The sequence below is a fragment of the Hyperolius riggenbachi genome, chromosome 3 (assembly GCF_040937935.1).
Source record: "Hyperolius riggenbachi isolate aHypRig1 chromosome 3, aHypRig1.pri, whole genome shotgun sequence".
Taxonomy (NCBI): Eukaryota; Metazoa; Chordata; class Amphibia; order Anura; family Hyperoliidae; genus Hyperolius; species Hyperolius riggenbachi.
Window position 1 is genome coordinate 36,467,968 of NC_090648.1, and position 72,089 is coordinate 36,540,056.

The 72,089-nt window shown below is 44.0% G+C and overlaps 1 protein-coding gene across 1 annotated transcript; it reads right to left on the reverse strand.

Annotated features, from left to right (window-relative positions):
* Window positions 1-2,988: 2,988 nt before the first annotated feature.
* LOC137562028 (extracellular calcium-sensing receptor-like) lies at window positions 2,989-33,911 on the reverse strand. The gene is made up of 6 exons (XM_068273370.1): window positions 33,784-33,911; window positions 31,812-32,103; window positions 27,518-28,348; window positions 24,731-24,958; window positions 20,008-20,131; window positions 2,989-3,896 (listed from the first exon to the last, which is right to left on the reverse strand). Exons 1-6 carry the CDS (start codon window positions 33,909-33,911, stop codon window positions 2,989-2,991), a joined length of 2,511 nt encoding a protein of 836 aa, XP_068129471.1.
* Window positions 33,912-72,089: the final 38,178 nt, after the last annotated feature.

Below are 72,089 nucleotides of genomic sequence, written 5' to 3' on the forward strand. Positions count from 1 at the left end.
AGCTGCAGTAGAGCGGAACACGGACAAATATATCAACTCGGGAGCTTCCTGTGTTTCCGCAAGCCTACAGACTGCCTACCGCCAGCCTAGTTCGGGGAATCTCTGCACTGCTATCGCACTTGTACACTTTTTTATGAATGACCACACAGAAGTGTAAAATACCGGCAGCGGTGTTTTCCCGCACTGATTTGCATTACCGACCACACTTTTAGGAATGATAGCCATAGTTTCCTGACCATGGTTCAAATCTGGAACCTCAGCTGTCTAATCATCATCATCAACATCATCAAGTGCTGTCAAGCTGACGTAATTTCCTTCAGTTCCTTGCAATTATATGGACAGTTCCTCCAGAGTTGCCTGTCTTCAGTTTGCACCTTTACTTCCTGCAGTTATGTTTCTGACCTACTTGTTTTGAAATGGATCTATGTTGCTGACAGACTTCCTTGTCCGGTCTTTCTCTCCATAAGCATCATGGATTGAGAGGTACAATGCCTCGTAATGTGTCTATAGTATACATCCCTCAATCTGTGTCATTTGTGCTTTGGCATGCCATAGTTTTCCTATGACTTTCAACAGTATATGTGTGGACAAGCCAGCTGATTTTCAATTCATTAACAGTGATGGTGGTTTTGAGGATGATTATAAAGTGTACATGACGCAGCGTAATATGTTGGCGCTTTATAAATACAATAAATAAATAAATAAATAAAATAAATAATAAACATGTGACATGATAAGAAGCGCATGTGTATTGTAATGCAAAACATATTAATAACAAGACTGTTTTACATGTTTTATTTTGCTGCCTGAGGCCTGGAACCCACTAGAAAGCGCAAAGCGATATCGCAATTGCTAGCGATTTGTGATAGCATTTTGAAAGCGATTTTGGGAGCAATTTTCCTGCTCCTATGCAATTCATTAGAAAGGAAACACTCCCAAAATGCTGCATGCCCTGCAATTGCGATTTCCCTAATCGCAATCGTTTTAATGGAATCTGTCCCATCCATGTACATTGGAAGAGCATTTAGGAAAAATCGCTAGAGATTTAAAGCACTCCCACTCAAAAAAAACGCTCTAGTGGGTTCCAGCACTGAAAGAGTTAATTTCTAGCCATGGAGGTGACAGCTTCTGCCTTGTCGGTACTTTTTGGGTAATATAGTAAGCATCACTGATAAGTAAATTACAGCCATAAGCATTTTCCTAGCAGAATACAACTTTTGATAGCAGAGGGAGATTAAAAAAAAAAAGGTCAATAGTTCATGTATTTTCATTTAGGGACACTTAATAGGCTGCCACTGAGCAGAGACAGCAAAACATTCATCCTGATTTGTAAATGTTTAAATATAAAATAAAACCATGAGATATCTAAAAAAGTATTTTTTTTAAGAGTAGGAGGATGAGTCCAATTTTTTTTCTCATCAGTTTATTTTCATCTCAGGTTCACTTTAAAGGAATTATCAGGGTAATCCAATCCAGAAGTACTGGCCTTATGCTTCTACCACTACACCAAAAAATGAATTGATACGCTTAACCTCCCTGGCGGTGCATTTCTGTCTGGAGTCAAAAGCGGTAATTTTTTTACAAGAATTTTAGGCCTCTAATTCTTAAAGCCAATGGGTACCGTTTCTAAAAACAAAAAGTCAGATACTCACCTAAGGATAGGGAAGGCTCGGTCCTAATGAGCCTTCCCTCTCCTCTCCCGGTGCCCTCGGTGCTGCACTGGCTCCCCCGTTCGCGTCCGCCGCCGCAGGGACTTCGGAGGCCTTCGGGAGAACTCAGGCTTCTGAAGACGAGCCGCTCCATACTACCAAAGCGAGCGCGTCATAGAGGGTGCTCGCGCATGCGTAGTATGGAGCGGCCGCATCATCGGGAGCCCGAGTGCTCCCGAAGCCTTCCGAAAGCTCCCTTCGGCATGCGGAAGTGGCAGTATTTGACCGCACTGGTCGAATACTGCCACGGGGGATCCTGCGCGGGACCGGGCACCGGGAGAGGAGAGGGAAGGCTCATTAGGACCGAGCCTTCCCTCTCCTTAGGTGAGTATCTGACTTTTTGTTTTTAAAACCGGTAAACATTCACTTGAAGTCATAACTCACCAAAATTTGACAGCATAAACCCTGAACATTCTGCATATAAATAAAAGACTAGAACACAAATTTGTTGAATTAATTAAATTATGAGTAAACTTAAAAGATTGTGAAACTGTACAAATAAGGCAGGCAGGGAGTAGTCAAAATCCAGGCAGTGGTCGGTGCAGGTGGCAGGTAGAGAGTAGTCAAAATCCAGGCAGTGGTCAGTGCAGGTGGCAGGTAGAGAGTAGTCAAAATCCAGGCAGTGATCGGTGCAGGTGGAAGGTAGAGAGTAGTCAAAATCCAGGCAGTGATCGGTGCAGGTGGAAGGTAGAGAGTAGTCAAAATCCAGGCAGTGCTCGGTGCAGGTGGAAGGTAGAGAGTAGTCAAAATCCAGGCAGACGTTGGTGCAGGCAGCAGGTAGAGAGTCATCAAAATCCAGGCAGAGGTCGGTGCAGGCGGCAGGTAGAGAGTAGTCAAAATCCAGGCAGACGTTGGTGCAGGGGCAGGTAGAGAGTAATCAAAATCCAGGCAGAGGTCGGTGCAGGCGGCAGGTAGAGAGAAGTCAAAATCCAGGAAGACGTTGGTGCAGGCAGCAATATATATACACATACAGTATATACATCTATACATGTATACACATATATATATGCACACATGGCACATTTTTATAAAAAAAAATAGCTCGGGTCCACTTTAAAATTTTATCCGCCCCTCCCGCCGACGTCACGCCACCACTGCTACACTGATCAGAAAATCTTGAACTATTCGGTTGAATGGTCGTTGAATCGAACAAAGAGCTATTCAACCTACACTATCTACTGCACATCATAAAACAATATATTTATTTGTTTTATTAGCAAGAAGCTCATGAACTTATACAAAAATTGATAGACCATCAAAAAATTAAATCAGTCACATATCACATATTTTTATTTCTACCCATAAGATGCTCTTTGGAGTTAATTTTGGGTCTAAACAATATAATGAAACATTTAGAGAGGAACATACAGATGACCAGAGCCCAACTGGAGGTCAAAATGGCAAAGATCTCCATAGCCACTGTGTGTTTGCCCTGAGCACTGAGGTATGCTGGGATAAAAGATATCCAAACACTTATGAAAGCCAGCATGCTGAAAGTAATAAACTGGGCCTCATTGAAGCTGTCAGGGAGTCTACGAGCCAGGAAAGCTACAATAAAACTTATGGTGGCCAGAAGAAAGAGGTAACCCAACATGGTCCAGAAGGCAATGAGAGAACCCTCATTACACTCAACAATGATTATTCCGGGTTTGGTTTGAATATTATTTTCTGAGAATGGAGGTGCAAGTGAAAGCCAAACAATGCATAAAATAAATTGTAAGAGGAAGCATATAAAAATTATCATATAGGACACTTGAGGTGTAGTCCATTTCCGCAAACCGCTGCCTGGTCTGGTGGCCATGAAAGCCAACACCACCATGATGGTTTTGGCCAAGATGCAGGAAACACATAGAGCAAAGAACAAACCAAATGATGTCTGACGCAGAAGACATTTCTCAGGTTGAGGGTATCCAATAAACACCAAAGAACAAAGAAAGCACAAAGACAGCAAGACCAGGAGAAGACAGCTCAGTGCGTAATTGTTGGCTTTGATTATAGGGGTATGTTTATGTTGTATAAAAATCATTAATATGAGAACAGGAGCTAAGGAAGATAAAATGCTGACAGATGCCAAAGCAGCTCCCAATGGCTCTTCAAAGGAGAGAAACTCAACCACCTTCAAAACACAGCTGGTCCTCTGTGGATTTGGCCAATAATCCCAGGAGCATTTCATACAATCAATGGAATCTACATCATAAAACACATATGAAAGCATAATTTAACATAACATTTATGTATAACCTTTATTTACAAAGCACCAACATACAACAGTGTTGTGCAATAAAAAAGCAGATGACAAACTTGAATGCATAACAAGTACAATCTGTTGGCTATGTTCTGCTGTTACCCTACAGCCATGGGGGGAATAGAATAAAAGGAGGATTAGTGACTACTATCATTCAATTACACCTTCTGTATGTTAATATCTGCAGGGAAGGAAATTGCATGGATTTGCAGTGTAAAGGCTTGTACACACATCCAAACAATCTGCCCAACTACCATCTAAGCTTGGTCTGTTGGAAGACAGTTGGGCATGTGTACGGCTGGCAAACAACAAGGCGACCAACTGATAACAGGTGGTTTGCCAGATCCATCCTGTGGATCAACCTGCACAACCATCTTGCAGGTTAGTCACAGGTGTACAAGTCATTTGAACAACTTTGTTGTTCTTGAATGCAGACATGTTGTGCAGTTGGTTGTTTTGCTTGCACGCAGTACTTAGGTGAGTGGGTTGTTTAGTTGGTGTTGGTGTGCGTGTACATATTTGTCGTGTAAACAACTTGTCGTGCAGTTGGTTGTTTGGCTCGGTTGGTTGTGTATTATGTTGGATGCCTGTATGAGCCTTAATAAAGTACACTATCATAGAGGTAACAATAATGGTAAACACTATAATAAAGTTATAAAAAAGAACACCGAGAGCCCAATATAGTGTAGTATGTACTGAAATATGGGAGAATAGTAAAGTGTGAGAATAAGATACTCACAAACCAGGGTTACCATCCAGGCAACCACTGAACATGCAGGTGAGGAAATTAGACCTGTTCTCACTCAGGATTAAGAAGTCGCTCTCATTAGATCGGAAAAGAAGGGGGTGGATCACCCTTCCACCAGGGGTGGACACAATGCTAGTAGTAGAAAACAGAGGCGCCAGCAGGATAAAACTTATCTAAAATCTTTAAAAAATGCTTGGGAGGCAGCGGTGGACTTACCTCCAAGAAGCAGACACATTAACTGTGAATTTCAACAAACAAATGTATTATATATTCCCCAAAACAGATGCAACGCGTTTCTCAGGTATATAACCCGCTTCATCAGGCAATAGGTAGGGATATAAACAACAACAACAACAACAAATAACATTTGTAAAGCGCTTTTCTCCCGTGGGACTCAAAGCGCATAAGCATGGCTCCGACCATCGTGGTACAGAGGAAGAATTTTATAAATCTGGAAATGCCAGGCTAAACAGGTGGCTTTTCAGTCTGGATTTGAATAGCTCCAGGGATGGTGCTGTCTTTACTGGGTGTGGTAGGGAGTTCCAAAGAGTAGGGGCAGCATGACAGAAGGCTCTGTCTCCAGATTTTTTGAGGTGCACTCTGGGAGTGACCAAGTTTATAGAACTTGCTGATCTGAGGTTGTGAGAGGTGTGGTGCAGCTTCAGCAAGTCCTTCATGTATCCAGGGCCCAGATTGTGCAGGGATTTGAATGTCAGCAGTCCAATCTTGAAGAGTATTCTCCATTCTACTGGTAGCCAGTGCAGTGAGCGAAGGATCGGTGTAATGTGACAGTGGCGAGGCTGGTTTGTTAGCAATCTGGCAGCAGCATTCTGCACTAATTGCAGGCGACGCAGGTCCTTTTTGGGGAGGCCAGCATAAAGGGCATTGCAGTAGTCCAGCCGTGATGTGATGAAGGCGTGGACTAGGGTTGGAAGATCCTCTGGGGGAATCAGATGTTTAATCTTTGCAATGTTCTTCAGATGAAAGAGGGAAGATTTAACTACAGATGAAATTTGGTTTCTGAAACTCAATTCCCCATCGATTAGTACGCCAAGGCTGCGCACAAGGTTGGAGCTGTTTATGTCTGAATTCCCAATCCTGATTGGTGTTGCTTTAGGATAGAGCGGTTTTGATGGCGAGCACTGGCTTTGGATAGAGTTGGGCCGAACAGTTCGCCTGCGAACGGTTCCATGCGAACTTCAGTGGTTCGCGTTCGCGTCCCGCAGGCGAACCTTTGCAGAAGTTCGGTTCGCCCCATAATGCACATGGAGGGTCAACTTTGACCCTCTACATCACAGTCAGCAGGCCCAGTGTAGCCAATTAGGCTACACTAGCCCCTGGAGCCCCACCCCCCCTTATATAAGGCAGGCAGCGGCGGCCATTACGGCCACTCGTGTGCCTGCATTAGTCAGAGTAGGGCGAGCTGCTGCAGACTGTCTCTCAGGGAAAGATTAGTTAGGCTTAGCTTGTTCCTGTCTGGCTGCATACCTGTTCTGTGAACCCACCACTGCATACCTGTGCTGTGAACCCACCACTGCATACCTGTGCTGTGAACCCACCACTGCATACCTGTTCTGTTCAGTGGACCCGCCACTGTATACCTGTTCATTGAACCCACCACTGCATACCTGTGCTGTGAACCCACCACTGCATACCTGTGCTGTGAACCCACCACTGCATACCTGTGCTGTGAACCCACCACTGCATACCTGTTCTGTTCAGTGGACCCGCCACTGCATACCTGTTCTGTTTAGTGAACCGCCACTGTATACCTGTTCTGTTTAGTGAACCCGCCACTGCATACCTGTTCTGTTCAGTGAACCCACCGCATCAGTGCGCATACCTGTTCTGTTCAGTGGACCCGCCACTGCATACCTGTTCTGTTTAGTGAACCGCCACTGTATACCTGTTCTGTTTAGTGAACCGCCACTGTATACCTGTTCTGTTTAGTGAACCCGCCACTGCATACCTGTTCTGTTCAGTGGACCCGCCACTGCATACCTGTTCTGTTTAGTGAACCCGCCACTGCATACCTGTTCTGTTCAGTGGACCCGCCACTGTATACCTGTTCTGTTTAGTGAACCCGCCACTGCATACCTGTTCTGTTCAGTGGACCCACCGCATCAGTGCGCATACCTGTGCAGTTAAGTGAACCCGCCACTGCATACCTGTTCTGTTCAGTGGACCCGCCACTGCTTACCTGTTCTGTTTAGTGAACCGCCACTGTATACCTGTTCTGTTTAGTGAACCCGCCACTGCATACCTGTTCTGTTCAGTGAACCCACCGCATCAGTGCGCATACCTGTGCAGTTAAGTGAACCCGCCACTGCATACCTGTTCTGTTCAGTGAACCCACCGCATCAGTGCGCATACCTGTGCAGTTAAGTGAACCCGCCACTGCATACCTGTTCTGTTCAGTGAACCCACCGCATCAGTGCGCATACCTGTGCAGTTGTTCTGTTTAGTGAACCCGCCACTGCATACCTGTTCTGTTCAGTGAACCCACCGCATCAGTGCGCATACCTGTGCAGTTAAGTGAACCCGCCACTGCATACCTGTTCTGTTCAGTGGACCCGCCACTGCATACCTGTTCTGTTTAGTGAACCGCCACTGTATACCTGTTCTGTTTAGTGAACCCGCCACTGCATACCTGTTCTGTTCAGTGAACCCACCGCATCAGTGCGCATACCTGTGCAGTTAAGTGAACCCGCCACTGCATACCTGTTCTGTTCAGTGAACCCACCGCATCAGTGCGCATACCTGTGCAGTTAAGTGAACCCGCCACTGCATACCTGTTCTGTTCAGTGAACCCACCGCATCAGTGCGCATACCTGTTCTGTTTAGTGAACCCGCCACTGCATACCTGTTCTGTTCAGTGGACCCGCCACTGCATACCTGTTCTGTTTAGTGAACCGCCACTGTATACCTGTTCTGTTTAGTGAACCCGCCACTGCATACCTGTTCTGTTTAGTGAACCCGCCACTGCATACCTGTTCTGTTCAGTGGACCCGCCACTGCTTACCTGTTCTGTTTAGTGAACCGCCACTGTATACCTGTTCTGTTTAGTGAACCCGCCACTGCATACCTGTTCTGTTCAGTGAACCCACCGCATCAGTGCGCATACCTGTGCAGTTAAGTGAACCCGCCACTGCATACCTGTTCTGTTCAGTGGCGCCATCCCCCCCTCCAGGTGTTAGACCCCTTGAAACATCTTTTCCATCACTTTTGTGGCCAGCATAATTATTTTTTTTTCAAAGTTCGCATCCCCATTGAAGTCTATTGCGGTTCGCGAACTTTAACGCGAACCGAACCTTTCGCGAAAGTTCGCGAACCCGGTTCGCGAACCGAAAATCGGAGGTTCGGCCCAACTCTGGCTTTGGACAAACAGGACCTCAGTTTTGTCAGCATTCAGTTTCAACCAGTTATCATTCATCCATGCCTGAAGCTCAGCTAAGCAAGAGTTTATTTTTGGGGTAGGGTCTGTTTCACCAGGTTTGAAGGACAGGTATAGCTGTGTGTCATCGGCGTAGCAGTGGTGCGTCAGGCCATGTCATTGAATAAGTGTACCGAGTGGCAACATGTAGATTGCAAACAGCAGAGGGGATAGGATTGATCCTTGTGGCACTCCGAATTGTAGAGGTGCAGGTTTGGACATTATAGGTCCTAGGGATACTCTCTGTGTTCTGTCAGTCAGGAATGATCTGAACCACTGGAGGACTGATCCACTGATGCCACAGTACTCCTGCAGTCTGTTAAGCAGGATTTCATGGTCAACTGTATCAAAAGCCGCTGAGAGATCCAACAGGATTAGGATGGAGCATTCCCCTCTGTCCCTTGCCATGAGCAGATCGTTGCAGACTTGGATGAGGGCTGTTTCACAGCTGTGGTGTTTCTTAAAGCCAGATTGTAGGGGGTCCAGGATGTTGTTTACTGACAGCCTGGTTTCAAGTTGCAGATAGACAGCCTTTTCAATAACTTTACCTAAGAAGGGGAGGTTGGAGACAGGTCTGTAGCTGCTCATAGCATCTGGATCCATGGAAGGTTTTTTTAAGAAGGGGCTTGATGATTCCTTCTTTTAGAGAGGTAGGAAACCTCCCTGCTTGCAGAGAGCAATTTACTATTTTGTGAAATGCTGGACCAAGCAGGTCAGGGCATTTCAGCATATGTTTAGTTGGTCCAGGGACAGGGTCCAGGTCGCAGGTCGTCTGGCGGAGACGACAGAGGATGTCTGAGATCTCTTCCTCACTAATACTTTTGAAGTCAGTCCAGGGTGTTAGGTTGTTTTTGCAACTATTTCCATTAGTTGCATGAGTCTTGGGTGCTGTGGACTGAATGAGAGACCGAATAGAAGATACTTTGTCAGCAAAGTAGCAAGCAAATTTTTCACATAGCTCCTTTGAGGGAGTTATAGTGGGTTTTAGACAGGATGGATTACATAGTCTATCAACTGTGCGGAATAGTTGGGCTGGTCTGTTGGCGGCCTTTGCGATCTCCTGTGATAGGTAGGAGGATTTTTTCTTGGTGATCGCATTTTGGTAGCTTTCCAGGTGAGAGACAAGGGTGTGTTTATCTTTTGAATTCTGAGATTTTCGCCACTTCCTTTCTAGTCTGCGCACTTCTTTCTTTATGTCCTTTAGTGAGCTGTCAAACCACCGTGCATGGTGAAGTGGTGTAGATCGTTTGATGCGAACTGGAGCGAGGGCGTCATAGGCAGATGACACTGCATGGTTGTATATCAGGACCATGGAGTCTGGGTCTGTGCAATGATTGGTTAATGCGTCGAAGTTGAGGATATTCTGAACGTGCTAGGGTGAGACATCTTTCAGTGAACGGTATTTTATGAGTTCTTTCCCTCTGTGTTTTATCGCTGGTGCTGTCAGAGAGAAGTGGATGGTGTGGTGGTCTGACCATACCACTGGGTTTATATCCATGTGTGATATTAAAAGTCCGGAATGAAATATAAGATCCAGGGTGTGCCCTTTCGTGTGGGTGGGGAGGTTGACAGCCTGAGAGAGACCCAGTTCACTCATTATGAGAAGTAGTTCACTTCCTAGCTGGGAGTCGTGATCATCCACCCATGCATTGAAGTCTCCCAGGATGATCCATCTAGGGTGTTCCACTGTTACGCAGGATAAGAGTTCAGATATTTCCTTAAGAAAGGCTGGACCATTTTTTTGGGGGCGGTATATGAGCAATATGTTGATGTTTACTTCTGCTGACAGTTGAGCTGCAAGACATTCAAAGGTTTCAGTGGGGCCTATGGGCAGGGGCCTTATGTTCAAAGAGGATCTGAAGCGGGGCGCATGCGCGGCGCGTGATGAGATAGGTACTCATCCCGTGTGCTCCGCTCCGGGGAGAAGCCACATGCAGGAAAACTCTTAATCCCAGCAATACGAGGGGAGATATAAACAGCGGAGAGGACATCTGAGAGACGCAGGATGCAGCAAAACCCATCCAAAGGCAGAGATAGTGCGGCGAAGGCTCTGGATTTCTTCCGTCCCAGAGAAAATACGACATCCAAGATGGCGCCCGCAAAAGCTGCAGAGAATAAGAGCACCACTGAGGACATACCAGAAAGGCCTCAAAGAGCTGAATTCTCACTGAAAGACATCCCGGACCTGATTGCTGACCTGAAGGAAGACCTCCGGAGGGAAATTAGATCAGCAACATCGATCTTATCATCTCAAATAGATGAGCTGGGCTCTCGGATACATGACCTGGAGGTAAAAGCTGATGACACTGCAGACACCATTACGGCTATACAAAGTAAGCAAACAGAACAAGATGAAAAACAACAAGAGACGGAGGCCTGGCTAGAGGATATGGATAATAGAGGGAGAAGGGACAATCTGAGGATAAGAGCAGTACCCGATTCAATCACAGATATAAAAGGATATACCTTTGCACTTTTCAAGGCCTAACTACCAGAGACGGCAGACGAGCTATTTAGATTTGACAGGATCCATAGAGCGCTGAGGACTCCACGCAATAATGAACTTTCCAAAGATATAATTTTAAAAATGCATTATCATGAAACAAAAGAGGAGATCCTAAAAGCTGCGAGAGAAATGGGGTCAAACGGAATAGGGGAACATAAAGTGCAGATTTTTCCGGATATATCACCACTAACGCTGTCTAAACGTAGATCTCTAAAACCGATCACCTCAATACTGCAAAAAAAGGCTATTCTATACAAATGGAGGTTCCCATTTGCTTTGTCTTTCAAGTTGGGAGCCAACAGAGTCCAAATAAACAACCTACAGGAAGGCCTGAAGCTGTTAAAAGAACAGGGACTGCTGGACCAAGGAGACATCACAACGATGGACACTTCTAAAACCACCAAAAGGCTGCAAAGAGACTGGCAGGAGGTACAACACCCTTCTTCAAAGAAATCCAAAGAAAAACCTTGCACTCCCTCTAAGATCCCTACTTCGACGAAAAATACAGGGCCTTCGAAATGAAAAATGAACAGTTGGGCTCAGATAAGTTGACTATTTTTGATAAGTTTCCAACGAGAAATAAGTAAGCTATGTTATACAGTGGTGTGAAAAACTATTTGCCCCCTTCCTAAATTCTTATTCTTTTGCATGTTTGTCACACTTAAATGTTTCTGCTCATCAAAAACCGTTAACTATTAGTCAAAGATAACATAATTGAACACAAAATGCAGTTTTAAATGATGGTTTTTATTATTTAGTGAGGAAAAAACCTCCAAATCTACATGGCCCTGTGTGAAAAAGTGATTGCCCCCCTTATTAAAAAATAACTTAACTGTGGTTTATCACACCTGAGTTCAATTTCTGTAGTCACCCCCCAGGCCTGATTACTGCCACACCTGTTTCAATCAAGAAATCACTTAAATAGGAGCTATCTGACACAGAGAAGTAGACCAAAAGCACATCAAAAGCTAGACATCATGCCAAGATCCAAAGAAATTCAGGAACAAATGAGAACAAAAGTACTGTAATTGATATCTATCAGTCTGGTAAAGGTTATAAAGCCATTTCTAAAGCTTTGGGACTCCAGTGAACCACAGTGAGAGCCATTATCCACAAATGGCAAAAACATGGAACAGTGATGAACCTTCCCAGGAGTGGCCGGCCGACCAAAATTACCCCAAGAGCACAGAGAAAACTCATCCGAGAGGCCACAAAAGACCCCAGGACAACATCTAAAGAACTGCAGGCCTCACTTGCCTCAATTAAGGTCAGTGTTCTCGACTCCACCATAAGAAAGAGACTGTGAAAAAACGGCCTGCATGGCAGATATCCAAGGCGCAAACCACTTTTAAGCAAAAAGAACATTAAGGCTCGTCTCAATTTTTCTAAAAAACATCTCAATGATTGCCAAGACTTTGGGGAAAATACCTTGTGGACCAACGAGACAAAAGTTGAACTTTTTGAAAGGTGCGTGTCCCGTTACATCTGGCGTAGAAGTAACACAGCATTTCAGCAAAAGAACATCATAGCAACAGTAAAATATGGTGATGGTAGTGTGATGGTCTGGGGTTGTTTTGCTGCTTCAGGACCTGGAAGGCTTGCTGTGATAGATGGAACCATGAATTCTACTGTCTACAAAAAATCCTGAAGGAGAATGTCCGGCCATCTGTTCGTCAACTCAAGCTGAAGCGATCTTGGGTGCTGCAGCAGGACAATGACCCAAAACACACCAGCAAATCCACCTCTGAATGGCTGAAGAAAGACAAAATGAAGACTTTGGAGTGACCTAGTCAAAGTCCTGACCTGAATCCTATTGAGATGTTGTGGCATGACCTTGAAAAGGCGGTTCATGCTAGTAAACTCTCAAATAAAGCTGGATTACAACAATTCTGCAAAGATGAGTGGGCCAAAATTCCTCCAAAGTGCTGTAAAAGACTTGTTGCAAGTTATCGCAAACGCTTGATTGCAGTTATTGCTGCTAAGGGTGGCCCAACCAGTTATTAGGTTCAGGGGGCAATTTCTTTTTCACACAGGGCCATGTAGGTTTTGAGTTTTTTTTATCACTAAATAATAAAAAACATCATTTAAAACTGCATTTTGTGTTCAATTATGTTATCTTTGACTAATAGTTAACGGTTTTTGATGAGCAGAAACATTTAAGTGTGACAAACATGCAAAAGAATAAGAAATCAGGTAGGGGGCAAATAGTTTTTCACACCACTGTATATGCTCGAATAATAGAAGGAGCGTTCCGTCTCCCCACATTATCATACGGGCTACGCCCTATAGATACCTCCCCTCCATATAAGTCTATACAAAAGAGGTCAGATATTTTAGATCTACCTACAAATACTTAGGAAATACGCTGTCATTAAGATTAGAAATAAGACAACAATGATATAATAGATAGGCCATCCCCGGCAATTTGCTGCCACAACTAGCTCTCCATTTGAGATGTTTCCTTGTAAAGAAAATATCCTTTCATTGGGGGATCATTTATCTAAGGATGATCTCCGCAAAATGGTTAATTTGCAATGTAATGTAATTCTGTTATACGTGTGTTTATCTGTTTTTATGAGTTATGTCGTTTATACATCCTTCCGAAACAAGAGATTGTCATGCCAAATACTTCTCTCAGGGCATTATGATATCACAAGCAATCTATTTCGCATCCAAATTTATGAAAGTCCTCACCCATAATGCACAAGGGCTTAATAGCCCCCAAAAGAGACTTAAGTGCTTGAATTTCTATAGAGATAAAAACCCAGACGTGATAATGATCCAGGAGACACATATCACGAAAAAAAGTATTCCCAAATATATACACAAAGATTTTCCCACATGCTATTTCTCCTGTCACCCAAGTGCTAAAAAAAACGGAGTAGCTATTCTTATCAATAAAAACTTTCCATTTATTATGAAAGACAAATACACAGATAAAGAAGGAAGGATACTAATGATTCTGGGAGAAATATATGGCAAAGAGATTCTGCTTGTTTCCCTTTACGCCCCTTCCATTAAGAATGGTGCGTTTTATGCGGAGATACTAGAGAGGATCAGGAAATTTAAGGCCCACAAGATAATAGTAGCAGGCGATATGAATACCGCTAGCTACCCGCCAAAAGACTGTAGTAATAGAGGGGGACAAAAGACCAGACCTGCACCTCCTAAATCTTTCTTTTGTTTGTGGAGGGAGTTGAACATGGTGGAATCGTGGAGAGAAGCTCACCCCAACAAAATAGATTTTACCTTCTTTTCCCATCCCCATCTTAGCTCATCAAGAATCGATTATATATACGCCTCAAGAGCCCTCATAACAGAGATGGTAGATTCTAAAATCTGCCATTCACCTTTATCAGATCATTCTCTGGTGTCCACTACATTCTCCTCCCTCTGTAACTCCACTCACAACAGGCTAAGATGGAGGCTACCTCCACATATATTATCCCACCCTAAAAATGTGGAAATTTTAGATCAACATATTCAGGAATACTTCTCCTTAAATAAAAGCGGGGACACATCCACGAGTACTAGATGGGAGGCACACAAAACATGTATAAGAGGCCATATTATATCTCTAAATTCAGGGATCAAAAAAGACAAAAACAGAACTAGGGAGAACCTAGAACGAACCTTACACAAGCTATACACGGATCATGCCCTGAATATGACTAAGAATATTCTGAGGCAGATAAGTCAGATTAGGGAACAAATAGATGCTATTTTAACGGAGGAAGTAGCATGCACATTCAGATGGCTGGGACAAAAACATTACCACTTAGCCAACAAAGCTAGCTCTACCCTGGCAAACAAACTAACAAACAAACAGAGAGCACAAAAATTCCACCCCTTGAAACTCCCTAATGGGGGGCTCACACACAACCCTAAAAAGATTACCAACATGTTTAAAGCTTTCTACGAAAAGTTATACAGCAATAATGGATCGTCTACAAGAGAAAACATTATGAAGTTTTTAAATAACATAGTTCTACCACAAATTACCCAGGAACAAAATGAAAGCATGAACGCCCCCATAACAGAAAATGAAGTTAACAGGACTATAAAAAACTTAAAACACTCCAAAGCTCCGGGACCGGACGGTCTCCCGGCATCTTACTACAAAACCTTTAGAAAAATTCTCACCCCACAATTAGTTCAATATTTTGAATCCATTAGAGAGGGTAATAAAATACAATCAGAATCTAACAAGGCTACAATAGTAGTATTGGCAAAAGAAAACAGGGATGTAAACATGTGCAAAAATTACAGGCCCATATCATTGATAAATGTGGACCACAAGATCCTAACAAAAATATTAGCAGACAGAAGTAATAAATTCTTGCCCCAAATAATAAAATCAGACCAGGTAGGCTTCATAAGAAACCGACAAGGGCCAGATAACATTAGGAAAATCTGTAACTTAATCTGGAGGGCCCAGCACTATAAAAAAACACTACTACTGTTAGCAGTGGATATCGAAAAAGCCTTCGACTCTCTGAATTGGTCTTACCTGTACGCAACTTTGCACAGATTTGGATTCCATGGAGAGTTTGTCAATACACTAAGGAACCTATACTCAAACCCCTCTGCCTCTATATTAACAGCGGGATTTGAATCCGATAACTTCCAGATAAAAAGGGGAACAAGGCAGGGGTGTCCCCTATCACCAGCCCTTTTCGCTCTGGCTTTCAAACCCCTCATGGAATCAATAAGATCTAATCCCTCAGTCAAAGGCCCGACAATTAAAGATTTAGAATTCAAGTGTTCTGCCTTTGCAGATGATCTGTTGCTGACATTGGAAGATCCTTTCATATCTGTACCAAACGTCCTTAAAATTTTGGGTAACTTTGCTTTAGCTTCAGGACTAAAAGGAAACCAAGATAAAACGGAAGCTTTACCAATATTGTTCCCCACAGTAGAGGAAGAAAGAGTAAAGGAAAATTTCCCCTTTATTTGGAAAAAACAAACGTTAAAATACCTGGGAATTCAGATCACCAAATCCATAGACTCCTTATATAAACATAACTATCCACTTTTAATAAACCAGATAAAAATCGGACCTAACCAGATGGGATAAGTTAAAAATATCATGGGTAGGAAGAATAAACACGATAAAAATGGTAGTACTACCCAAAATATTATACTTATTTAGATCAATACCAATATTAATTCCCAAGGCTCAGATCAAAGCCTTACAGAAGGAATGTCTAAGATTTATCTGACTTCATAAGAAACCCAGAATCAAGGCCAGGATAATGCAGACCCATAAAAAAAAGGGAGGGATGGGGGTACCGAATCTTATTAGATACCTAGAGGCCGCAAGGATCTCCCAGCTGTTCGCAGGGTCATTTAGAGAATACGATGCAAAATGGAGAGAGCTGGAAAATGCCCTCCTACACCCTTATAAATTGCAAGATATGGTTTGGTGGACAAACACTCCAAAAGATATAATTAAAAATGGATCTATTATCACCCAGGAAGCATTTAAACTTTGGAACCATTTAAAATACAAATTCAAATTAATCAACCAACCCTCTATTTTATCTCCCTTCGGCCACAACCCCTCCTTTAAACCGGGGGAAACAGAAATAAATTATGTTTGGTGGATAAACAATGGGTTTAATACTCCTTCAGATATGATATCAAGGGGACACATTCTCACATGGCAAGAATTAATTGACAAGTGGGATATTCCCAGGAAAGAATTTTTTAGATACATGCAGGTAAGAGCCTACATTATAAAGAACTGGGGACAATCTCCTTTGACATATAGCTACACGCTCTTGGAAAAAATATATATGAAACAAGATCTCTTTGAGAAAGCCATATCCATAGTGTACTCATTAATACAGGGGGAAGAGATACATTTTAAACATAAATACCAGCTGGAATGGGAGAAGGACTTGGGCCTAACTTTCTCAAGGGAGGATTGGGAAAAAATCTGGGATAAAACTTCAAGATGCTCCAGGAATATATCACTCACGGAGACTTCTTTAAAAATCCTATTTAGAACATACCTCACTCCAGAGAGAGTGGCCAAGTTTTCCAAGTCCTCCTCCCCTAACTGCTTCAGAGAATGTGGATCAACAGGATCCTTCTACCACATATGGTGGAATTGTAATATAGTAACTAAATGGTGGGAAAAGGTATACGCACTGGGATCGGAAATAATAGGTATACCCTTATATAAAACACCCCAAAACGCACTCTTAAATAAGTTTATACCCTTACTTACAAACAAGGAAAATAAACTCCTGCAAAAAATTCTAACTGCTGCAAGAATTCAAGTTGCAAAGAACTGGAAGAAAGATAAGATCGACTGGGACACCTTTTTAAACAAAATTAACAATATGTGTCTAAACGAATATCTGACAGATCTCTTACATGAAAATATACAACACTTCATGGAAATCTGGAACCCATGGTTACAATCTAAATACGGTACCCACCTTACAACACATATTAAGGGCAGGAGGGAGACCAAATAGAATATGACGGATGGGTAAACGATAATTAAAATCTCCTGTAGGGAAGTATAGCCATTAACACAAATGTAATATAAGAAAAAGGGAAGGATGTAACAGGTTTAAGTTTATGTTATTGTTGATGTTATCCTCAAGTTTTAAAAGGATAAGAATCCAGACCAACAATAAGCCAGAAGGAGGATGCTCACCTATCCCTAAAGGACCTGACCAAGGTCTGGATCTAATGGATACAGAAAACATTCTACTTTTATAGCAAAAGACAAGTCTAAAACATGGACATTATAATTTAAAAGTATGAATAGAACTGTATTCAACCGACGTGCAAAATTGCAGCACGACCCATATACAGAGCAATTTTAAAAATAGTTTAGACTAACGATAATGCTTATAAGCATTCTTATGTACTTATATGTATAACTTGTACTGCAATTCTCTACTGTTCTCAATAAAACTCTTTTGAAAGCAAAGAGGATCTGAAGCATATGGCAACCCCCCCACCCTTGCGGACTTGTCTCTCACAGTGCAAGACTGAATAATTGGTCGGCAAGGTTGCTTCAAGAGTTGGGCCTGCATGCTTCCCAAGCCAGGTCTCTGTCAAAAAGGTCAAATCAGAGAGCTCTATTAGGTCATGTATAGTTGCAGTCTTATTATTTATCGATCTGGCATTGCAGAGTGTGGCTGTGATTGAGCTTTGCTGGGGATGTTTTTTAGACTTCACTGTCAAACTTGTTATCCTTTGCCTGGTGTTGCTTCCCTGGTGTTTATTTTTGGATGCACTACCTCTCCGCCCCCTTCTGCATTTCCTGAGTATCCCAAAGGATTTTAAGAGGATAGCTAGTAAGGTGTTAATTTTTAATTGTTCCTTGGGAGGGCAGGCAGAGAGAAGGTCCTTTGATGAGTATTTGTATGTTGACATTAGAGACAATAGACTTGTTCAGATAGCTTGTACTTCTGGAGTCCTGCTGAGATCAAAGGGGATCTGTGCAAACTCCTTTCATTCCTACACAGAGTTGGATCATAGATTTATTTTAAGTAAAGTTCCTTGTTTTAGAGTTAGATGATAAATGATAACATAAATGTGGAAAATAGTCACTTGGTGCATATGCCTTGGATAATGAATAAAGGATTACTCACAGGGTGGAGTGAGGGCAATCACAGGCAATTAAGTCTTCAGAGAAGTTGAGGGTCTTGTTTCAGGTCATCTGTTAGAAGGCTTGGTGTGTTCAGCAGAGGTAAGCTTCATGGAGGATTTCAATCCAGTTTAAATCTCTGCCATCCAAAGTAATCCGATTGTTCTGGTTGGTTGTAGTTGTAGCCTTGGTCATGGTGGGTGGAATTCCTCTGTATTTTGAGTCCAGTTTCAGCACAAATAGGTTTAAAGGTGTAGAAATCTGAGACAAGGTCTGGAGCAGCTTAAGAGAGCTGCAGCCCGGCTGGGCGCGCTCAGTAGAAACAAAACCGTCAGTGGTTCTGAACACATGAAGCGCCTCTGTGAGTTAGTTCACGTGTTCCGAACTACTGACTGTTTATATTCCTACCTATAGCCTGATGAAGCTGGCTATACCTGCGAAACACGTTTTATCTGCTTTGGGGAAAATACAACACATTTGTTTGTCGAAATTCACAGTTAATGTGTCTGCGTCTTGGAGGTAAGTCCACCGCTGCCTCCCAAGCATTTTTTTTTAAAGATTTTAGATAAGTTTTATCCTGCTGGCGCCTCTGTTTTCTACTACTAGCATTGTCTCCACCCCTGGTTGAAGGGAGACCCACCCCCTTATTTTCTGATCTACTGAGAGCGACCTACTAATCCTGAGTGAGGACAGGTCAATCTCTTCACCTGCATGTACAGTGGAAGCCTGGATGGTAACCCTGATTTGTGAGTATCTTATTCTCACACTTTACTATTCTCCCATATTTCAGTACATACTACACTATATTGGGCTCTCGTGTTCTTTTTTATAACTTTATTATAGTGTTTACCATTATTGTTACCTCTATGATAGTGTACTTTATTAAGGCTCATACAGGCATCCAACATAATGCACAACCAACCGAGCCAAACAACCAACTGCACGACAAGTTGTTTACACAAAAAATATGTACACATACTCCAACACCAACTGCACAACATGTCTGCATTCAAAAACAACAACGTTGTTCAAACGACTTGTACACCTGTGACTAACCTGCAAGATGGTTGTGTAGGTTGATCCGCAGCATGGATCTGGCAAACCACCTGTTATCAGTTGGTCGCCTTGTTATTTGCCAGCCGTGCACAGGCCCAACTGTCTTTCAACAGACCAAGCTTAGATGATAGTTGGGCAGATTGTTTGGATGTGTGTACGAGCCTTACCACTGCAAATCCATCCAGTTTCCTTATTACTATTCACTGCCTGTACCTCTTTCCATTTTGCTGGTTTGTGTAATTTTGGATGAATTAATTTTAATGGAGCAATAAATTGAAGTTTTAGCTGGATGTGCACCACTGCTTTTTCTCTTCGTTGAATTGACATTCTGTGGACTGGTGAGTTGCACTCTTGAGCTGGCGTCTGTTCCTGTGCATGGACTTTCTCCTCTGTTGGTTTTCTACTACTATAATTAAGTGTTGGGGGAGGGGGGAAGGTCATAAATGGGGATGAAAAATACAACAGAAATACACCACTTACATGTGACCTATACTATATCCTATCACAAAAAAGTAAATGATTACAAACAGCACTTAGACCCCTACATAGGGGGTCTATTTTGTTGGGGGCACTTATGAGGGTGTTGCAATGAGGCAAGAAGTAACGGAGGACACACAAAGATTGGTTTATTCCTCTGTTTACTTTTGAAATATTGGGACCTCTGGGCAAATGACACATCTACTATTATCATTTACCAGTCTGGTTGGAGATCTCTCCTTGTAGACACGGGACACACTCAAAGCAGCAGACAGGTTGTCCTTGTAGAGCAGCCTTCCTGAATCCTGGGGGGCAACTCTCACTGCAGACTGAGCTGGGTACCTGTGTACATGAATGACATGAATCTATAATCTAGTTAAGACTTTTTTTTAATGTATCTGGATCTAAAACAAAGGGATCTGTCTACTAGACATTCTTAAAGCTGAACTTACCAGTGTGTACTTGGTCAGTGACTACATGAGGTCAGAGACTCACAACGCTCCCACTGTCCACACTCCTAGAGATTCTCACCACCTGCAGTATCCACACCTCTAGAAACTCACTCGCATTGTCCACACCCCTAGAAACTCACACCACCCGCATAGTCCACACCCCTAGAAACTCACACCACCCGCATAGTCCACACCCCTAGAAACTTACACCACCCCCATTATACACTCCCCTAGAAATTCACACCACCCACATAGTCCACACCACTAAAAACTCACACCACCAGCATTATTTGTCCACACCCCTAGATACTCACACCATCCGCATTGTCCACACCCCTTAGAGATTCTCCCCATCTGTATTGTCCACAGCCCTAGAAACTCCCACCACCCGCATTGTCCACACCCCCTAGAAACTCCCACCACCCGCATTGTCCACACCCCTTAGAGATTCTCCCCATCTGTATTGTCTACAGCCCTAGAAACTCACACCACCCGCATTGTCTACAGCCCTAGAAACTCACACCACCCGCATTGTCTACAGCCCTAGAAACTCCCACCACCCGCATTGTCCACACTACTTAGATATTCTCCCCATCTGTATTGTCCACAGCCCTAGAAACTCACACCACCCGCATTGTCTACAGCCCTAGAAACTCACACTACCTACATTGTCTACAGTCCTAGAAACTCACACCACCCGCATTGTCCACACCCCTAGAATCTCACACCACCCGCATTGTCCACACCCCTTAGAGATTCTCCCCATCTGTATTGTCTACAGCCCTAGAAACTCCCACCACCTGCATTGTCTACAGCCCTAGAAACTCCCACCACCCGCATTGTCCACACCCCTAGAGACTCACACTACCTACATTGTCCACACCCCCAGTGTTGCTACCCCACTGCCGCATGGGACTAGCCACCAGGGAATGGACACAGGGGGACCACTCAACTATGTACCAGACACCCACAGAGGGGGCAGAGGAGGACCAATAAACTACCTACCACCACCAGGCACCCAGGGAGGGTGCACGGGAGACACTTTACTACCCACCAGGCACCCAGGGAGAGGGCACACAGGGACCACTAGATTACATGTCAGGCACCCAGAGAGGAGAAACAAGAGGACCACTAGACTATCTAACAGGCACCCAGGGAGGGGACACAAGGGACCACAAGACTACCCACCAGGGACCCAGGTAGGGGGAACAGGGGGACTACTCTACTATGGTTGCTGCATTTGTTTGGATGGTAGAATTAGGATTTTGGTTAGCACACTTGCTTTCAGGAGAGAGGCAGAATAGTCACTGTGTTTGCTGAAGGGGAGCTGTGCAGTGGAGAAGGGCTCTGTGGGGGAGGCAATGTTCTAATAACTGCTCTAGATTTATGGCCCTTGGGTTTACCATGAGAGGGATAGCAATGCAGGAGGTGAGGTTTCCTTATAGTTTTACTTTGGGGCCCATGAATTGTGGCTGTGCCCTTGTCTGAAATAGTGTGGATGTGGATTGCCATGGTATGTCATGTCTGGCTATTTGTTCCTTCACTTCATCTGATGTTAAAGTGTACCAGAGCTGTTAACATATAACAGTTTTATACATATCCGGGGCTTCCTCCAGCCCCATGCGCACGGATCGCTCCCACGCTGCCGTCCTCTCGCTCGTCGGTACCGGCCGGGTCCCATAACTTCAGCCAGTCGTGGCCAGTCTGACGCAAGAGAAGTGCGCTCTTTGCATATCTCTTCAGCAGCTGCCGGAGAGATATGCAGAGGGCGCACTTCTCTTGCATAGACTGGCCAAAGTTACGGGACCCGGTACCAAAGAGGGAGAAGAGTGAGGACGGCGGCGTGGGAGCGATCCGAGCTTATGGGGCTGGAGGATGCCCCAGGTATGTATAAAATTGTTATATGTTAACAGCTCTGGTTTCCTTTAAGAAGAACTAGAACTAAAAAGTTTGTAATTGAAGCCACTTCATGTTTCAGGATGTACCATGACCCAGATAACGGATAAGCTACATAGACACCTGTCAATGCCAAGGATAGAGATCCTCTGTGCCAACAGCAATAGACAAACTCTCATTCAACGCCCAAAATTCTTTGAAATCTTTAATTTTCCCTGCTGCTTGATGGGTCAGCTGTGGTTCTGTGAAGATCGCAATGTGTAATTACGATGTCACAAAATTTGTAGGAATTTCCATAATACGATTACGATCATAATGGAAGAATCGTAATCACAAAAAAATTACATGAAAAGGTATGTAATTAAAGAAGAACTACAGTGAAAATAATGTAATAAAAAAGAGTGCTTCATTTTTACAATAATTATGTATAAATGATTTGCCCATTATAAAATCTTTCCTCTCCCTGATTTACAGTCGGACATTTATCACATGGTGAAATTTTTACTGCTTGCAGGTGATGTCAGTGGAAGGAGATGCTGCATGCATTTTTGGCAGTTGAAAACAGCTGTTATTTCCCACAATGCAACAAGGCTCCCACAGTGTGATATCAGCACCTCAGTACTGTGAGCCACTGACATCACAATGTGGGAGGGGTTTCACCACAAAATCAGCCATATAGAGCCCCCTGATGATCTGTTTGAGAAAAGGAAACGATTTCTCATGGGAAAGGGGGTATCAGCTACCGATTCTCTTTAGGACCATATACAAATTTTCCATAATAATTACAATAGTTTCCGTAATTATGATCGTTTTTCAGGACCAATTTCCACGTAGAACACAAAATTACAATTTCCTGATACCCATAATTTCTGTAATTTCGTGTAAAACAATAAATTACAATTTCCGTTTCCCATAATTTTCGTAATTACGATAAATAACGAAATTACAAATAAAACACAAATTATGTTTTAACTAAAAATTACAGCACAAAATTACAAATTACGATTGTTCTGATAAATTCAAATTACAATGTTGGGTCGTAATTGCGAAATTACAAAAATGCTAAATTTCGTCTCATTACCAGTGTGGTTGCAGAACACTTTCCAATGCACCATTCTTTAGTGTACTCCACTAGTAACCGCTGGCTGCCAGATATTGGAATGAAGATATTCAGCAACCGCTGGACCGCATTACACCCGTAATTACATCCGTGATCACAAGTTTGAACCCGCCAACTTAAACGGTTAATAGCAAAGTCCCCGTATGTGCTAGAAACACCAAGTTTGCAGGATATGTTGAGAAGAACAGTGGGAACAAGAGAAAAAAAATCAAAAAGACCTTATAGTTTTTGAGAAAATTGATTTTAAAGTGGATCCGAGAAACTTTTACTCATTACATAATTGTGTTCCTTTCATATAGTTTATAGGACATTCCTCAAGCCAAATACTTTTTTTGTTTTCTTTTAATATTCTAATCCCCTATAAACTAAACAAGCCTTGCCCACAGCTTCTCCAGAGAGCCTTGGCACTTTGAGCCTTAGTAGCAAGGGCTTATGGGAGCTCAATCTGGGCAGGAGGAGGAGGAGGTTACTAGCCAGAGATTTCAGAGACAGAGGGGAGGAGGGAGCAGTGAAATTTTCACAGGCTGAGGGCTGGAGATGCTATCAGCTTGCCTGTGTGTAATGTGACAAACAGAATATTGCTGCTCTCATTGTATTACAGGAATAAATAATCATAAACTGTTGAAGCTGTTTGCAGCTAGCTAGATTTGCTATCTAAACTTTAGATAAGATATATAGACAAGTTACTTGTTATAGTTAGTTTTTCATCTTGGATCCTCTTTTAAGTTACCATAGGAAAGAAGTATACATTTAAATGCGGTGAATGATAGATAATGTATCAACCTAACAGGAGTGTAAATTTACATATATCAAAAGAAAGAGCAATGAATGTCATGGTGGGGTTTCCAGGGGGTGCGTACGGACCCCCTGGAAACCCCTCCGGAGCTGCAATGCTTTGGCAAGGGATCACTATACAGATTTTCTCAAAAACTAGTAGGTCTTTTTGAAAAAAATAAAAAATCTCTTGTTCCCACTGTTCTACTTAACATACTATGCAAATTTGGTGTTTCTAGCATGTAAATAACTGGTAAAGTCGGCGGGTGGATTCCCACTCGTGTGAATACGGTGGTAAGCCGGGATTACAGGTGGAATGTAGATGAAATTACGGATGCATACAAAATCGCCATCCATGATCGCGGCTGATCATGTATAACGATTTTGAGCCCATGATCGCTAAAACTGACTCAGAATCACCCGTGATTCTGAGGTTGTGATGAACATCCCTACAGGCAGATGGATTCTCTTATTCAGATGTGGGTGCAGCAGTCACAATATGGAAAAAGCATTCCCAGCTTGGCCCAGAAAAATCAATATGTAATTTGAAACTGGAAATGGTCTAGTTAAATTTATATTTTCTCCTATTGGAGAAAACTGAGGCTCTATAGTTGGGTATACTAGCGGTACCTGGCTCATCACATCTACAGTACAGCGAATGATCACTTTAAATATGATTAGCAGAATTAGAGTTCTCACCTGTGTACCTCCCATAGACCAGTGCAACAAGCTTGAGTTGATGGTGAACACTGGACCAACCGATGTGGAGCTGTCGTAGCTTCCAACATCAAAGTACCGCATGGAGCCATCTGAGTTCTTCTGCCAGTTAATAATGTTGTAGATGGCAGGAACATCTCCATTTTCATCAAAATAGATCTCTCTCCCGGTGCTCAGCATTATCCTGACATTCTGTATGTAGTGCAGGAGCTGTAATGGAAGAAACATGTATGTGTTACCAATTCTTTTCCTAGAAACATAGTGCAAACTTTGTAAAAAAAAAAAAAGAAGAAGAAGAAGAAGAAGAAGGCTTCTTCTTCTTTTTAGAGTCCCCATCTGCAAGACTCTAGTCATGTTGGTCATCATTTAACCCGACAGATATGTGCGGCATATGATGAGAGATTGCTGTAGTATGGAGAGTCACTCCACTTTGCTCCTCACCATGGGCATAGTAATAGCCTCTACAACACTCTACATGGTGGTGGTGGTGGGGGCTGGGAGGGTCCTGTACATAGTTAATGCATAGCAGTAGTGGAGTGGTACTGTTGACCAGCTCCTGGCAACAACACAGGTCCTCTTCACTTCCTCTTCAGAAGTACTGTGCAGCCAGCCAATCACACTCTTGCATTATGTACAGGGCCTGGCCCCCAGCTCTTGGCCTGCCCTTCCTCACCACTGGAGGTTGGGGGGGAGGGGCAGCAACAGTGGAATGCATGGAAGTCAATCACAGAAATTTTACATTTGTTAGTGGCAGTGGTGCAGCGCGCATGCCCAGAGCGATGCAAATATGTCGGGGATGCTTGGAATCCCAGTGATGTGCTTCCTGTCCAGCAGGGAGTACATCACTTGGTGGGGGGTGGTGAAGGGCGTGCAGGGGGTGTGAGGGGGGTGGCACTCTGCCACAGGATCATATGAATGACGGCTTGTGCGTTGTGGTGCAATGCGATGGGAGCCTTAGTATGCATACACACATCCAATTTTGATTGGCTGATTGGCTAAATTTACCACTTTCATTTAGTATGAGGGCCAACAGATTTTGAACAGTATAAATAGATTGAGAGTTTCATAGTCTGAGAGTTTACCTACACAAACTACATGGAGCACTACATGGTCAGTCATTGGACAATTAAAATGAAATGTATACAGTATATGTGCCCTTAAAGTGACACTGAAGCTAAGACAAACTTATTAGATAATGAATTATAAGTGTAGTACAGATAATTAATACAACATTAGTAGCAAAGAAAATAGTCTCATGTTTTTATATTCAGTTATATAGCTTTTTTTTTATAACATGGCATCATTCTGTCATATTTGGGATCACACACAACACTCTGTATTTTAAACTATGAAACAGAGCAGAGCTAATGACCCTTTGAACTCTCCTGCAGTAAAACCTTATCTGAAGCTGTTTTAACAGTTCCTTTGATTTATAAGTGCTTCAGAAAAAAGGACTGTATCAGACACAAGTTGGGTCATAGAGCTCAGAGAAGCTCTTTTCCATAGATAACAACTGAAGTTTTTTTTTTAACTTTTCTTGTCCTGGAAACAAGATGAAACTCTTACCTTTGCTGCTAATCTTCTATTTCTTAGCTGTACTACACATACAGTTCATCATTATTTCATAAGTTTATTTTCATTTATGATTCCCTTCAAACTTCACACATATTTGTGAGTACTCTTGCCTGGCAGGATCAGGACATTGTCCCTTGGCAACAGTTAGTAGCCGAAGCTGTACTGATACATCCGTAGCAGGGGCGTAGCAATAGCCATAGCAGCCATAGCAGCTGCTATGGGGCCCTTCAGCAAACGGGGCCCAGTGGGTATTTGATGTATTCACTATTAGCTTTCTTGTGTTTCTTCACCCTCTGACTTTATCTCAGTGCCCATAAACTATGTGCAGCGTTGAATGCATGGGAATGTAAACTACCCAATTAACTCATATCCACAGGGTAGGGGCAAGTGGCATTGCTTAAAGCGGATCCAAGATAAAAAGTAACTATAACAAGTTCACTTCTCTATATATCTTATCTAAAGTTTAGATAGTTTACACAGCAAATGTAGCTGCACACAGCTTCAACAGTTTATGATTATTTATTCCTGTGATACAATGAGGGTAGCCATGTTCTGTTTGTCACATTGTCACAGGCGGAGGGCTGGAGATGCTATTAGCTTGCCTGTGTGTAAATTCAGTCCCCTCTCCTCTTCCCCTCTGCCTCTGAAATCAATGGCTCGTAACCTCCTCCTCCTCCTGCCCAGACTGAGCTCCCATAAGCCCCTGCTACCTGGGACTGAGTGCCAAGGCTCTCTGAAAAGCTGTGGGCGTGGCTTGGTTAGCTTATAGGGAATTAGAGTATTAAAACAAAACAAAAAAAGTATTTGGCTTGAGGAATGCCTCATAAACTATATGAAAGGAACACAATTATGCAATGAGTAAAAGTTTATCTCGGATCCACTTTAAGAGTGCCTATATCTAAGGGCCCCAAGAAAGTTTTGCTATGGGGCCCCTTGATCTCTAGCTACGCCACTGATCCGTAGCATGCATTTGAGAGGGGTGAAGGGATGATTACATGTTGGAGGTGCAAGGAGCAAGTTGGAGGTAGTTGAGCAATGGAGAGACAGATAGCTCTCAGGTGATATGATCAGCATGCTGGGTTGCCAATGTAACAGGGCTGATGTACACACTAGCCTGGGGCGGTCTACAATGGCCGCCTTGGCCTAATTTACTCTATAGTGTGCTCAAACCTTTAGAATCCACAAGTCTGTTACCTGCCATGGTTTGAAATTCCAAATGCTTGAACATGTCTCAACAGAATGGAGGCCTCCACCTTTCTTACAGTTTCTCATATTTTCAATAGCTTTGGCTAAAACCTGGACAGCAGCATAAACACTGTGAGTGAATCTAAAACTTGAAATGTACATTGGGCTGCTCTTTACACTGCTCACACTCTCATTCCCCGTACATTTTTTGAAAGAGGCTTCCAATGAACTTGAACTGTTTATTCCGCTCAGAAAAGTGCAATTGAAGATCTTTTCCCAGAATAATTTAACCCATTTCTGTTGCAGGTTGGAGGAATCCTCAGCCGTGAGAAGAAAACCGCTGAAACCAGGAATTTTTGGATTACTGGTACCTAACCCAACTGCCCCAGACAGAACTTTAAAGTACTTCCCCAAGGAAAACAAGGTGGTCTGGGCCCAGCCAGCATTAGCAACAAAAATCTTTCCACTAACATTCTGATTCAACATCTCATTCATAATAGGGACCATGTCAACGTCAACAACAAAGGCAAAAATGGCTGTTGCAGTTGACTCTTTTATGACATTGACAATATGAGGAGCATTTCGATCTGGTTGACTTAGAAGAATGTTTTCCGTGAAGGCCACACAACCTCCAGCTTTTATTATTTCTTGTTTGATTGGTTGTGTTCCAAGTTGGCCATAGTCATTATCTGGTGCCAGCAGGCCAACCCAGGTCCATCCAAAGTGAAGAACAAGTTTGGCTAAACCCTTAGATTGAAACTTATCGCTGGCAAAAGTCCTAAAGAAAGAGGGAAACCTTCTACGATTACTGAGGAGGGATACACTTGAGACAGGACTTATCTGAAAAATATTTGAATTATGTAATAAATAATTTGGGGATGCTTAATGTATATAAAGTATTTTGATGATGATGACGATGACAATGGCGATGACAACAATGACGATGATGTTTGTTATTATTATTATTTTCATGTAGACCTCATAATCAAGAATGAAATGTTTCAAAAAGAAATATCATACTCAGCTTTTTAACTTAAAGGCAGTAAAAGGCATGTATAATGAAGAGTCACCAATAGCCAAATTAAAAGGAACCTATAGAAGCTGCCATATTTATTTCCTTGCCTGGCAGTGCTGCTGATCTTTTTGATCAGTAAGGTGTAAATCACACCCCTGAAACAAACATGCAGCTGATCTTGTCAGATTTGTCATAGACATCTGATCTGCATGCTTGTTCAGGATCTATGGCTTAAAGTATTAGAGGCAGAGGGTCAGCAGGACAATCTGGCAATGTGTATTATTTAAAAGAAAATAAATATGTCAGCCTCGTGTCATTTAATAATTTCAAATGATGAGAACTTATATGAATATAAATAGAGGGATATGAAAAGTGCCATTATTTCTACCGAAGTAACGATGCTATTACACTGAAGAGGTGTATTGGCAGTTATGTTACTTTTAGCTAGTTTACTATCACTTTAAGCAACAGCCTTCACTGAGCATACAGGCAGTGGCATATCAGTGTCCTAAAGTGGTAGGAAACTTAAATTTCATCTCTGGCCTAAAACATTAAACACATCATAAAACTAATAGGAGAAAAATGACTGTTTTAAAGTTACTGGAAGGGGTAATACTCCTGCTTTGACTTTCTCTTTAATCAGAAACTTATTGATATGACTGCCTTTGCAGTGGACAAATTATTAGATTGTGGGCTATATTTGTTGAGTAAAAAAATGTAGAAAAACTTTTCCTGTGTCCAGGAAGGATGCAGGTAACCCGGAGAATGAAATTTGGCTAACTGGTATCGCAAGAAACTTGGGCGCTGCCATTATAAATTGGCGCTATGGTGTTAAATTTGGGAGCCCGGTTAATAGCAAATTTCACACTATATCTGCTATATATTATCATAATAGCGGCGGATTGGCGGCAGGGGTCATTTAAAAGGGAACTTCAGCCTAAACAAACATACTGTCATCAAGTTACATTAGTTATGTTAGTTAGAATAGATAGGTAATATAATCTCTTACCCACCCTGTTTTGAAAGAACAGGCAAATGTTTGTGATTCATGGGGGCTGCCATCTTTGTCATGGGGGCAGCCATCTTTTTGGTTGAAAGGAGGTGACAAGGAGCAGGAGACACAGTTCCAACTGTCCTGTGTCCTGATTACCCCTCCCAGCTGCACATGCTAGGCTTCAAACGTCAAATTCAAAATGTAAAAAAAAAAATGCACCAAAACAGCAGAACGAGAACAACAAAATCAGAAATCTCATCATGCTTTGCACAGCATTAGGGGGAAAAAGCCCGGGCAGTTTTCTTCTGTGCAGCTAAAAATCAGGCTTGTATAAGAGAAACAAAGTTCTGATGCTGTGAAACTGTTAAAGAAACACCAAGCCTTTTTCAGTGCTGTTGAGTCGATTTTTAGTCCGGAGGTTCACTTTAAGGTAAAGCATGGAAGGTGGTGTTTTAAGGGTTATGCGTAAAGGGGGGCTTAAGGTTTAGGCATGGGGAGCATGATAAAGGTTAGGTGTGGAGAGGCTGTTTTTAAGCGTTAGGCATAGGTAATGTATTTTCCGATATTTTACTACAAAAATGTACACTTCTAAAACACAGAATACCAGTACATTTTACTACTACTTCTACTAGATGAAAATAGACACCCACATTTCCTAGTGGAGCTTTTTCATGCTCGTGAAAATAACTTCCTCTGCTTTGTTTTCTCAGCAATTACTTAATTACAAGAAAATCTGATAATTTGTCCAGCAATCAGCAATGGTATCAGTTAGCTTCAGTCAAGTTGAACTGTGCCTTCCAGTGATTTTACACCAGCCTTTCTTTACATTCTGTAATGCTAGGTACACAAGACTTTTCTGGAAGATTTACACTTTTCTGGCAGGTTTACCTGCTGTTACGCTCAGTGGTATATTCTCCACAGTCAGCACGTGGTGTATATCCTGACGTGAAGGAGGTACACACGCTAGCACAGGGAACCAGGATATCCCCAGTTGTAGTGGAGGAGAGGACTGACTCCCGTAGGAGATGTGGCGCACAGAGCAGGCGTAGATCCGAGCAACCACAAACAATACTTAAATACAATGTATAAGATATTCCTAGCGTATTTTTGATTACAGCTATCAATGAAGCTACAAATGACTGACTAACATATGTATATATTGGCGAAGAACCAATATATAACATAAGCAAGAAACACTAGCTAGGAACCGGAACAATACAAGGAAAAGGACTAGGAAGGATTTGCTACTTCTACGCAGAATTGAGCGTAATCCACGCAAGGTAACAGGAACAGGACTCAGAAGGATTCGCTACTTCTACGCAGAAGTGAGCGCAATCCACACAAGGTAACAGGAACAGGACTGAACTAACTAATCACGGGTGATCACGATACGTGCAACCTACCAAAACGTGCTGGAAACTGACTGACTGAACACAGGATATAAACAGTTCGAGTACGTATTTATCAGTGACACTGATGTATTACCGTAACACGAATACAAGGAAAATAACAAACACGCTAGTATGCGTATATATTGGCGATGAACCAATATATGATGCAAGACTAGCAAAGTAACAATTACTGATAACAAGAGCAGGACTGGAAGGACTCACTGACCCCTGCGCCTGAGTCAGTGCAGTCCACACGGACTAGGAACGGGGGGCCCAGACAGAGTAACAGACTGATCTGAAACTATGATAGCCCGTGGAGCCCTGCAGGAAGCAGATCTTTATACTGAGGTCATCCAATGGGAGCAGACATGCAGATTCCCACACAGGTGAATGGCAATTATTCAATCCTGAGCTGGCCAGAACTGCAGAGCCACTGCAGATGGAATCAGCAACTAGTTTGTGTGCAAACCAAACTATGCAAGCAAATGCATGTAATGACATCAGAACTGCTTGGGTTGCAATACCACTGCAGCCAGCAGTACACGCTGCAGAAGCGATCGTGACACCTGCCAGATCAATTTTTCCAACATGTACGATCTCAATATCGATCGATTTTCTAATTGTTTTTCCGGTTTCCATTCACTTTCATGAAAATCGATCAGAAAACTGAAATTCAGATTGGACAAGTTGGAAAACATTGATCTGGCAGGTGAATCTGCAAGAAAATTGTATTGTGTGTACCTAGCATTAGTTTTATGTAAAGCAGAGATGCAATGATGTTTTTTTTTTTTTACCACTTTAATATGAAGCTAAAGGAAAGAATGCATGTAAGCTGTATTATTTTACACAAACATTTTACTGTTAATTTATTGGTACTATAATTAGGATGGAAAAGAAGCTTACCTGAGGGTACCGTAAAACGCCTAACATATTGGCCAGGATGATGGAGTTTGCAGACACCACTGATGCGATAACTGCTGTGAATGGAGAATTGGAAAGACATCGATAGTTGGGGATAAGTGGGCTGGATTCAGTCACAAATTGTAGAGCTCCTTGTAGCTCATAATGGGGAACGTTACAAGAGTCGTACATCCGAAAGCCTAAAGTAATATTAGGCAGGATTTCTACATTCACATTCATCTCCTCTATAGCAAAGACGAGGGTCTGAAATAATCGGTAATAGTCCAAACTGAATCTTAAAATCAAGCACAAGATTATCAGAAATAAGTGAAAATTTTTTTAAAATGTATAAATCAGTTTAACATTCAGTTAAAGTACAGCGCCTAAAGTGCAGTGTAGAAAATGAAGACCCATATGCAATTCCCCTTTTCTCCTGAGGAGATAATTTTCATATTCTCACTTTAAAATAACTTTTTAAGTATTTCACAATTAAGAAAGTACCAAAAAGTAAGTTAAAAAGTACTATCAAAATGATTTTGAGTATTTTTCTGCTTGCTGGTAGTTTAAATAGATAGTTGATATTAAAAAAGGAAAAAAAAATAAAAGTAGTTGGAAATAGTACCGCTAAAATTATTCTGAGTATGTTCATACTTTATGGGGCTGAAAGAGAATCTGTACTGTCGAAATCTTACATAAATAAACGTACCAGCCTGTTTGTTGTCTTCTCCTAGCCCCCTATGTGACATTAGTGCCGCTCCCCACTGCTTTCTTGGTAATAAAATCACTGTTTTATTCATTGACTTTGTAAACAATGAAGATGACCGCCAAACAGGAAATACATCATCAGAGCATGTGTCTGTTTGCAGAGTCTCCTCTCAAACGTGACTTGACTGCTGTAATGTTTCTCCCACTTGTTGCCTTAGCTGCTTGTCTGGGCTTTAAACTGATCTTTCTGCACTCACAGTTTTTCACAAGGTCACAGACAGACTGGCTGTGAGCAGAGACCTGTCTGTGAGGGATAAACAAAGCACACAAATAGAGCCTGCAGGGGGCATGGAGGGGGCATGCATAACTTCTCCCTATCACAGCAGAAGCATTGCATTCCTCCTTGGCTCGACAAGGCTTGACAAAGAAAAGAAGATTAGATATAGTACAGAGACGGTGCAACTAGAAAAGGCTGCAGTAATCCAGACCACATTAGAACAGGTATAGGAACTTATAGGATAGAAAAAAATAGGGCTGAATTTTTTTTACAGAGTCTCTTTAAAATGCATTTTATTGATAATGTGGGAAAGTGGCATATAGACTGAAATCTAGTATTGCTGGACAAAATGATATCAGAATGTGGAGGTGCAAAAATAGGTCTCGCACTAACCTTTTGGCCTATATGCAATTCACCTTTTCACCTGAGTTTTCTCCTAGGAGATAATTTTTCATCTTCTGTTTAAAATAACTTTTTAGCACTCTATAATTGAAAAAGTTCCAAAAAGTAGATGACAAAGTACTATTAAAATTATTTTGAGTATTGTTTTGCTTGATGGTGGTTTAAAAAGCATTATATTTACAAGTAGAGATGTAGCGAACGGTTCCCGAACCGTTCGCCGGCGAACATCTCTGAATACATGGGGCTTTTACTACTTCCGGGTCGCTCTGACCCGGAGTAGTACGCCTGCGCTGCTCGGCGAAGCGCGTCCTAGATCGCGCTCCTGTTGCCGGGCACTCTCTGCGCATGTGCGTGACGTCATGAACGTCAGGCGACCCGGAAGTAGTAAAAGCCCCAGAGATGTTCGCCAAGCGAACAGTTCGCAACATCTCTATTTACAAGGTATGAAAATATCACCTTGGAGAAAACTCAGGAGAAAAAGTTAATTGCATATGGGCCATTGTATCTGAGATTACACAGGGTTCCCTGGTGAATTTTAATTTTTAAAATATGTGCATACTTGCATACATACATGCGAGTATAAAAACTTACGTTGCACAGGTTGTCCTCGGCGGTGTTGAGCTGAAAGACATTTTTTGATAAACCTTATCTGAATGAATGGGTAACGACACACCGATCATCAGATCTCCAAGTTGAGTTATCCCCTCCAGATCTGACATTACTGGCAACTGGCATCTCTGCCCAAGGAAAATGTGAACTATACTGGAGCAAAATAGCATGACTAACCTCACTAGAAAACCACTCTTCTTCATTGTTAGAAAATAACATAAAATTGCTCATTGGATAATGACAACTTTTCATTATCTCGTAATTACACTTGTAGCCTAGAATGAATAGGTGCCTATAGAACACGACATTTTATAGTTGTGGTTTAGCAGTGCAGTCTATGTCTAATGTTCTCTTCTATTTATAGTGAAAAATACTGAAATGCTTCCATCGTCTGTAGGGCTCCAGCCAATTATACCCATCACATTTCTTTAAAATTACGACAGAATCTTTCTCGAAAGACAATAAAATTACACTTATACCCTGGCGGAAAAAAAATCACTACGGTAATTGGACAGATGTGACCTCTCCAGTGTATTCCCTTACAAGTAAATGGCAGCAGTGCTGGTAATTTCTGAATGCTGGTGTACTGCACTCAGGCATAGTGTGAAAAATAAAAATGATTGTGAAAAAGTTTAGTGAGAAGAATGTTTAAAGTGGACCCAAACCAAACATTTTTTTTTATTTCAAAATATTTAGTTGCACCACTCTGACACATATAAAAGATAAATAAACACTCCTTCAAGCCTATGAGCATTTCAGTGCATGCTTTTCACCCTTCTCTTTTCATAACTAGAGTTATACAGGGGGCAGCCATTAGCAATTCCTCCTTTGCCAGACACCTGCTATTTCACCAGTTTGCCGGTTTCTGTCCCGGCAATATGAAAGGAAGGGAGGGGTTTCTCTGATAAATGTACAATATTTTATATTTGTCATCATGCAGCTGAAAAAAGGCTGCTATTTATTATTATAATTTAGAAAATAGATTTTATTTATGAAATCTTGTATTTTTAATTTGGGTCCACTTTAAGTTGTTAAAGTGGAAGCAAGAATGCCATTTTATCTATGTATGTTTTTTTCTTTTCTTAATATTTTTTTTATTGTTAATTTCTGTTTTGCTTTACATACAGTAGCAGTAAAAAGTATGTGAACCCTTTGAAATTATATGGATTTCTGCAGAAACCCTATACAATAAAATGCAAATGTCCCTGCGTCATCAACTGAATTGTTGTGTGTCCCTGGCTGTTTTGTATTGAGCATGTGCGCAGCCTGGGCAGTTAGGACACATGGCCGGATCTGACAGTTTGCTGTGTGTGGTTCACAGAGGTTCTCGTTGCATTGTGGGAAATAACAGCTTTTTCCAACTGCCAAGCAGCTCCCTGTGTGCATATACTTCAGACAGTGGTGGGGAACGAGCAAGCAGGACGCGTATGTGCGCGCATTGCGGGGGGTAGCGGCTGTGACCTAGCGCCCGTTTTGTAATGGGCGGGCCTTTTTACTAGTTTGTCATAAAATCTGATCTGATCCTTATCTAAGTCACAATAATAGACAGTCACAGTTTGCTTAAACTAATACCACACAAATAATTAAATGTTTCCATGTTTTTATTGAACATACCATAAGCTATTTTGAGGGTGTGTTAAATAGCTAGTGGCAGCAGCGCATAACGGAGTGGACCCTGGTGGTGGTGGTGGGAACACAGACAGGAGGTTTAATGCAGCAGCAGAAGGACATACATGACAGCAGGCTCCTCACCGCCGGTGTCAAGCCCGCTGAAGGACCCCATGTAGTCATCCACCATGCGGGTCAGGCGCTGGCTGTGACTTTGAGAGGAGGATGCTGCTGCACGCACCTCCTCTCTCGGCTGCTCTACCGTCATGTAGAGTGCCTTTGTCAAGGACAGCAGGTCTCCTGGGTGCCTGATGCTTCTGCTGCTGCTGGCTGGCTGCAGGTACCGGCTGCAGTGCTGTCTGGACAGGGACAGAGGGGGTGGAAGGCTGGGGGAAGGCTTCCTCCAATCGCCGAACAAGGATCTCCTGCAACTCCCTTGTTCGCTGCTCATGGTCTCCAGCAGGCAGGAACTGAGCCACCTTCCCCCACAGCTGTGGGTCCAGGATCATGCTGATGCAGGCATCCTCCCGAGCTTGCATCTGCTTAACCCAGGGGTCTGTGCGCAGGCACCTCAGCATGCGCCCTGCCATGGTGAACAGGGCGGACCATCCAGCAGAGACATCAGGGTCAGTGGCCTCAAGTTCGCTGTCCTCCTCCTCTGGTCCCTGAGCATCTTCCTCCTCTATCCACTCTCTCACCACTGCTGCTGCGCTCCGCTGTTCCCCCTCAACAGCAAGATTCAGCACCTCCAACTCCTCCGCCTCCTCCTCCAACAACTCAAATTTCTGCGCAGAACTGGACTGCGCAGGCGGCTGCTGTTCCAGTTGGATCAGGGCCTCCTCTCCTACATCCATCAAATCACAAAGTGCCCTGTCCAGCAGACAAACACAGGGCACCCACTGGCAGAGGGATGCCCATTCCTCGCTCACCAGGTTGGTTCCCTGCAACACCAAGCAGACCTGCTGCATCTGCCCCCACTGTGCGTTGGAGATGAGCTGGAGTTTGGTGGTGCTGGCAACAGTGGCCTCAACAATGTAGCGGTGGACAGCCCTCCTCTGCTCAACCAGCTGCTCCAACATCACCAGGGTGGAATTCCAGTGAGTTGGCACATCAATGACTAACCGGTGTCGTGGCAGGCCCTCGCGCTGCTGAATGACGGCCAGGTCTGCTGCGGCAGCGGCTGAGCACCGGAAACTGCGAACAATTTTCCGAGCCGCTTCCCCTGGTAAGTGCGCAGGAACTTCTGCACCACCAGGTTCAGGACATAGGCCAAGCAGGGGACGTGGGTCAAGTGTCCCCTGCTGATGGCAGCCAGCAGGTTTGCCGCATTGTCGGACACCACCAATCCGACTCTGAGGCCTCTGGGGGTCAGCCACGTCTTCTCCTGCTCCCTCAGGTAGCGGAGCACGTTTACTGCCGTCAAACTTTTCTTCTCCAGCATGGGTGTAACTAGAAGTCCCCGGGTCCCCCTGCAAGAATTTGAGTGGGCCCCCCCACACACACCCAGGGGCCCACTCATGGCTGTTTTAGGGGGACAGGAGAGGTCACAGCATGAGGGGAGAGCTTGGTAGCACATCGGTGGGGAGGGGGGACGGTCCCCCCCCTCCCTCACCTCGGGCTCTCCCCTCTGCGCTCCCCTCTGCGCTCCCCTCATGCATCTATGTAAGTATTATCAGCGGAGGCGGCAGCAGCTGCAGCTATAATTACCTCCATTCACCACCGGAGGTCGCCGATCTGCAAGGACTTCACATTACTTTCACATCACTTCCTGTTTTAACAGGAAGTAATGTGAAGCCCTTGCAGATCGGCAACCTCCGGTGGTGAATGGAGGTAATTATAGCTGCCGCCGCTGCTGCTGCCGCTTACATAGATGCAGGAGGGGAGCGCAGAGGGGAGAGCCCGAGGTGAGGGAGGGGGGGATCATCCCCCCTCCCCACCGACATGCTACCAATCTCTCTCCTCATGCTGCGACCCCTCTAGCCCCCCAAAACGACCATGAGCGGGCCCCTGGGGGGCCCAGGCCCCCCGTGGGGGCAGGGGTTGCTTCCCCTATTGTTACGCCAGTGTTCCCCAGGCTTCTCATCTCCAGCAGCGCTTGGCAGTGGCGGGCCTTCACGCTGTTGTTGATGCGAAGTCGTTTGGCGGTGGCAGCTGCTGCTTCTCCCCTGACCCCACCACATGTGGCACCACATAGTGGACAACTGGTGCTGCTGCTGATGCGCCCAAGGATGGACCTGCTGCTTCCTTGCTGGTGCAGTCCACCAGGCTGACCCCGTGAGCCGCGAAGGACAGGTAGCAGTCTGTCCCAAAATGGCTGCTCCAGGAGTCCATGGTAATGTGGTTCCGCTCACTCATGGCATGATCGAGCGAGCGGCCCACGTTCGCCACAGCAAACTGGTGCAGTGCTGGGATCGCCGTGCTGGAGAAGTAGTGGCGGCTGGGGATTTGCCACTCCGGGATCCCATACTGCAGGAGCATTCTCATGTCACTCCCCTCCTGCACAAAGGAGTATGGCAGGAGCTGGGAGCACATGGCCCGAGCAAGCAACCCATTCAGCACCCGGATGCGCCTGTTGGTGGCAGGCAGAACCTTGGTCACACCAGGAAAGGACTCGCTAAGCAGGGTCTGGCAACATTTTCCTGCACGGGAGGATGAGGAGGCCACTGTGGAGGGAGCAAATGAGGCCACTGAGGACTGGCTGCCCGGGGGAAGGGGGGGGACAGTGAGTTTCTGTGCTCCTGCTGCTGATGCTGGATGAGCAGGAGGGTGGGATGCTGCTGCTGCTGATGAAGTCTGTGCAGTGGCTGTCTGGCTCTGACCACTGCCTGCGCCACTGTCCTTCAGCTGCAGATACTAACTGTAGTCCTCAAAATGTTTGGTCTCCAAGTGGGTCTGCAGGCATGAGATACCCAACTTGTTGAGATCGCGACCTCTGCTCAGGCTGGCACCGCCACTGTGGCAAATGGCATGGCTCTTGTCGTCAGCACACACAGTGAAGTCCCGCCAGACTGGGGATTTCAACTTGCCCTTCAAGCTTGAGGGCTGAGGAGCTTCTTTGCCTTTGGAGGGCTGTTATTTTTTGGAGGAGCTTTGTTGCGGGTGGTGGTGGTAGCGGCTGAAGCAGCAGGCTGTGGCTCCTGCCTTCCATGCCCTGTGCAGGCCACCATGCTGCTGCCGTGCCTCTGTGCCAGAGACGCCTCCTCCTCCGATGACGAGCTGCCTTCAACGAACTGTGCTGGTGGAGGCACATAGGGCCGATCCAGCGCTCCATCATCATCATCCCCAAACATCTCCTCTGAGCCCTCAACCAACTCCTCTGCCCCAACATCCCCTGCATCAGGCCCCTCCTCCTCCTGAAATTCCAGTTGTTGTGCGTCGCAAACAACAAACTTCTCCACCTCAAACTCCTCCTCCTTGCATTTCCCCAACATCTCCTCCTCAAACTGTTCCACAACATCCCTCAAAACGCTTGCGGTCCCTGGGGTGAAGAGCGAGGTCAGTGAGGGCAGGCTGGTCGCTGGGGTCAACGTGACCTCAAGTGGTGGTGGAGGGCAGCTGCTGCTGCGGACCAGAGTGCTGGTGGTTGCACTGGTCTCGCTGGCACTGGAGATCTGGATGGAAAAGGTGGCTTGCTGCTCCACCATCATTTCCACCACAGCCTATGCCTGACTCTCCACAATGGGCCAGGGACGATGACCCATGGCAAAGATGGGCACAACACGCTGCTGCTGTGCCTCTGCTCCATCCTCCACAACTCTGCGGCCAGTGGCTGGCGGCGGACCAGTCACAGACCAGCTGGTGCGGGCAGTGCCTGCAGCAATGGCACTGCCTCTCCTGGTGGTGCCTCACCCTCTACCTCTGCCAGTCATTGTACAATATACAAATACAACAAGAAAAACAAAACAAAAAAACTAAAACAAAAAAAATAAATATATATACATATATATATATATATATATATATATATATATATATATATATATATATCCTACTAATATAATAAATGGGAAAGTTCGGATGTTTGGATGTTTGGATGTTTGGATGTTTGTTACTCGATCACGCAAAAGTGGCTGAACGGATTTGAATGAAATTTGGCACACACATAGTACATTATTACCTGGAATAAAGTATAGGATACTTTTTATACCCATAACCAAAAAGGGGGTGGAGACAAATACAAATTTCACTGGAAAATGTAAACTGCAGCCATTCTTACACTGTTAATGGTAGGGTTCTCAAACATAGCACAGTTGGTTGCTGGGTGTCTGGGATTATTATTCAGAAAGGTGGGTGGAGTCTATAAAAGCCAATCAAAATTAACCTATTGATTTTCAAGGGGAATATTTACATTGCTGCCATTCTTGCACTGTTAATGGCACAAGTCTCAAACCTGGTACAGTTGATCATTGGGTGACTAGGGTTCAATTTCAGAAAGGGGGTGGAGCCACAAACAGCCAATTAGATTTGTTTCATTCCAATGCAAATTATTGATGCCAAAGACCAAAAAGCTCACACACTTGGTAATTGAGTAATTTATTCATTGTGTGTGAGGGTTAGAAAAGTGGGCACAGCCAACACCAGCCAAATACATAAGCGGGCAATGCCGGGTCATAAGTGGGCGGAGACAAATACAAATTTTACTGGGAAAATGTAAACAGCAGCCATTCTTACACTGTTAATGGTAAGGTTCTCAAACTTTGCACAGTTGGTTACTGGGTGACTGGGGTTAATATTCAGAAAAGTGGGTGTAGTCTACAAAAGGCAATCAAAAATTACCTATTGATTTTCAAGGGGAATATGTAATTGCTGCCATTCTTGCACTGTTAATGGCACAAGCCTTAAACCTGGTACAGTTGGTCATTGGGTGACTAGGGTTCAAATTCAGACAAAGGGGTGGAGCCACAAACAGCCAATCAGATTTGTTTAATCTCAATGCAAATTATAGATGCCAAAGACCGCAAAGCTCACAAACTTGGTAATTGAGTAATTGTGTGTTAGGGTTAGAAATAGTAGGCGGAGCCAACACCAGCCAAATACATACCTGAACAATGTTAGGAAATAAGTGGGTGGAGAAAAATACAAATTTCATTGTGCAAATGTAAACTGCAGCCATTCTTACACTGTTAATGGTAGGGTTCTCAAACTTTGCACAGTTGGTTACTGGGTGACTGGGGTTAATATTCAGAAAAGTGGGTGTAGCCTACAAAAGGCAATCAAAAATTACCTATTGATTTTTCAGGGGAATATTTAATTGCTGCCATTCTTGCACTGTTAATGGCACAAGCCTCAAACCTGGTACAGTTGATCATTGGGTGACTGGGGTTTAAATTTATAAAAGGGGGTGGAGCCACAAACATCCAATATGATTTATTTCATTTTAATGCAGGTTATTGATGCCAAAGACCGCAAAGCTCACAAACTTGGTCATTGAGTAATTGATTAATTGTGTGTTAGGGTTAGGAAAAATGGGCGCAGCCAGCACCTGCAAAATACATAATCGGGCAATGCCTGGTCATCAGTAGGCGGAGACAAATGCAAATTTCACTGAGAAAATGTAAACTGCAGCGATTCTTACACTTTTAATGGCAGGATTCTCAAACTTTGCACAATTGGTCACTGGATGACTGGGATTAATATTCAGAGAAGTGGGTGGAGCCTACAAAAGCCAATCAAAATTCATGTATTGATTTTCAAGGGGAATATGTAATTGCTACCATTCTTGCACTGTTAATGGCACAAGCCTTAAACCTGGTACAGTTGGTCATTGGGTGACTAGGGTTCAAATTCAGACAAAGGGGTGGAGCCACAAACAGCCAATCAGATTTGTTTAATCTCAATGCAAATTATTGATGCCAAAGACCGCAAAGCTCACAAACTTGGTTGTTGAGTAATTGTGTGTTAGGGTTAGAAATAGTAGGCGGAGCCAACACCAGCCAAATACATACCTGAACAATGTTAGGAAATAAGTGGGTGGAGAAAAATACAAATTTCATTGTGCAAATCTTAACTGCAGCCATTCTTACACTGTTAATGATAGGGTTCTCAAACTTTGTACAGTTGGTCACTGGGTGACTGGGATTAATATTCAGAAAAGTGGGTGGAGCCTATAAAAGCCAATCAAAATCCACCTATTGATTTTTAAGGGGAATATTTAATTGCTGCCATTCTTACACTGTTAATCACCTGTACCTGGTACAGTTGGCCATTGGGTGATTGGGGTTCAAATTCAGAAAAGGGGTGGAGCCACATCCAATCAGATTAATTTTATTTCATTTTAAATTATTTAGACCAAAGACCGCAAAGCTCACATACTTGGTCATTAAGTAATTGTGTGTTAGGGTTAGGAAAAGGGGGAGGGGCCAACACTAGCCAAATACATACCCGTGCAACGCCGGGCGTCCAGCTAGTATAATAAATGGGAAAGTTCGGATGTTTGGATGTTTGGATGTTTGGATGTTTGTTACTCGATCACGCAAAAATGGCTGAACGGATTTGAATGAAATTTGGCACACACATAGTACATTACCTGGAATAAAGTATAGGATACTTTTAATTCCCATAACCAAAAAGGGGGCGGAGACAAATACAAATTTCACTGGAAAATGTAAACTGCAGCCATTCTTACACTGTTAATGGTAGGGTTCTCAAACATAGCACAGTTGGTTGCTGGGTGACTGGGATTATTATTCAGAAAGGTGGGTGGAGTCTATAAAAGCCAATCAAAATTAACCTATTGATTTTCAAGGGGAATATTTACATTGCTGCCATTCTTGCACTGTTAATGGCACAAGTCTCAAACCTGGTATAGTTGATCATTGGGTGACTAGGGTTCAATTTCAGAAAGGGGGTGGAGCCACAAACAGCCAATTAGATGTGTTTCATTCCAATGCAAATTATTGATGCCAAACACCAAAAAGCTCACAAACTTGGTAATTGAGTTATTGATTCATTGTGTGTGATGGTTAGAAAAGTGGGCACAGCCAACACCAGCCAAATACATAAGCGGGCAACGCCGGGTCATAAGTGGGCAGAGACAAATACAAATTTTACTGGGAAAATGTAAACAGCAGCCATTCTTACACTGTTAATGGTAGGGTTCTCAAACTTTGCACAGTTGGTTACTGGGTGACTGGGGTTAATATTCAGAAAAGTGGGTGTAGTCTACAAAAGGCAATCAAAAATTACCTATTGATTTTCAAGGGGAATATGTAATTGCTGCCATTCTTGCACTGTTAATGGCACAAGCCTTAAACCTGGTACAGTTGGTCATTGGGTGACTAGGGTTCAAATTCAGACAAAGGGGTGGAGCCACAAACAGCCAAACAGATTTGTTTAATCTCAATGCAAATTATTGATGCCAAAGACCGCAAAGCTCACAAACTTGGTTATTGAGTAATTGTGTGTTAGGGTTAGAAATAGTAGGCGGAGCCAACACCAGCCAAATACATACCTGAACAATGTTAGGAAATAAGTGGGTGGAGAAAAATACAAATTTCATTGTGCAAATGTAAACTGCAGCCATTCTTACACTGTTAATGATAGGGTTCTCAAACTTTGTACAGTTGGTCACTGGGTGACTGGGATTAATATTCAGAAAAGTGGGTGGAGCCTATAAAAGCCAATCAAAATCCACCTATTGATTTTTAAGGGGAATATTTAATTGCTGCCATTCTTACACTGTTAATCACCTGTACCTGGTACAGTTGGCCATTGGGTGATTGGGGTTCAAATTCAGAAAAGGGGTGGAGCCACATCCAATCAGATTAATTTTATTTCATTTTAAATTATTGATGCCAAAGACCGCAAAGCTCACATACTTGGTCATTAAGTAATTGTGTGTTAGGGTTAGGAAAAGGGGGAGGGGCCAACACTAGCCAAATACATACCCGTGCAACGCCGGGCGTCCAGCTAGTATATATATATATATATATCGGGAAAGGCTGTAAGCTTTAATAAAGAGTCTGGGTTGGTGGGTGAGTAACAAAAAAAATGAAAGTTTTTTTTTTTTTTAAAATACTTGTAGTACTAGTAGTGTAGTCTACAGTAGTCGATAACTAACTCGTGTGACAGACAGTGACAAATAAAAGTCTGTCACACAAGGACACAATCAATAGGGTCCGGCAGATGGCAGTCACAGATCACAACAGATGCTGCCCTCTGTAAAGTAACTAACACAGTACTGAAGCTAATAAACTCAAAGACTAACAACAGTACAAATTAAGTAAACTAGTACTAGTACACAACTAACTATAATCCCTAACCTACCTAAGCTAGCAGTAGGCTAAGGCTACCTAGGCTAGCAGGCCTAGCCTGCACATAGACCAAACACTAGCCTAGCACAGTATCTACACTAGCTGACTGAACTATAACAATCAAATCACTATCTACTGTATCTATACAGCAATATAATAAAGGTGTGTAGAATGTGTGTAGGATGCAAAATGCTGGGTTTAACAGTTGAAAAGCACTTGCTTAGACACGCAGCAGCACTGGAGATGATCTCAGTACCACACAGTCACACAGCAAAGACGGGTTCCGCAACATGTCCGCCGCCTTATATAGAGGAGGGGAGGGCCAGGCTTCCCTCCTCTGATTGGTTGCTAGTGTCTCAGCTGGGGGCCTTCTGATTGACCCAATGACATCATCCCCTGGATACCGAAGCTGAATTCGTGATCACACGTTAACACCCGTGATCACAGCCAAATTTGAGAGCCACTATTCGGGTACATTTGACTTTGAATTTGGGAGCAGTATCGCTCTTGGGATTCAAATTTGAGTTCCGCAATCATGAAAATCTACCCGTAATCATGGGTAAATTCGAATTGGCGACCTCTGGAGAGCAACCCTGCCTCTAGCTACTTACTTAGAGTGGTTACTCTAGCTAAATACTTGCAGGCACCTCTAGTTACTTATTATTGAGGGTACTTCTGCCTACCTAATACTAAGGGGCACCTGTAGCTACCTATGACAGGCAAAGGAAGTAAGGGAGTAGTGACAGCTGGGCCAGAGAAAGAGTGTCTGCAGAGACTTCCTGTTTATGGTATTATATGTTCTCTACTGGAGTTTTCTTCCTAGACCTCCTTGTCCTACTGTGTGTATCATGCTGACTCTCACTCTTTTTCTTCCATGACCAAAGAGTTAAAGTGCAGGCCACACAGTGTTCAAGAGGCATACAGCTGCATCATTGCATTCAATGCACTGAACTGTGGTTTCCCTCAGGCTGGTCTGGGCAGAGCGTTGCGGGGTGATGGTCCTCGCATCCGCAATTCCAAAACCGAGATTTATATAAACCTGTGGCAGAGTGTGCTGACAGGGTAAAATGCATAGCGCCCCCCCCCCCAACCCCCGCACGCCCTTCATTGCTGCTCCTTGACCAGTGCCGTACTCCTTGCTGGATAGGAAGTACTCCACTGGGATACATGCCTTCTCTGTCATATTTGCATTTTTTTGCACCATCACTGCCAACAAATTAAAAAATTCTGCATCAGCCAATGACTTCCATTCATTCCTCCATCGCTGAAGTCGCGCAGTATTCACTTTGACACTCGGCGGCTTATCGGAAGCTTCCAGCGCAGCACAATACGGTTAGTGTACTGGGCCCCATACACACTTGCGGTACCATCGTGCAGAAAGGGTAACGCAATGCAAAAAAAGTGTCCAAGTGTAAAAGGGGCCTCAAAGTTCACTTTTTCCAACAAGCATACACTGTAACTTGGACATACCCCCTTCTACCTGTGGTCAAGTTGTACCTGTGGTCAAGTTGTACTCTTTATTAGATAACTTAGAAACACACTGCCTGTAGATATGCATATTGTAGACTACTACACCTCTCGTCTCCCTCACCCATTCCTTTTAGATTGTAAGCCCACAAGGGCAGGGCTCCCTCACCCTTTTATTTATTTTGCGTCTTGCAGTTTGTTATACATTTTATTCATCTTGTTACAGTTATCACTGTAATGACTGTACCAGTTCTCTATTTTGTACCAGTATCTATATTTGTTGTACACCATTGTCTTTATAATTATGCACCTCATGTGTGTTTCATACTTTGTATAGCGTCACAGAATATGTTGACCTTTTTAAATTTATCTCACACATAATGGCATTGGATAAAGTCATGTAACTTCTTTTCTCCCATGTGGAAGAGGAACTAGAGAAGTGGACTGTATTTCTCGTACAGCACTCTCAGGGGCGTAACTAGACATCACTGGGCCCCCCTGCGGAACTTTGGATGCTGAGGACCAATGTGTTTTCCCCATGCAGATAAAAACACTTAGACTTAAACGTCAGGCAATCTATGCTACCCCTAGATCTACTTACCCGGGGCTTCCTCCAGCCCCTTGCAGCCGACAAGTCCCTCGTCACAGCTCTGCTCCCAGTACATACATACACACACAGCCGTATTATTCTACTACATGAGAGCACATGCTATATGGAGGAACAACAATGACATGCTGAACATAAGATATAGTATTTACTGTAACTTTGGCCAAACATTCAGAATGTCACAAGCTCTCAATGAAGCAGCAACAGTAAGACATCAATCTCCACTCCATTGAGTTGTAAAAGTATTCAGAGGCCATAAAGTCATTAGCCCATGTGATAAGAATCTAGGGAAAGTCTACAACTTTTTTCAAAATGTGACTCCTTTGTTTGTAAAGTCTTTGTCAAGTCTTTAGAACTTAGCTGCAGTGGGAGACAGATGTTTTTTGCGAACCCTAGGGAGCAGGGACAGTGTACAAATTCCAAAGTGTGTGTGATTCCTTATCTGTGTGGTGAACACATGCAGTCAATATAACAATGCTGTGAGAGCAGAATACTTATTTTTCACCATGCCCTTAGCTGTCAGTCTCTCAAACTTTTCCCCCCACGGGCCACCTGTGGCATCTGGGCCCCCCTGTGGAGGCATCAATTGCAGGGTCTATTGTTATGCCCCTGAGCACTCTGTTCTATGTTAGCACACGTTTATTAATAATAATAATAATAATTATAATAAAGTATAATACCTCAATGTCCTGCAAAAGTTCATGATGCTATCTGTTAAATCCCTTGATCAGCCATGACAAAAATGAGTCATTTTATCTACCTAAAACTAAAACCCAAACACTATAAAAGTGTTATAATAAAACTAAAAACAGATTTTAAAATAATTTTTCATAAATTTCACCATTTTATCTGTCTATTAAGAATCTGTGAGCTAGAACATCATCTAAAATGCCTAGACACTTGTGTTTTGATTTACAGCATTCAGCAGCCAGAAAACTCCACCCAGTTCCCAGTCTAAAAAAGATGCAGGGCCTGCCTGCTTGTTGCACATGGAGTACTGCCTTATTATTGGAATTCAATGCTGTGGAGCTGGGGTTGTGTGACCAGATCAATAACTGATTGGTACAGGTAAGTGGCTGCTTTATTACATCTGAAATGTTTTGCATTATATTAAGGGACCTGTTGAGGGACATATGTGTGTTCTATTTATTTATTTTTTTTTTTTGCCTGGATTTGGGTTTAAATGCAGCCGCAAATCAAAACAGGTTCTCAACATTATTAAAATAGAAACAGAGAACATGTATTAATTTATTATAGTCTACTGTGACTGTTGGTAGTGGTTTGGTCTGTAATGAGTCAGAAACTCACCACAAAGGCAGCATACCAGTAATTAATTTAGAATATCGATAAAAAGGTAAAGTTACAAGGGGGTTCTGATAAGTTCCTGGCTTTGCCCCCTTCCAGATGTAATAGAAAAACACGCTAGGGGGCATATGGCAGCCTTATATCTTAGTATGTAGCTGTGTAAATAGCAGGCGTTTGCAATTCATAAATCTGTTTTGTTTTGTTTTCTGTGAAGCTGTGATGGCACAGGCACAGGCAAGTTTCACGTCATTGAAAGTTTTGTTTGTCCAGGGAAAGTAAGCAAAGGACATACACACTGAGATGTCACAAACACTGAGGGAGAAGTGTCCTTCCTATAGCACTTTCAAAACAATGATATGGCTTCACGAATGGGAATTTTGTCATTGTAGATGAGCCCCACAATGGGTGCCCCCCCCCCCCCCCCCCCCAATTCCACTGACCCAACAACATGCGAGGCTGTCCATGAGCTGATAATCGAGGACCGGCAAAAAGATTGGGAGCCAAAATAGAGATGAGAAGTAGGAAAATGTTGAAGCATCCAAAGCTGTTTTTGTCTGATTTTGAAGCTGAACAGGATGTTTTGGCAAGTATAGTGACTAAAGGATGGAACCTCGTTCTACATCTGTGATCCTGAAACCAAGGAACAGTCAAAGGAAGGGTGCCACAGTGGGTCCCCACAGCTGAGACAGTTCTGCACCTAGAAATTACCCCCCAAAAAATATGGCTTCAGTTTTCTGGGACAAAGACGGTATTATGTTGGTGGACTTCCTAGTATCACTGGACATTTTTATGCTAACCTCCTGGAACATCTGAAGGAGAAACTCAAGACAAAACTCCATGGAAAGCTGACCAAAGGATCCTTTTGTTGTTGGATAATGCACTTGCGGAAATGTGAAACGTTGTGGCTGCCAAATTGAACACCCTTGGTTTCCAATTAGTCCATCTTCCCCCTTCTACTCACCTGGCCTGGCCTCTTCTTCAGCCTATTATCTGGTTCCAAGCTGGACAAAACACCTAAAGGAGCAACATTCTGGGGACATTTCCAACATCCACCATGCTGCTGAAAGCTGGTTTGAGGCCCGTCAAAGGACTTTTATTGAATGGTTCAGAAAAGCTGCAACTATACTGCACCAAATGCATCAGTATCGGGGGGGGGGGGGGGCATAGCCAGGAACTTATCAGCACCCACTCATAATTTAGAATCCAAATAAATTAGATCAGTTTGTATCACCTATAGATTTAATGTGCTTGCACTCATTCGGTTACATCATGTGCTTTGTTTCTACCCATTAGATATTCTCTTGAGTTCATTGTAGGTCTGAACAATATGATAAAACATTTAGGGAGGAACATACAGGTGACCAGAGCCCAGCTGGAGGCCAAGATGGCAAAGATCTCCATGGCCACAGTGTACTTGCCCTGAGCACTGAGGTATGCTGGGATAAAAGATATCCAGACACTGATGAAGGCCAGCATGCTGAATGTAATGTACTGGGCTTCGTTAAAGCTGTCAGGAAGTCTTCGAGCCAGGAAGGCAACAATACAGCTAATGGTAGCCAGGAGAAAGAGGTAACCCAACATGGTCCAGAAGGCAATGAGAGAACCCTCGTTACAGTCAAGGATTATGACCCCGGGCTTAGTTTGAATATTGCTTTGGGTAAAGGGGGGAGAGAATGACAGCCAAATAATGCAAACACTAAACTGTATAAAAAAACACAAAGAAATTATGACATAAGGTACTTGAGGTCTAGTCCATTTCTGTAAACTGCTCCCTGGTCTGGTGGCCATGAAAGCCAGCACCACCATGATGGTTTTGGCTAAAATGCAAGAGACACAAAGAGCAAAAACTAGGCCAAATGAAACTTGACGCAGAAGACATTTCTCATTTTGGGGGTATCCAATGAACACCAACGAGCAAAGAAAACACAAAAGGAGCAATATCAGGAGAAGACAACTTAGTACATAGTTGTTTGCTTTGACTATTGGAGTGTGTTTGTGTTGTATAAAAATTCTCAAAATAAGAACAGGAGCAAATGATGATAAAATGCTGACAGCTGCCAAAGTTACTCCCAACGGCTCTTCAAGACAGAAAAACTCGACCATCTTCGGAAGACAGTTTGATTTCTGTGAATCTGGCCACTGATCCCAGGAGCACTTCATGCATTCAATAGAATCTAGCTCAAGATAGAGTGGTACAAATACGTTAGTTTACTAATTAAGTGCTGGTTAATAAGAATAATTGACAAACACCAATATTATTTCCAAAAGATAAAATTGTATGAACCTCTATTTATTCTGGAAACACCTTAACAAATTTATGGCCCATATGCAATTCAATTTTCGCTTAAACGTTAATTCAGTAAATGTTTTATGTTCTGATATGTCTCAATCTAGGTTTGCTAGATCCCTTATGTTCTCCAATGTATTTTAACCTCACTGTAACGAGCAACGGGGCAGCTGTGGCGAACAGCACCGCCGCCACAGCTGCCTCCGTGCTTCTGCCCGTCCTCCCGGCGTCTAGGACGCCGAGGACGGAACGTTCTGTGTATCAAAGGGTCACCGTCTCGCGTGGGCGCGCGCATAGACGGGACCTTTATGCTGGGAGGAGGCTCGTTAGCTGAACTGCTGGTCGGCTGACGTCAGAGGCGTCTCACGGCGCCCAGGATTGGTTGATTGTAGAGGGCGTGCCAGTGAGGTCTCCTCTGCTTCTTAAGCCTCCGGGCTTCATTCAGTAACTGTCTACTGTCGTGAATACTTTTGTGTTAGCGCTCAGACCTTAGACTACCCAGGCTTTTATAGAGATTCTATCTCTTCAGTATCAGTATCTCCAGCTTGCTGGGGCTTGTACACTATTATACAGTCAGTGTACTGATAGTACCTCACCAGCCCCTCTGGTGAGGTCTCGCCAAATTATTTTGTTACAGTCTGTATATAAGTAGTACCTTACCAGCCCCTCTGGTAAGGTCTTGTAAAACTAATAAAGTTACGGTTGCACCAAGCACTACTCTCCAGTGGCGTTCCTAGGGTATTTGACACCCGGTGCTGATTATCCACAGACCCCCCCCCCCCTCAAATAAAAAGCTGAAAATTAGTGAGCATGACAGTGAGACAGTGATAGGATTAGATTGTGAGCTCCTCTGAGGACAGTCAGTGACATGACTGTGCACTTTGTAATGTGCTGCAGAAGATGTCAGTGCTATATATATACACAATAATAATATGGTAAGACATTAGACTATGACTATGGTAGGATTAGAGTGTGAGCTCCTCTGAGGACAGTCAGTCACATGCCTATGTACTCTGTAAAGTGCTGCAGGAAATGGCGCTGCTATATAAATACATAATAATAATAATAATATTGTAGGACATTAGGCTATGACTGTGGTAGGATTAGATTGTAAGCTCTGAGGACAGTCAGTGACATGACTATGTACTCTGTAAAGTGCTGCAGAAGATGTCAGTGCTATATAAATACATAATAATAATACGGTAGGACATTACACTATGATTATGGTAGGATTAGAGTGTGAGCTCCTCTGAGGACAGTCAGTCACATGCCTATGTACTCTGTAAAGTGCTGCAGGAGATGTGAGAGCTAAATTAATACATAATATGGTAGGACATTACACTATGACTATGGTAGGATTAGATTGTGAGCTCCTCTGAGGCAAAGTGGGTGTGGCCATGGGTGGAGCCTCCACTATATAACTAGATGTGGGTACCAGCTCCCCAGTATAAGCGGCAAGTCACATAAATATGTAGGGAGCCCCCAGTATAGGTAGTGAGGTGCCACAGTATAGGTGGTAAGATGTCCCCAGTATAAGTAGGAAGATGACCCCAGTATAGGTGCTAAGCGTCCACAGTATAGGAAGTAAGGTGACCCCCTAATTATAGGTAGTAAGGTGACCCCCAGTATAGGTAGCAGGGTGTCCCCAGGCGGTGGTTGGGTAGGTAAGTAGCAGTTTGTGGGGTTTTAGGTAGGTAGATAGCAATGTGTTGGTTTAGGTAGTCCAGTAGCAGTGTATGTGAAGTTAGGTAGGAGCTTGTGGGGTTTTAGATAGGCAGATAGGTAGCAGTGTGTGGGTTTAGGTAGGTAGCAGTGTGTGCGTAAGTAGGCAGGTAGGTAGCAGTGTGTGGGTAGGTAGGTAGAAGTTTGTGGGGTTTTAGCTAAGTAACGTAGCAGTGTGTGGGTTTAGGTAGGTAGGTAGCAGTGCGTGGGTGGTTAGGTAGGTAAGGTTTAGGTAGCGGTGGGTGGTTAGGTAGGTTGGTAAGTTTAGGTATGTAGGCAGCAGTGGGTGGTTAGGTAGTAGAGTGGTTAGATAAATGGGTAGCAATATGTGGGTTTAGGTAGGTAGCAGTGTTTGGGTTTAGGTAGGTAGCAGTGTGTGGGTAGGTAGGTAGGAAACAGCTTGTGGGGTTTAAGGTAGGTAGCAGTGTTTGGGTTGGTGGTTAGGTAGATAGGTAGGTAAGATTAAGGTAGTGGTGGGTGGTTAGGTAAGTTGGTAAGGTTTAGGTGGGTAGGTAGGCAGCAGTGGGTAGGTAGGTAGCAGTGTTTGGGTGGGTGGTTAGGTAGATAGGTAGGTAAGATTTAGGTAGCGGTGGGTGGTTAGGTAAGTTGGTAAGGTGTAGGTAGGTAAGTAGGCAGCAGTGGGTGGGTACGTAGGTAGCAGTGTTTGGGTGGGTGGTTAGGTAGATAGGTAGGTAAGGTATAGGTAGCGGTGGGTGGTTAGGTAAGTTGGTAAAGTTTAGGTAGGTAGGCAGCAGTGGGTGCGTAGGTAGGTAGGTAGCAGTGTTTGGGTGGGTGGTTAGGTAGATAGGTAGGTAAAATTTAGGTAGCGGTGGGTGGTTAGGTATGTTGGTAAGGTGTAGGTAGGTAGGCAGCAGTGGGTGGGTAGGTAGGTAGCAGTGTTTGGGTGGGTGGTTAGGTAGATAGATAGGTAGGTAAGGTATAGGTAGCGGTGGGTGGTTAGGTAAGGTGTAGGTAGGTAGGTAGGCAGCAGTGGGTGGGTAGGTAGGTAGCAGTGTTTGGGTGGGTGGTTAGGTAGATAGGTAGGTAAGGTTTAGGTAGCAGTGGGTGGTAAGGTTTAGGTAGGTAGGTAGGCAGCAGTGGGTGGTTAGGTAGGTTGGTAAGGTTTAGGTAGATAGGCGTGGGTGGTTAGGTAGTAGAGTCGTTAGATATGTGGGTTTAGGTAGGTAGCAGTGAGTGGTAGGTAGTGTTTCTCTCTCTCTCCCTTGCTCCTCCCATCAGACCTGCAGATCAGCGCGGCGAACAGGAGCAGAGACCTCATATCAGCGTGGACCCGGCTGACAGAGCAGCGCACACTGTGCAGCCGCGCGAGTCGGCTCATATGCAGGAGGTGACGAGTGACGTCACTTCCGCATATGAAGTAGTTGGGTCCCGCGGTGTCTGTGTCACGGTGCTCGCCGCGTTGATCTGTTGGTCTGATGATGGGAGGGAACACGGGGGGGCGCCCAGCCCAAGGCCCCTGCAGGGATTGAGGCCACAGGCGAGCCAAGCACAGCGGCAGGGGCGGCAGCACAGGACTCCGGGTGTCACCCCCCACCATGAAGACACCCGGGGCGGGCCGCTCCTGCCGCTTGATGGTAGGAACGCCACTGCTACTCTCTAGCACCCTTTCAGCTATACTGGTATTATTGGTGATTCTGCAGATCACCACATAATCAGGTATAGCGTCTGCATTATTGGTGATTCTGCAGATCACCATATAATCAGACATCTGAGTTGCTACACCCAACCGTTACACTCACTAAATCAACCCCACTAAATCCCACTGCTATCACTACTCCAGTCAGCTGCTAGTGATGCTCATTTGGATTCTGCAGAATCGAAATTTTTATATTTCCAATCGGAAATCAGTATTTCTAATTGGTAAATGGAAATCCGATTTTCCGCAACTCAAGTAAGTAATTTTAGCCCAATCACAAAAGTCGGAAGCATTGGACAAATCAGAGAATGCTAAATTTTCCTGCAAAACAACGGATTGCTGCATTAATTTTAGACCAATCACAAGACCCAGATACTGCTGAGTATTCCTGCGTCTTATGATTGGCCTAAAATTTCTGTGGTAGTCTGATTACCCCGGTGAAATTCAGTGGATGCAAAAAGATGGCAAAAAAAAGACTCCTCAGAAATGGCAGAACTCGGAATTACTGCAGAATTGCAAAGCATTTTTTCCGACGATCCCTACCTGCCATGGCCGGATTTCTGTGAAGGCCACAAAGGCCATGGCCTAGGGCAATAAAATCAGATAAGTTTAGAAGGGTGGCAGGACTTGGAGAGAGAAGAGGTCATATGTAGAGATGGCCCGAACCTCCGATTTTAGGTTTGCAAACCTCCCGCGAAAGTTTGGTTCGCGCAAATTCTCGCGAACCGCAATAGACTTCAATGGGGAGGCGAACTTTGAAAACTAGAAACATTTTTGCTGGCCACAAAAGCGATGGAAAAGATGTTTCAAGGGGTCTAACACCTGGAGGGGGGCATGGCAGATCTAGTGCTGATATGGAACTATCAGCACTAGATCAGCCGATCACAAATATCAGGCAACACACGCGGACTGCCAGCCTATCACTGCTCACCTTTTGTGTAAGGCCAAAAATACTCCAAACAACCTCCGCCGCCGGGGAACATCCCCTTGAGCTGACGGCACCACTGTGTTTGGTGTGGGTTGCAGTGTTGCCAACTAATCCCTTTAATTACTGACACATCTTAGTTATACAGGTTCTGGGGCTACTTACACATAATCAGTGCCTTAGCTGCATTTACCAAGCCACAAAACCGGTATAATTCATATGCATCAGTAATTAACCTGCCTGGTGTTCTGATTCCCGCGGCCCTGCGGCCGCAGGAACGTTTTTTCATGCATTTTTTTTTCATCATGTAGCTAGCCTAGCGCTAGCTACATGATTCCCCCCTCCCTGCGGCATCCCTCCCACCCCTCCGATCGCCGCCGGCGCAAAGACCCATCCGGAAATCCCGTTCTGAACGGGATTTCCTTCAGGGCTTCCCCCGTCGCCATGGTGAGTCCCGATCCACCTCTCAGTGCTGCCTGGCACTGATTGGCCAGGCAGCGCACAGGGTCTCGGGGGCTGGGAGGGCCTGTAGCAGTGGATCAGTGGTGAGCAGCGGCGATCGGGTAGGGCAAAGTGCTTACTGCGTGTTTAAAAAAAAAATACTCAAATCAGCCCAGCGGGGCCTGAGCGGTGCCCTCTAACGTCTCTGGACGAGCTCAGCTCATCCAGAATACTAGGGAGGTTAAAGGGATGAGTGGCAACACTGGTGGGTGGTTAAATGTCGCGACACAACCAATAGTATGACCCGGGTCTTTTACCAACTCCCAAATGCCAGGCAGACCTGAAGGGGAACTTATGTAGTTTGGACACGGGCATATGTTCATGCAGATGGAAATTCAAGCCACACCTGCCCTTGGAGTAGCGACCAATAGCTAGCAAAGCGGCAGATGTGTCACATGATGGTCTGCTGACAAATGTAATGTAATGGATAAAAAAGAAGCATGCTTAATTGTTCTCTCCCTTTAACTGTCTACTTTTATGCAACTATGGAAAACGTATAAAAGATGTTTTCTGTGCCAAGGCAACATGACAACAAGTTGGATTTACCAGTCTGGTTAGAGATCTCTCCTTGAAGACACTGGACACAGCCAAAGCAGCAGACAGGTTGCCCTTCAAGTGCCACTTGTCTGAATCCTGGAGGGCAGCTCTTACTGCAGACTGATTGAGGGACCTGTGCTTATAAATGAAAAAACAAACAAACTAAAAAAAAAAAAAACACAAATACAGATACAGATAAGTCATAATGCAATTTTACCTTAGTCTGTAATTATTAAAAATTAATTAATTATTAACAATTGGGTGCTTTCAGAAAGCAAACCATTTGCAACTCTTTTCTGCATCAGACAAGCAGGGCCAGCCCTATCATGAAGCCAACTGAATCACGTGATTCACTGAGGCAGACTATAGAGGGCGACATCAGCTCTACACTGAGGTGATTTTTTTCCTAGGCCCCGTTCACATTACAAACGCGGACGGCCATGCGTGTGGAACGCAAACGCATGCCGTCCACGTTTGTATGCGTTGCGTGGCTGATCCCATCACTTAAAAGAGAATGGGACAGCCGCACCTTTTTGCAAAAAATGCGTGCAGAATGCGTTCCCGAACCGCACAGGTCCGGAACGCATGCAGTGTGAACATCATACAGTGCACTCTATGCACTGTCTGATGTTGTGCGTGTCGGCCACCCCGCACGCGTTTCCAAAATGCGGCTGGAAACGTGTGCAGTGTGAGCAGGGCCTTAGTCTCTCCCTCTGCTCTGCTGCTCTTACCTGACTCAGAGCCCAGAGCTTGCTCGCTGTATGTGCTGCCCATGCCCTGAAGTTAATATGTACTGCTCTCTGATGGCCCGGCCCCTTCTCTTTGTGCTGTTCTGCCACTCTGGTTCTCCTGATGTGAAGGCAAACTGCTGTGTATTGCTGTGCTTGTATACCTGAGAAAAATCATGCTTGCTGAGGCAAGCTTGTGAGGTTGCACCCTCCCCCGTCGATTTGGAAAGATCGCACAGCACCCAACAATTTACTCTGGTTCATTTAATGTTCTCACATGACATGCTGCAGCGCTACACCATAGCACACTGGCTGGCTGTGAGTCTGTGATAAACAAACTACTCACCCTCAGCCACTCCATTCCTCCTCAGTCAGGACAGCAGGGCCACCTCCTCCCTTCTGCTGTGCAAGTTAAATGAAACACTGCTGCTCTCCTGCCTCCCTCCTCACTCTCAGACTCCTCACACAGCACAACAAGCTGCTTTACCCTAATTCTGCTCTCCTGCCTCCCCCTCCTCACTCACTGTCAGCCTCCTCACACAGCACAACAAGCTGCTTTTCCCAATGCTGCTCTCCTGCCTCCCCCCTCCTCACTTACTGTCAGACTCCTCACACAGCACAACAAGCTGCCTTTCCCCAATGATGCTCTCCTGCCTCCCCCCTCCTCACTCACTGTCAGACTCCTCACACAGCACAACAAGCTGCTTTTCCCAATGCTGCTCTCCTGCCTCCCCCCCTCCTCACTCACTGTCAGACTCCTCACACAGCACAACAAGCTGCTTTTCCCCAACGATGACCTCTTCACCTCACTCTCCTCTCGCTTCTCCTCCTACTCTGACTGCATGCTGTTAGTGTAAACACAGTACAAACATGCTTCCCCTGTAACCTCTGATGCAAATGTTTTACCTTGCTTCATGAGAGAAGTATTGACTGTATTGTGTGTGCACTGTTTGTGTACGGATGCGTATAGTGTGTTTGCGTACTGCCCCAGCCAGCTACTAATCAACACTCCGCAGTTCATTATCAGCACCCAGCTAGCATTCCTCTAACTGTTAGCTTGCCACCCACCAACAACATGCTAAGTTTAACACTGTCATAGCCATGGGTGACTTTTATAACTCAACCTCTGCTCCTCAATTGTGCAGCAGTATGCAGAGATACAGCAGACTCTGTTCCCTCCTTGGTGTTGTTGACCTCATAAAAGTATGCTGCAGCAGAACTCCATGATAAAAGCGTAATGTCTGTTCTTACCTCTAGATGGTGCTCAAGGCACATGCCTAGATGGCCTATGTCTACAAAAAACACTTTTTTAATTGATAGATCACATTCAAAACTATAAACTGAGGTGAAAACCCCACCTGCGATTCTCCCATACGCCACTGCAGCAAGCTTGTGTTGATGGTGAGCACAGGACCACGTGATGCTGAGTTGTCATAGCTTCCAATAGTAACAGACCACATAGAACTGTATGGGTTTCTCTGCCAGTTGATAATGTTGTAGATGGATGGAATGTCTCCATTTACATCAAAGTATACTTCTCTCCCACTACTTAGCATTATGCGGACATTCTTTATATAGAACAGTAACTGTAATAAATAGATAAGTTTTCTATTAACATTTCCTATACAGCAAATTCCCTGGTATCTGGCACCGGTGGGGATCGCCTGATGCCGCATACATGTACTTGTACAATCCCTGACACTCTACCCCTGTGCAGTATAAATTACTGACTGTGCCTCCACTGGCATCTTTCAACCTTCCTGTAGCTCCTAACAGCTTTCCGGCTGGGAGTTACAGGAAGGTTAGAAGGTGCTGCAAACTCGGTAAGTAAGATTGAGGTAGGGGCCACACCTAGAAATTTTTCTCATCCAACGCGCATTTTTGCATGGCATCTGCTAGCAGTCTATGGGAATCATTCGTGCCTTTCTCTCTAGCCACACCCAACCAAAAAAAAGTCTACTTCTAACATCGTATGCGGTTATTGACCAAGAATTCAGTACTCACTTCAGTACTTACATCAAAAGGCATACTGTACATGGGAAAAATGACGGTTTGGTAAGAACTGCAAGCTTTGTAGGAGTGGTTTCAAGTTTCTCCTCTCAATTAATTTTTTTAGGGAGAACACTGTATTTATTATTATATAGTATTTATATTGCAGCACTGTACACAGTATATTGTTGTGTCACTTAACTCACAGGAGCTCACAATCTAATCCTTACCATATGTCTATGTATATACACTAGTATATATAATAATCCAAACATTTTTATAGCACTTTTCTCCTGTCAGACTCAAAGCGCTCAAGAACTGCAGCCACTGGGACATGCTCAAGAGGCCACCCTGCAGTGTTAGGGAGGCTTGCCTTGAACTCCTTACTGAATATGTACATTCCCTAGCTAGGTCTAGGATTCGAACCCTGGTCTTCCATGTCAAAGGCAGTGCTCTTAACCAGTACACTATCCAGCTAGGCGCATGCAGGATACTATCCAGCTAGGCCCATGTAGTGTATATATTGTGGTCTGAGGCCAATTTTAGGGGGAAGCTAATAAACTTATTTGTACGTTTTGGGGATGTGGAAGGAAGCCTGAGTGCCAGGAGGAAACCCACACAGCTACTATTATTATTATTTATTGTATTTATAAAGTGCCAACATATTACACAGTGCCGGACATTAGTTTATGTTACAGACAATATTTAGGGGTGACATACAGCAATATGACAATACAGAAATACAAGATAAACCAGATCACACAGCACAGTATGAGTACAAGGTAATGCTTAGTCAGTCACTGGATGGGAGCATGGAGATTAGGCAAGTTAGGTTCACTCAAATGCAGAGCATGGGTTCACAGTAATGGAGGTGCATGATCAGGTAGAACACAAAAGGAGGAGGACCCTGCCCAAAGACTTACAATCTAGAAGGAGAGGTAGGCACATGAAAGGTAGGGGACCAGAGTTCAGCTGTGGCGGGTTTAGAGCACTTGTGAGTGGTAGTAGGCCAGAGTGAAAAGGTGAGTTTTGAGGGCCTTCTTGAAGATGTTGAAAGACGGGGGTTGCCCTAATGGGTGGAGGTAGGGAGTTCCATAGTGTTGGAGCAGCTCTTGAGAAGTCTTGGAGGAATGCATGGGACTGGGTGATGCGGGGGGGGGCGTTAAGGTGAAGTTCATTAGAGGAGCGAAGTGAGTGGCTAAGTGTGTACCTCTGAGTAAGATCTGGAATGTAGATTGGACAGGTATTGTGGACAGATTTGTATTTCAGACACAGTATCTTCAATCTGATTCTGGACTGGATAGGAAGCCAGTGGAGAGATTCATGGAGGGGAGCCGGCGTGGTGGAGCGATGGGAGGAGTGGATGATTCTGGCTGCCGCATTCATGATGGACTGTAGCGGGGCTATTCGGGTCGTAGGGAGACCAGGCAGAAGAGCATTGCAATAGTCAAGGCGGGAAATTATGAGGGCATGGATGAGGAGTTTGGTGGTGGCAGAGGTCAGGAAAGGGCGGATCTTGCAGATGTTACGAAGGTGGAAGTTTCAGGACTTTCTAACCAAAATGAAGAAACAACCTTATTATCTTGGGTGTGCCCCCAACACACTCATACAGGTCATTGCTATATTGCGGTATGCAAGCCGCTTCACCGTGGCAAGGTAATGATCATGAAGGGGAATTAACACATGTACATGCCTTATGTTTTGTTGTTGCAGCTGCAGTGCAGCCAGAAAAATCCACCTGGAGTCCTGGACCCTGTTGGTGGTGGCGGAGAAGGCAGTCAAGCGGCCTGCAGGCAGAGATGCTGTGTGGGGACTGACTTAGTCTTGGGGCAGGCAGCAGCGGCCGGCAGGCAGAGATGCTGTGTGGGGACTGACTTAGTCTTTGGGCAGGCAGTCACATGGCGTGCAGGCAGAGATGCTGTGTGTGGGGACCGGGATCCATGCCTCATTCATTTTAATAAAAGTGAGGTACTGAACACTTTATTGAACTAGGCAACTTCTCTTCTCACTGACAATGTCTCCAGCTGTGCTAAAGGTCCTTTCTAGGACACTTGAGGCAGGGCAAGCTTGTTGGATGGCAAATTGTGACAATTCTGGCCACAGGTCAAGCCTGCGCACCCAGTAGTCCAGAGGTTCATCGCTGCTCAGACTTTCAATGGTTCTTTCTCTACCATTGTTAAAGCTTACGTCATTTTTTTTAAAAAATTACTGTTTCTGCTGTCTGTGCAGTTCCTTTAGTGAGTATCTTTTATGGAGGGCAAGTCTGCCATTCATGCAACTGTGTGATAAACTTTCCATGGTACTTTCTCAGTACCATGGTGACTACGGGTAACGGGCCGGGAATCAGGGTTTGATTCCGGTCCAGAGTGCTAGAATGAGAAATGGCTACCACCACACATCCAAGGAATGTGCTGTATAAGTAATGTACCTGCCCTGACCTTGCTTTGCAGACCAGGCATCCGTGGTCAGATGGACCCTTGACAACAACGCTGTGTGCCAGAGATGACACCACTTGCCTTTCAACATCACGGTACAGTTTGGGTATCGCCTTTTTAGAAAAATAATTGAGGCCTGGTATCTTCCACTGTGGTGTCCCAATCGCCACAAATTTTTGGAAGGCCTCAGAGTCCACCAGCTGGTATGGTAACAGCTGGTGAGCTAACAGTTCCGCCAAGCCAGCTGTCAGACGCCAGGCAAGGGGGTGACTGGCAGATACTTGCTTCTTCCACTCAAAGATTTCCTTAATGGACACCTGGCTGCTGTGGGCAGAGGAGCAGGAACTGCTAAAGGTGAGAGGTGGAGTGGAGGAGGGTGGCTGAGAAGATGCAAGGGATAAACAGCTGAAGAAGTTGCACCTGAAGGAGGAAGAGGAGGCAGAGGGTGTCTTTGCATTTGTGTTCTGCTTTTCCTCAGGTGGTCATCCCATTGCTGTTTGTGCTTTTTCATCAAGTGCCTTCGTAAGGCAGTTGTCCCTACAGGTATAATAGCAGTTGGCAGTTGTCCCTGCTGGTATAATACAAAGGTATGCACTGACTGGTATAATACAATGTGCAGTCACACAGATGCAGTGAAAGGTATGCACTGGCTGGTAGTATAATACAATGTGCAGTCACAGATATTCAGTGAAAGGTATGCACTGACTGGTATTATATTACAATGTGCAGTCACACAGATGCAGTGAAAGGTATGCACTGACTGCTGGTATAATACAATGTGCAGTCACACAGATGCAGTGAAAGGTATGCACTGGCTGGTAGTATAATACAATGTGCAGTCACAGATATTCAGTGAAAGGTATGCACTGACTGGTATTATATTACAATGTGCAGTCACACAGATGCAGTGAAAGGTATGCACTGACTGCTGGTATAATACAATGTGCAGTCACACAGATGCAGTGAAAGGTATGCACTGACTGCTGGTATAATACAATGTGGAGTCACACAGATGCAGTGAAAGCTATATACTGCCTGCTGGTATAATTCAATGTGCAGTCACAGATATGCAGCGAAAGGTATGCACTGACTGGTATTATAATACAAGGTGCAGTCACAAAGATGCAGTGAATGCTATGCATTGACTGGTTTAATACAATATGCAGTTACAGATGCAGTGAAAGTTATGCACTGACTGCTGGTATAATACAATGTGCAGTCACAGAGATGCAGTGAAAGGTATGCACTGACTGGTATTTTAATACAATGTGCAGACACAGAGATGCAGTGAAAGGTATGTACTGATTGGTATTATAATACAATATGCAGTCACAGAGATGCAAATAAAGGCTTGCACTGACTGCTGGTATAATAAAATGTGCAGTCACAGAGATACAGTGAAAGGTATGCACTGACTGGTATTATAATACACTGTGCAGTCACAGAGATGCAGTGAAATCTGGTATAATTAGTCAGTATGCACTGACTTCTGGTATAATACAATGTACAGTCACACAGATGCATTGAAAGGTATGTACTGACTGGTATAATACAATGTGCACGCACACAGTTGCAGTGAAAGGTATGCACTGACTGGTATAATACAATGTGCACTCACACAGATGCAGTGAAAGGTATGCACTGACTTGTAGTATAATACAATGTGCAGTCACAGAGATGCAGCAAAATGTAAGCACTGACTGCTGGTATAATACAATGTGCTGTCACACAGATGCAGTGAAAGGTATGCACTGACTGGTATAATACAATGTGCACTGACACAGATGCAGTGAAAGGTATGCACTGACTGGTAGTATAATACAATGTTCAGTCACAAAGATTCAGTGAAAGGTATGCGCTGGCTGCTGGTGTAATACAATGTGTACTCACAGAGATGTATTGAAAGGTATGCACTGAATGTTATTATAATGGAATGTGCAGTCACACAGATGCAGTGAAAGGTATGCACTGACTGGTATTATAATACAAGGTGCAGTCACAAAGATGCAGTGAATGCTATGCATTGACTGGTTTAATACAATATGCAGTCACAGATGCAGTGAAAGTTATGCACTGACTGCTGGTATAATACAATGTGCAGTCACAGAGATGCAGTGAAAGGTATGCACTGACTGGTATTTTAATACAATGTGCAGACACAGAGATGCAGTGAAATGTATGCACCGATTGGTATTATAATACAATATGCAGTCACAGAGATGCAATTAAAGGCTTGCACTGACTGCTGGTATAATAAAATGTGCAGTCACGCAGATGCAGTGAAAGGTATGCACTGACTGGTATTATAATACAATGTGCAGTCACAGAGATACAGTGAAAGGTATGCACTGACTGGTATTATAATACAATGTGCAGTCACAGAGATGCAGTGAAAGGTATGCACTGACTTCTGGTATAATACAATGTACAGTCACACAGATGCATTGAAAGGTATGTACTGACTGGTATAATACAATGTGCACTCACACAGTTGCAGTGAAAGGTATGCACTGACTGGTATAATACAATGTGCGCTCACACAGATGCAGTGAAAGGTATGCACTGACTTGTAGTATAATACAATATGCAGTCACAGAGATGCAGTAAAAGGTATGCACTGACTGCTGGTATAATACAATGTGCAGTCACACAGATGCAGCAAAAGGTATGCACTGACTGCTGGTATAATACAATGTGCAGTCACACAGATGCAGTGAAAGGTATGCACTGACTAGTATAATACAATTTGCACTCACACAGATGCAGTGAAAGGTATGCACTGACTGGTAGTATAATACAATGTTCAGTCACAGAGATTCAGTGAAAGGTATGCGCTGGCTGCTGGTGTAATACAATGTGTACTTACAGAGATGTATTAAAAGGTATGCACTGAATGTTATTATAATAGAATGTGCAGTCACACAGATGCAGCAAAAGGTATGCACTGACTGCTGGTATAATACAATGTGCAGTCACACAGATGCAGTGAAAGGTATGCACTGACTAGTATAATACAATTTGCACTCACACAGATGCAGTGAAAGGTATGCACTGACTGGTAGTATAATACAATGTTCAGTCACAGAGATTCAGTGAAAGGTATGCGCTGGCTGCTGGTGTAATACAATGTGTACTTACAGAGATGTATTAAAAGGTATGCACTAAATGTTATTAGAATAGAATGTGCAGTCACACAGATGCAGTGAAAGGTATGCACTGACTGGTATTATAATACAATGTGCAGTCACAGAGATGTAGTGAAAGTTATGCACTGACTGCTGGTAGAATACAATGTACAGTCACAGAGATGCAGTGAAAGGTATGCATTGACTGCTGGTATAATACAATGTGCAGTCACACCGATGCAGTGAAAGGTATGCACTGACTGGTGTAATACCATGTGCAGTCACACAGATACAGGGAAAGGTATGCACTGACTGGTAGTATAATACAATGTGTAGTCACAGAGATTCAGTGAAAAGTAAGCACTGACTGGTATTACAATACAATGTGCAGTCACAGAGATTCAGTGAAAGGTATGCACTGACTGGTATTATAATACAATGTGCAGTCACAGAGATGCAGTGAAAGGTATGCACTGACTGCTGGTATAATACAATGTGCAGTCACAGAGATGCAGTGAAAGGTATGCACTGACTGGTATTTTAATACAATGTGCAGTCACAGAGATGCAGTGAAAGGTATGCACTGACTGGTATTATAATACAATATGCAGTCACAGAGATGCAATTAAAGACATGCACTGACTGCTGGTATAATACAATGTGCAGTCACACAGATGCAGTAAAAGGTATGCACTGACTGGTATTATAATACAATGTGCAGACACACAGAAGCAGTAAAAGGTATGCACTGACTGCTGGTATGGTATAATACAATGTGCAGTCACACAGATGCAGCAAAAGGTATGCACTGACTGGTATTATAATACACTGTGCAGTCACAGAGTTGCAGTGAAAGGTATGCACTGACTGCTGGTATAATACAATGTGCAGTCACACAGATGCAGTGAAAGGTATGCACTGACTGCTGGAACAATACAATGTGCACTCACACAGATGCAGTGAAAGGTATGCACTGACTGGTAATATAATACAATGTGCAGTCACAGAGATTCAGTGAAAGGTATGCACTGGCTGCTGGTGTAATACAATGTGTAGTCACAGAGATGTATTGAAACGTATGCAGTGACTGCTGCTATAATACAATGTGCAGTCACACATGTGCAGTGAAAAGGCATGCAGTGACTGCTGCTATAATACAATGTGCAGTCACACAGAGATTCAGTGAAAGGTATGCACTGACTGCTAATAGAATACAATGTACAGTCACAGAGATGCAGTGAAAGGTATGCATTGACTGGTGGTATAATACAATGTGCAGTCACAGAGATGCAGTGAAAGGTATGCACTGACTGGTATTATAATACAATGTGCAGTCAGAGAGATGCAGTGAAAGGTATGCACTGACTGCTGGTATAATACAATGTGCAGTCACACAGATGCAGTGAAAGGTATGCACTGACTGCTGGTATAATACAATGTGCAGTCACACAGATAAAGTGAAAGGGATGCACTGACTGGTAGTATAATACAATGTGCAGTCACAGAGATTCAGTGAAAGGTATGCATTGACTGGTATTATAATACAATGTGCAGTCACAGAGATGCAGTCAAAGGTATGCACCGACTGCTGGTATAATACAATGTGCAGTCACACAGATGCAGTGAAAGGTATGCACTGACTGGTATTATAATACAACGTGCTGTCACACAGATGCAGTGAAAGGTATGCACTGACTGTGCTGGGCCTGGCACAGTAGAGCAATTAGCAAGGGCCAGCTGCAAAAGACAGGGCCGTACATGCTGTGTCAGCGGCACACACACATGCAAAAAACACATCACAAGAACATTAGCTCTCAAAAGAGCTTTTTTTGTGGTGCTTTTCAGTAACAAATATCAGCAAGGAGCTAGCCAACAAGACCTAAGTAGCTTTCCCTATCTTACCAGCAATGTCTCTCCCTTCTCTCACTAAGCAGGCAACAGACAGAGTGAGAACATGGCTGATGCTGATGCCTTTTATAAAGGGCGGGGGTCCAGGAGGGAGTGCAGCCTGATTGGCTGCCATGTGTCTGCTGACTGTGATGTAGAGGGTCAAAGTTTAGCCCAATGATGTGGTATAGGGGGCAAATCGAATTCGCTATGTGTTCACGGTTCGCCGCAAATCGAACTGCTCGGGCCATCCCCAGACTGGAGGGACTGGAGAAATAGGGGATGATCTACTGTGTCAAAACCTGCTGAAATGTCAAGGAGGAGGAGAACATACAAACTCTGTGCAGATAGTGCCCTGGCTGGGATTCAAACCGGGGACCCATCACTGCAGGATGAGAGCACTAACCAATACCCCACCATGATGCCCACAGTCAGACAGCATTTTAATTACCTGCCATGGCTTGAAATTCCAGATGTTTGTACACATTTCCATAGGATACAGGGTTCTGCTTCTCTTGCAGTCTCTAATATGTTCCAAAGATGTAGCTAAAACATACACTGCTGCATAAATATTATGAGTAAATCGAAAACTTGAGATGTAGACAGGAATATTCTTTACACTGCTCACACTTTCATTGCCCAAACACTGTTTAACAGGAACTGCCAATGAACTTAAGTCATTTCCCTCATCCAAAAATGTGCAGTTAAAAACCTTTTCCCAAAAAAGCTTTGCCCATTCATTTTTCAGGTTGCAAGGATGTTCAGCCTTAACAAGAAAATCACTGAATCCAGGAATGACCAGATTGCTGTTTCCCAAACCAACAGTACCAGAAAGAACTGGAAGATACTTTCCTTCTGAAAGTAAGGTGGTCTGAGACCAGCCAGAATTGGCAACCAAAACTATTCCACTGACATTTTCTTGAAGCATTTCATTCATGACAGGAACCATATCAACATCAGCTGCAAAGGCAACAATCACTGTTGCAGTTGACTCTTTGATGACCTTCACTATATGAGGAGCATTCCGGTCTGGTTGTCTCAAAAGAATGGCTTCCATGAAGGCTACACAACCTCCAGCTTTGATTATCTCTTGTTTAATTGGCTGTATTCCAAGCTGGCCAAAATCATTATCGGATGCCAGCAGACCAATCCAGGTCCAACCAAAGTGAAGCACGAGTTTGGCCAGACCATTGGATTGATATTTATCATTAGCAAAAGTTCTGAAAAAAGAGGGAAACCTTTGCCGATCACTGAGAAGAGCAACACTAGAGATAGGACTAATCTGAAACAATAAAGATAATAATAATAATGAGGAGGAGGAGGAAGAAGAGGAGGAGGAAGATACCCATACCATATCATTTGAAGTAAATGTTACTTGAGGTGCTAATGTCACGGTTTATTGTAAAAAAGTTTCTAAAGAACAGTGGTGGGCCAAAATTTTGCATCGAAATCCGTCATTGCGCATAGTAATCGTAATGCAAAAGTTTAGAGAAAATCATAATTAATTTCATATGAAATAGTAATATTTCATATTTTCACATAATTTTTCATGTAATTTTCGCATAATTTCACAAAATGTTGAGCCAAATTTAGCAGTGAATAGCAAAGCACCCACACATGCTACTGACACTAAAATTTCTACATCTGTCTGTGTGGGCACAAACTGTCATTTTTCGAAGTTTAAAAACCATGTTTTCTTTGCATTTTTAAAATCTATTTTCTCAAAAACTACAAGGTCTTTTTGGAAAATGACTTGTACCCATATTTTTTGACTTGTACCCACAATTCTTCTTAACATATGTAGCAATTTTGGTGTCAATAGCATGTATGGGGGCTTTGCTATTCACTGCCAAAGTGGGCATGAAATTATGCAAAAATTACATAAAATTTGACACAAATTTATGAATGTCAATGCAAAATCAATCGAATTTACAAATCGTGATTACGTACAAGCGTAATTGCAAACATTAATTCAAAATTTTGCGTACCCATAATTAGCTGATTATGATCATCACTAATAAAGAATACTTATTTTATTTACACATTATTTTCAGAAAAGAATTTCTAAGATATACATTATATTTTTTTTAATGGAAAAAGGATAGTGTGAAAGACAACATATTTATAGAAATGTGCCTGAAAGCGTGTTTATTCATAACTATAGATTTAACAAAGAACATTATTAGTAGAGATGGCTCGAACCTCCGATTTTCGGTTCGCGAACCTCAAACACGAACCTTCGCCAAAAGTTCAGTTCACGCAAACTTTCGTGACCTGCTATAGACTTCAATGGGGAGGCGAACTTTGAAAACTAGAAACATTTATGCTGGCCACAAAAGTGATCGCAAAGATGTTTTAAGGGATCTAACATCTGAGTTTTTGCATGGCGGAGTGGGATACATGCCAAAAGTCCCGGGGAAAAATCTGGATTTAACGCACAGCAGCATTTTAAAGGCAGAAATCACATTGCATGCTAAATTGGAGGCCTAAACGTGCTTTAACACATCTTGCATGTGTATACATCAATCAGGGAGTGTAATTAGAGTACTGCTTCACACTGACATACCAAACTCACTGTGTAACGCACCGCAAACAGCTGTTTGCGTAGTGATGGCCGTGCTAGACTGGTGCGCACCATGGCGAGAGTGCAGGCCATGGCAGTTTTCAAGCCCATATGGTCGCCGGGCTGGGGTAGCTCAATGACAGAACAACAGTGACTGTCCAGCTGATCAAATTTGGTCTGTTCACAATGAAGCAACGACCCTATTGTCTTGGGTTTGCCCCCCCCCCCCCCCCCCCCCGAGAAACTCATATAGCCGGCGGTCATTGCTTCATTTGATACGCAAGCCCCTTCACCACGGCAAGGTAACGATCACAAAGGGGAATTGACACATGTACATGCCTTTTGTTTTGCTGTTGTAGTGCAGCCAGAAAAATTATTATAGTAGCCGCTGCTAGCAGCGGCCTTAAAAATTCAGGAATCTGCCTGGAGTCCTGGACCCTGTTGGTGGTGGCGGAGAAGGCAGTCAAGTGCAGGCAGAGATGCTGTGTGGGAAGCGACTTAGTCTTGGGGCAGGCAGTCCCACGGCGTGCAGGCAGAGATGCTGTGTGTGGGGACTGACTAAGTCTTCTGCAGGGCAGTAGCCCTCCGGGATCCATGCCTCATTGATTTTGATAAAGGTGAGGTATTGAACACTTTTTTGACTTAGCCGACTTCTAACAGGATGCTTGAGGCAGGGCAAGATAGAAGTTGGATGGCAAATTGTGACAGCTCTGGCCACAGGTCAAGCCTGCGCACCCAGTAGTCCAAGGGTTAATCGCTGCTCACAGTGTCTACATCCACACTTAAGGCCAGGTAGTCGGCTACCTGCCGGTCCAGGCGTTGATTGAGGGTGGATCTGGAAGGGCTAAGGCGAGGCGTTGGACTAAAGAATGTCCGCATGTCCGACATCACCATGAGATCGCTAGAGCGTCCTGTCCTTACCTGTGTGGACATGGGAGAAAGATTACTGGCAGTGGTACCTTTATTCTATTGTGGTGTGACATCACCCTTAAACGCACTGTAAAGCATAGTTGCCAGCTTGTTCTGCAAGTGCTGCATCCTTTCTGCCTTCCAGTGATTTGGAAACATCTCCGCTACTTTGTGCTTATACCTAGGGTCTAGTAGCGTGGCCACCCAGTACAGCTCATTCCCCTTGAGTTTTTTTATACGGGGGTCCCTCAACAGGCTGGACAGCATGAAAGACGCCACAAAGTTGTATGCAGACGTACTATCCATCTCCTCTTGCTCTTCCTCATTGATGTCAGCTAAGTTCTCCTCCTTCCCCTAGCCACAAACAATACCACAGGAAAGTTGAGCAGCACAAGCCCCCCACGAAGTCTGCTGCAGTTGTTCTTCCGCCTCGTCTTCTTCCTCCTCTAAAAAAACACTTTCCTCATCATCTGACTCCTCTTCCCCACGGCTCTTCCTCCTCCCCCTTTGTGCTGCCGCAGGTGTTGAGGAAACATCTGGTTCTGATGAGAATTGATCCCACCACCCTTCCTCCTGTTCCTGTTCCTGTTCACGCTCCTCCTCAGCTTGATCCACCACTCTACACACGACAAGATCCAGGAAGAAAGCATATGGGATCAAGTCGCTGATGGCGCCTTCACTGCGACTCTATAGGTTTGTCACCTCCTTAAACGGCCGCATGAGCCTGCAGGCATTTCGCATGAGTGTCCAGTACTTCGGCCAGAACATCCTCATCTCCCCAGCGCATGTCCATTGACTTTAGTTGTAGAGATACTGTTTGACGGCTTTCTCCTGTTGTAGCAGGCGGTTGAACATCAGGAGGGTTGAATTCCAGCGAGTCGGGCAATCGCAAATCAAGCAACTCACTGGCAAGTTGTTTCTCTGCTGAATATCGGCAAAGCATGCCATGGCCGTGTAAGACTGCCTGAAATGCCTACACACCTTTCTAGACTGCTTTAGGACATGACTGGTATTACAATACAATGTGCAGCTGTCAGACTGGTGCAGTTAACAGGTATGCACGGACTGGTATATTACACAGCGTACTGTGAACAATTATGCAATGACTGGTATTACAAATCTTCAGCAGTCACACACACAGGTATCGTGAACAGGTGCAGTGACACTGCATGTGGTCACGTAGGTAAGGAAGGTAGGTGCACTGAACAGATGGGTATGCAGTGATTGGTATTACAAATGTGCAGCTGTCACACACACACACAGGTACCGTGAGCAGGTGCAGTGACACTTCGTGCGGTCACATAGGTAGGTAGGTGCACTGAACAGGTGGGTATGCAGTGATTGGTATTACAAATGTGCAGCTGTCACACACACACACACACAGGTACCGTGAACAGATGCAATGACACTGCGTGTGGTCACGTAGGTAGGTAGGTGCACTGAACAGGTGGGTATGCAGTGATTGGTATTACAAATGTGCAGCTGTCACACACACAGGTACCGTGAACAGGTGCAGTGACTGATGGTATTAACAATGCGTGCGCTCACAAAGGTAGGTACACTGAACAGGTGGGTATGCAGTGATTGGTATTACAATTGTGCAGCTGTCACACACACAGGTACCGTCAACAGGTGCAGTGACTGGTGGTATTAACAATGCATGCGCTCATGTAGGTAGGTAGGTGCACAGAACAGGTGGGTATGCAGTGATTGGTATTACAAATGTGCAGCTGTCACTCACACACACACACACACACACACAGAGGTACCGTGAACAGGTGCAGTGACACTGCGTGCGCTCATGTAGTTAGGTAGGTGCACTGAACAGGTGGGTATGCAGTGATTGGTATTACAAATGTGCAGCTGTCTCACACACACACACAGGTACCGTGAACAGGTGCAGTGACACTTCGTGCGGTCATGTAGGTAGGTAGGTGCACTGAACAGACCAGATATTTGTGGTAAGATGGTATGCAGTGATCGGTATTACAAATGTGCAGCTGTCACACACAGGTTGTCACTGAATGTACTGTGCCTGGCAGTGGCACAGTAGGAATTACCAAGGGGCCAAGATCCAGCAGCTGCGACTGACTGACAGGGCTGTATATGCAACACAAGTGTCTGTGGGACACACGCTAAAAAAAAAAAAATAGGTCACAAGAATAACATTAGCTCTCAAAAGAGCTGTTGAGGATGAGGAGTGCTTTTTAGCAATAAGATCAGCAAGAAGGAGCAACCTAACAAGCCTAACACAAGAGCCAGCTGGTTGAATCTGAGGATTTCAAGAAATCTTTGTGCATTACAACACTGCAGGGGAAGGTACCTGGAAGAAGATACTTTTCCAAGACAGGCATACAGGACTTGTACCGACATGTGCAGTGGCAGGTCAACCAATCTCTGGCACACAGTGTTTGGGCTAAAGTCCATCTTACCACAGATGTCTGGTCTTCCAAACATGGGCAGGGAAGGTATATAACCTTGACTGGCCATTGGGTAAACATGGTGGTGACAGTGGGAAAAGAATATGTATATCGTGGGAGAACTGTTTCTGTTCCAGGGGCGTAAAAAAACGTCTCCCACCATGATTGCTGCTGTGGGCACTCCCGTGCTGCTTGTTAGTAGACAGATCAGTGAATGGGAACACAGTTCCCATTCACTATTCTCAGTGCCTGTGATCAATGACCAGTATCAATGAGATTCCATGGTCATTGACAAAATGAAAGTAAAAACATACACACATTACTTCCTGGAAGATAAAGTGGGGGGACATCTAGTGGCCAAATTGTCAAAATGCACCCTAATTTATCACATTTAATAAAAATATATAAAAATACCACATAAATTAACTTCTTCCCTCTCCTCCCATAGTTACCAAAATAAAACATGTATAAAAAAAATAAAAAGTGACATTTAAAAAAAATACATCAATAGTTACCTAAGGGACTCAACCTTTTTATCACGTACGTCACGAGGGTATATTTTTATGTTATTTTAAGTACTTACTGTATATAGCACCAACATATTACGCAGCACTGTACAGAGTATATTGTCTTGTCCCTAACTGTCCCTCAGAGGGGCTCACAATCTAGTCCCTACCATAGTCATATGTCTATATCGTGTAGTGCAGGGGTGCCCACACTTTTTCGGCTCGTGAGCTACTTTTAAATTCGCTGAGGCCAGGAGATCTACCGACGTTTCAAAGGCAACCGCCCCCCCCCCCTGGAACTCCCCTGCAAAGGTACTTAGGTATAGGTCCCTTCAGTATAGGTTAGCTAGGTGTCTGTGCCTCCAGTGTAGGTTAGCTTGGTGTCTGTGCCTCCAGTGTAGGTTAGCTAGGTGTCTGTGCCTCCAGTGTAGGTTAGCTAGGTGTCTGTGCCTCCAGTGTAGGTTAGCTAGGTGTCTGTGCCTCCAGTGTAGGTTAGCTAGGTGTCTGTGCCTCCAGTGTAGGTTAGCTAGGTGTCTGTGCCTGCAGTGTAGGTTAGCTAGGTGTCTGTGCCTCCAGTGTAGGTTAGCTAGGTGTCTGTGCCTCCAGTGTAGGTTAGCTAGGTTTCTGTGCCTCCAGTGTAGGTTAGCTAGGTGCCTCCAGTGTAGGTTAGCTGGGTGCCTCCAGTGTAGGTTAGCTGGGTGCCTCCAGTGTAGGTTAGCTGGGTGCCTCCAGTGTAGGTTAGCTAGGTGCCTCCAGTGTAGGTTAGCTGGGTGCCTCAGTGTAGGTTAGCTGGGTGCCTCAGTGTAGGTTAGCTGGGTGCCTCAGTGTAGGTTAGCTGGGTGCCTTCAGTGTAGGTTA

Coding starts and splice junctions, on each gene's coding strand:
- LOC137562028 (XM_068273370.1), bottom strand. CDS start 33,911: ATGTCAGATCTGGAGGGGATAACTCAACTTGGAGATCTGATGATCGGT. Junction 28,349..31,811: donor GCGTTTTACGGTACCCTCAG/GTAAGCTTCTTT, acceptor AATATTTTTCAG/ATAAGTCCTGTCTCAAGTGT. Junction 24,959..27,517: donor GGAATTTCAAACCATGGCAG/GTAACAGACTTG, acceptor CTTCCATTACAG/CTCCTGCACTACATACAGAA.